At 40.1% G+C, this 72,089-nt stretch overlaps 1 protein-coding gene across 1 annotated transcript; it reads left to right on the forward strand.

Moving 5' to 3' along the window:
* Nucleotides 1-13,046: 13,046 nt before the first annotated feature.
* CBR (NADH:cytochrome B5 reductase 1) lies at nucleotides 13,047-50,866 on the forward strand. Its single transcript, XM_087696485.1, has 9 exons — nucleotides 13,047-13,378; nucleotides 13,635-13,776; nucleotides 13,851-13,941; nucleotides 14,045-14,122; nucleotides 14,245-14,325; nucleotides 14,404-14,493; nucleotides 50,179-50,244; nucleotides 50,327-50,413; nucleotides 50,553-50,866. The coding sequence occupies exons 1-9, from the start codon at nucleotides 13,258-13,260 to the stop codon at nucleotides 50,643-50,645; spliced, it is 849 nt and encodes a 282-aa protein (XP_087552611.1). The 5' UTR covers nucleotides 13,047-13,257; the 3' UTR covers nucleotides 50,646-50,866.
* Nucleotides 50,867-72,089: the final 21,223 nt, after the last annotated feature.

The raw sequence follows: 72,089 nt of genomic DNA on the forward strand, positions 1-72,089 counted from the left end.
ACTTGTCGAGAAGTGTGTATGAGCGGCCCCCATATGGGCTTAGTTTGGCATTAGTGGGGTGTAGTGGTGGTTTACCAAGTTGGGTCCAATGATTGTGAGTTAAGATATTGAAGTCTGCTCCCTCGTCGATCAAGGCATTAAAGGTGCATGTTTACTTGGTAGTGACTGTGATGTGGAGGTATGCAAGTTCTACGGCTTCCTTATCCTCATCATCAATTTTCGTGATTGTGGCGACTCGTACTTTGACAAGGGATTCTAACATTGGTGGCTCATGCAGCGGATGCGTGGGAGGGTAGTACTTTTTAATGTGACTGCAATTGAAGAAGCCTATGCCCTCATCATCTAGAGTCTCGAGCTCAACGTTGCCAGTTTGGCTGATTGCATGAACTTTGAAAGGCCTAAGACCTTTAAACTTTATTTTCTGCTTGTGTCCTTTAATTGAGTACAGGAGCACTAAGTCGCCCTGTTCAAAGTAGCACTGCTTGACATGCTTGTCAAACCAGCTCTTGCGTCGTGCCTTCTCGCATATGAGCACGTGAATGGCTAGAAGGCAAGTTTCCGAGAGGCGTTCAAGTTCAATCAGGCGTTGCATCCATGCCTCCTTCCCTTCCCATCGTTCTTGAAGCGCTATTCTCAGGCTAGGAATGAAGAACTCTATTTGTAGAATTGCCTCAATCCCATAGGTCAACCTAAAGGGAGTCTACCAGACAGCTATTTTAAAGCTGTATGGTAAGCCCACAAGGCTGCCATCAGCTTGTTATCCCAATCGCTCCGTGAAGCAGAGACTACTTTGGTCAGGATGTTTACAAGGATCTTATCTGTGGATTCTGCCTATCCATTTGCCTGAGGGTAGTATGGAGAGGATTTTCGATGGATAATTAGAGTGGATAGAAGATGGGTTATCACTTCATTGATGAAGTGAGTGCCCTGGTCACTGACTTATTCGATGGGGTAGTCAAATCGTGAGATCACTTGCTCCCATAAGAACTTGGCAGTCGTTCTAGCATCATTCTTTCGTGTCGCTCTTGCTTCTGCGCATTTCTTAAGGTAGTCTGTGGTCACAATGATATATTTGGCTTGCGAATACTGTGCCGCAGGACTAATGGGTCCTATGAAGTCGATCTCCCATTTTTCGAAGGGTTGTCATGCAATGATTGGGGTCAACTCCATTCGATCCTTGCAAATCGGGACCTTTGCCGGCTAACACTCGTCACAATGCTTTACAAATCGTGCTACGTCATGAAAAAGCGTGGGCCACCATAGTTGAGACTGCAGCACCTTGCGGGCTTTCGTGTCTCTGCTAAAGTGCCCTCCAGCAATTCCGTTGTACGCCTCTGCGAGCACATTGTCCATCTCATGCTCTCATACACATCTACGCAAAAACCCATCTTGCCCTAGCCTATATTGGCCTGCTATCAACTGATAGGGCTAGATTTTGAGGATAAGTCGCCTAAGTCGGCCTTTTTATATCGGTCGCTCAGGCAGTCCGTGCTCCAGCACTTGGACAATGCCATCTGCCCAATATGGCGTTAGATCAGCCTTGAATAAATCTCTCTCATTGAAAAGGTTAAACATATGGCCGTCTAGCAATTCATTGACAATGCCTTGTCCTACGGCCTCTCCCATGGGGATGCATGACATGTGGTCAGTCATGTAGTGCTATTTTCCCTTTTGTACAACCACGGAGAAGCCGATTTCTAAAAGTAGAAGGAGCCATCAAGCTATGCATCCTATAATGCAAGGTTTGCTTACTAGATATAGCAAGGCTTGATGGTCCACAAAGAAAGTAAAAGGCAAAGCCAACAGATAATGCGGAAACTTCTTTACAACAAATACCATGGCTAAACCCTCTCTCTCTATCATTGAGTAACTCATTTCAGTTTCATTGAGCTGTTTGCTAGCAAAGCTCACTGGATAGTCGAGGTTGTGTTTGCCAGGTTGGCACAACATTGCCCCCACGGCGAATTTCGAAGCATCAATATGCACGTGGAAGGTAATGGTCCAATCTGGGGCTCGTAGAATCGATGTAGTAGTCAAAGCCTTTTTCAATTCCTCATACGCTTGTTGGCATGCTTTAGTCCACTCGAAGACGATCAACAGCTTGTACAAAGGTTTGGCAATCAATGCATAGTTCAGCACAAACTGTCGATAGTATCCGTATAGCCTAAGAAACATTTGCATTCTGCCTTAAGCTCCTAGCATGCTGGTCTTGGTTGTATTTCACTATGCCTTGCAATGCCTTCTGGACTAGCTTACGTTCCTCTTTCAAGTTTGTTATGATGGCCTCTGTCATTCTGCCGTAGTGCTCATACCGAGCGTGTGCATCGTAGCTGCTGAATTGCCTCTGGAAAAACTCATAAGTCGAGTTCCTTGTTCGACCTGCGGTTTGAGCTTTCCTCTGTCACAATCACGTTCTCGTGCTCCACCAAGCTGTTGATCAGGTTGAGCAAGTTGGTCAGATCCACTTCTCTAGCTCCACTTGCTTGGTCCTACTCTGTGTTTTCATCGTCCTTCTATGTCTTGGGATCTTCTCCTATTGGTGGGTTTCTTGAGGTGTTTATCTGAGTGAGTTCCTTGACTTATTGCATTCAATCCTCAATTTATCTCTACTCAGTGTGTGTGTGTGTGTTCTTTCCCGTGCACTTGTGCTCAATCAAGCTTTCAATTGTCCTTAAGTGTACTTCAAGTGCGGAAGTTCAGGGTGAGTGCGGAAAATAAGTATCTAAGAGGCTTACGCACTCTCGCTTCGATTTAGGCCTGATAGGCTTGTTGATCCACTTCTAGTCGTCTTGTCAGGTTTTAGGGTTTCTCGTTGCGCTGTTTTACTCGTTTTAGGTTTGTTCAGGGTCTTTAACTCAGCTGGCTATCGCTAGGACTATGGGTCTTGCAATAGCCTACTCCAGTTGCTAAGTGGCTGTGTCTTACGAATTTGCCTCTTCCTACGCCAGAATTGAGTTCTACGCGTTGGGAGGACTCACGAAAGTTTACACGGCCCGGGTCCTAATCTAATTTTTTGAAAATTTGAAAATTTCTTGACTCGGTCCAACTCGTCCGATTTGCAAGGGCCGAGTGATGGATTTGGACAGCCGAGGGCCGAATGGAAATTGTAGGCTGAGTGTGTCACTCGGATGGTGTGATTTGGACGGGCCGAGGAGATTCACTCAAACGCAGGCCGAGGGGGTCTATTCGGACGAGCCAAGACACATGGGCCAAGGGTCGAGTTTTGATATGGGCTGAGGGCCGAATGGGGTAGATTGGCCAAGGGCCGAGTTGCGAGTGGGCCGAGGGCTGATTCTAGGACTTAGCCCAGGAATCGACCACTCAGGGTGGGCCGAACGGCGCACGACAACGGCAGCGAAGGCACTAATTTGCTCAAATCTTGCGACACACGCAATCATATCACACAAGAGCTTCCAGATTAGTGCCAAGGCATAAGGGGAAGGGCTTAATATACCTGGAACACATGGTAGACTCCCTAGCAGCAAGATTGAATCGAATCTCCAAGAGCTCTCTCTCTCTCTCTCTCTCTCTCTCTCTCTCTCTCTCTCTCTCTCTCTCAATGTCAGGGTATGAAATGAGCTCTTTCTTGACCTCTTGGCTCTTAAACCCCTTTCCGGGTAAGGTTTTGATGTCCCCAATCACTCAGTTGTTGACATTAAATATCCCAAGCACTCTTTTTTTCCATTTTTGCATGATTTGTGCCTTGTTTTACAGCAGCAAACCCTATACTTTTTTTATCTGATTTCCTAATCCTAACCTATGCTAAATACAACAAAGATCGAATGCAAAAAACGGAAATGATTTCTCCATCTTTTCAATCATCAAACCAACAAAATAACCCAAAATACTTACTTGTTTTGAAGATTAAAAAACCCAAACTTCCTACCTATCTCAAGCTCCGTTTTGGGGATGAATCCCTTGCTTCAATGCTCGATATGAGGCGCGCAAGTGCTTGAGCTTGAATCCGTTGGTCCCGGCAATGGAACCAAAATGTAGCGGAAGCTCATGCTCAACCACCAAGACCCAGTGACTCCTTATTGTTTCAAGCGTTTTAAGCGAGCTCTCATGGCTCTCTCTCACCTAGTTGACGCACCGTCGATCTTCTTGGGGTGTAGTGAGCTTACCTTGATGCCGAAATGAGTTGCCTCCTCTCTCGCACATGCCGGTAGCTCCATGATCTTAGATGTTAGCTCAAGCATCCTCAAGCCTCCTCCATCTCCAAGCTCCATCCACCATAGCCGCACGCACAAGAAAAGAGAAGAGAAGAGAAGAGAGAAGAGGAGATGGTGAATAGCTTCACCCTCTTGATCCCTTACTCCCACACACTCCCTCACACTCCCTCTCTCGAGAGCACACACAAGCAAGGTGAAGAGAATAAGAGAAGAAGAGAGGACTCTTATTAGCCACACACCAAAGAATTAGCTTCTCATTCACTTTTCAACTTTATATACAAAACCCTAAAATCCCATGGGCACCCATCCCTTTTTACATGATCGGCCATTGTGGCAAGGTCCCTTTTTCTAATTCCCTCTTCTTGCTTCATGCCCTAAGCCTATATCTGTCTATTCTTTTACAAATGGCACTAGAGGGAGCCTGACACTCTTTTACAAGAGTTTTTAGAGTTTTTAAAGGCGCCTTTCATTTAAAATTGCGCTTTTTGCCTTAGCTTAGCTTTAGGCGCCACCTCTATGCCTTTGCTCTTTTTCCGCTTTTTCCTTCATTTTTTCACCATCTCGAATTGAGGTTAACAAAACGCTTCCTGTTAAAATAATCTTCATGGTTTTCTGTTGCAACAATGATTGGTGTATGCCTCCTATCTACTGTATCAACAACAAATGGTATACCTTGAATGCCTTGAAATGCATCTACAATTTTTTGCATTTTTTGTGATGTTGGCTACTTTATGGATGTGCCGTCTAATCCAGATGTGACCAATGCATCACAAAAAGTCCAAAACAGCCATTTGCGTAAATGGTGTCGAGACCTCGTACAAATCTACTATAAGTTTTAAGTTTGAGCTGCTTGTTGCAAGGCAATGTAGAGCCACACAAACTCGCTTCTCATCAGGTACTGCTCTTCGATAGTTTGTGTTCTTGCATTGCATTTGCAGTGCTAGCTTCACAACAAGATATTCAATGTGCTCCTACTAACTCATAACCTACTTTTGAACATTTGATTTCAATAACTCCCCAAAAGCCCCTGCTCCATAAAAGTTTGTGGTCTAGGGTAAGCCCAACACAATTAATGGGCATGTCTTCAATGAGCTATCCTAGATTGACAAGCAACATAACCTCAAGCCATGCACTCCATCAAAATATGCAATTTCATAATGTCCTTATCATCATCATCTAGATCACTTAATAGTAACTCAAACATTGCCATAATAGCAATTACAACTCCAATGACATAGATCATCGATAATCTTTATCGTCCATTCGTTTTATGGAAAGATGCAACAAAACAGTACTAGACAATTAATGAGAGATGTATAATTAGACTTTGAATAAGTTTTAAAAATGGACTCAAGATTTTGAGTGTAACTCTTGAATCAATCTTTTCTCAGACATTTGATTTACATCTAATAGACTAGATATAGAGGAGGCAAGTGTATCCAAGCTAACGAGCCTATGCTCCTCTAATGCTTTTTGGTTGGCCAACATTAACTGAACAGTGCTAGTGTAACGTGCCCGCTCCTTAATTCGCGGGACATGTCTTAGCAGTCCATCGAGAGATATATCTAGAAGACGCCGCCCGGCACTCCCAAGGAATGACACGGGGTTTGCCAACTAGGGTCTCTTGAGTCTGCCCCGCAACGGAACTTATCCGGCCGTTCCCACTAGGATCGACCTGAAGTCTGACTTTTTCTAACATTTCTCGTTAACATTTCATTTGAGGAAAGCTCTCAGCTAACCGAGACCACCCTTCCGTAGGATAGACCCGTTGGTCACATCCACCACGCTTCCCTCAGGGGTTGTTTTAGTTATCTAATTACCTACCACGTTATGTTTGACATATAAAAGCAACTTCCTTAATTAACCCATTAGTCACAGGTTCCTTTACGTAATTTATTTCACAGACATGAAGACAAGATAAAACAAGATCAAACACATCCTTAACTTATCTTCAGATTAATGTTTGTCTCCCGCACATACAGGAGAATTAAGTGTTCCTTTCTGCCTCCGCAGAAAAAAAATCCTTCCATCTTCCGGCAACAAACCCTGAAGGTTTATCCTACCAAGATTCCGCCTTGTAACTAGTATCAAGGCCTCAAGATCCCATCTCGAGTCACGTAGAACACTTGTGTAGGGCCCGGAGGCATTGGGATTTACGGCTAACCGAGACCATCCTTCCGTAGGATAGACCACATCCACCACGCTTCCATCGGGGGTTGTTTTAGTTATCTAATTACCTACCACGTTATGTTTGACACATAAAAGCAGCTTCCTTAGTTAACTCGTTAATCACAGGTTCCTTTACGTAATTTAGGGCACAGACAAGAAGACAATATAAAAGAAGATTAAACACTTCCTTAACTTATCTTCAGATTAATGTTTGTCTCCCGCACATACAGGAGAATTAAGTGTTCCTTTCTACCTCCGCAGAAAAAAAATCCTTCCGTCTTCCGGCAACAAACCCAGAAGGTTTATCCTACCAAGATTTCGCCTTGTAACTAGTATCAAGGCCTCGAGATCCCATCTTGAGTCATGTAGAACACTTGTGTAGGGCCCGGAGGCATTAGGATTTACGGCCAAAGCCCCCACTGGCACCCAAGCGTCCTCCTACGCCAAGTAATTTCCATGGAGAGACCTCTTGCGACGGGTTCTGTCCACATTCCCGGCACGGATTCATAACCCCCTTGGTTAGGGTTTGGAGGTTCGTGGGGGGTAGCTAGCGCCATCCTTCCTTAATTATCCCTTTAGGAAATCAACCACAGCTGAAGCAACCAACTTAATAATATTTACTAGGGAAAACATCCCTTTTGTTTCCATGGCAATCAGTCATCTAAGACCCGACCATGTAATCATCAATCACAAACAACTTGGATTAGCATCCAAAACAACATCAACAAACAGTTGAATGCACAACCTCTTGCTTCAAGGCATCACAATCCCATTGCATGCATAACCAGAATTTAACTTGGATGTATCAAAACACTTTTACAACCTTTTCAAACAACCAAGCATAACTTGGGTCAACAATCCATCTTTAACAAGACCAACCTTCGTTAAAACCATTTCAACAGTTCCAAGCAACATGCTTAGCATGAATCAACTACCCTAAAGTTCGCTCTCCCCCTTGGGTTAGGGCTTCGCAGGGTCGATTTAACAAGTTCCTTCTAGGTCCTTTTGTCTTGCGCGGCCCTCGACGGTTGCGACTTACTTGACAATCTGTCTAGTTCATTGAGTTTCATAACCATAGAGCCTTTGATGGACAACCCTTTGTTGGAAAAGAAACGACTAAGTCCTTGGAGTTGGGTTCTATTTTCAAGGTATGGCAACAAACCCTCCTTGTTGGTCATCAGTTGGACATCAATTTTAAGTAAATGCAACATCTTCTAACCTTATATCTTTAAGTGTGATACTATGCAGAATTTTTACTCTTTATCTTTTACTTTCCTTCCGCCTAAGTCATGAATGCAATAAACATTCGTACGCAGTGTATGTTAATCGAAGGCCTATGATTCATTTAACTCTCAAAGAAATATAAATTATGATTGCCTTATATCTTCCTAATGCAATTGTGATACCTTCCTTTTCTGTCATTGCAACCCCTAGTGTACCCTTATATTTCCATTCCCAATGTATGCAATGTAACTTGAATATCCTTCCCCCCCATCACCTAACTTATAATTTCCCAAGAAATAATATGGCTTTGTCAGTTCATGCAGTTCTGTACAATAGCATCACATGCAAAATTTCAACATAAAATCTATCATCTTTCGTTCAAAGAAAGCTATCATTTCATTCAAGTCTATATGTCATTTTCCTTTTCTATGTACTTTTGTCATGCAGATCTTCCTTTCCCCGGGACTACATGATATGGGATTATTTTCAATTTCAAAGATCTATTTACATGTGCTACTATATGATCGAGAGCAAGGAACCTGGGCCTGAGCGATCGGGGGGGGAGGGGTCTCAAGCTCCGCCTTTAGGGGGGCCCTCGACTCCGAGTGTACCTCTATCTCTAAGCCCTCTACTCTATCTCTCCCTATCTCCTTCTCTTCTTCTCTCTCTCTACTCTATCTCTCCCTATCTCCTTCTCTTCTTCTCTCTCTCTCCTCTTCCTCTCCTTCTTCTTCCCTTCTTCACCTCTCTCTCTCTCCCTCTTCTTCCTCTCCTCTCTCTCCCTCTCCCTCTCCTTCTTCTTCTCCTTCTCTCTCTCCCTCTTCTTCTCCTTCTTCTTCTCTTCTCTTCTCCCTCTTCTCCTCTTCCTCTTCTACTACTTTTTCTCCTCCTCTCCTTCTTCTCTTCTTCTTCTTCTTCTCCCTTCTCTTCTCTCCTTCTCTTCTTCTCTCCCTCTCCTCTTCCTCTTCTCTCTCCCCTTCTCTTCTTCTCCCCCCTCTCTTCTTCCTTCCCTTATTCTCTCCCTCTTTCTTTTCTTCTCCTTCTCTTCTCCCTCTTCTTCTCCTTCTCCTTCTCCTTCTCTTCTCATTCTCTCTCTCCCTCCTCTTCTACTTCTTCTTCCCCTTCTATTCTCCTTCTCACTCTCCCTCCTCTTCTACCTCTTCTCCTTCTATCTCTTCCCTCCCTCTTCTCCTTCTTCTTCTCCTCTCTCTCCTTCTCCTCTTTCCCTGGGTAGTAGGGTGGCATGATCATAGGGTGGAGGGGGGGAATGATGTGACAAGCTGGAGGGGGGCCGCTGCCTGTAGTCCGGGAGAGGTGGGGGATGACGTGTAGTCCAGGGAGGGGGCGCACTGTGTTGCTGCTGCTGGCGGAGGGCTGGAAGGGCCGCACTATGCCCAGGCGGAGGGGGGGAGCTTCAGAGTCCATCCTCGAGGGAGGGGGGAAAGGCTCCCCTTTATAGGGGGAGGGAGGACGGCGCCATCCGCCACCTGGGGGGGTTGCATGCCCCCCTACTCTACATTAACTTCACTCCCTCTCTCTCTCTCTCTCCCCGCCATGCACACGGCAGGGGGAGAGAGAGGGAGAGATAAAAAAATTTGAAAAAATTAAAAGGGGGGGGAGTTCCTATGGGGGGGATAGTACAGGGGTCGCAGGGGGGGGGGGGGGAAGGGAGGAGACATTATAGCTAGCCATATCACTAAAAGACTCCTCTATCTTTCTACGCTTCTTTTGGTGCACTCCTTGAGTGATTGCTTGATTTGGCCCAACAAGCTTGTTGGAGACAATGTCTTCCTAAGTACTTGTACCTTGATCATTGGACACAGCTGTAAAATTGTATTCTAATGAAGACAATCCACTCACGGCCGATGCATGTGCATCGCTGACAACTTTGGCACGATTCTACATATGTTCATCCACAAGATCATACAATTTGCAAGTGATCTTTTGATAAATGCCTGATATAGAATTGTGGGCCTTGTCATTTCTATATGAACCATAGACACATCCCCAATGTTTCGTGCACGCCTCACCATCCTTGTCAATCTTTGGAATCAATGATGCTAGCTATGTGGCTACCTTGGACCAAATGTCCACTCCTTGCTTTGGTGGATTAGAGAACTCCACACTCATGGATCCTCAAATGTAAACGAGCTGCATTTCCCATGCATCCTTCCACAGAGCAAATTATTTTTTTGTAGTTGTTAGAGCTTGTACCTGTAGTGGGTTTTCTTGATTCTTTTCTTTCAGTGACCTCATTGGTTTAGGATGCTTTGGCGCATCATCAGACTCAGATGAAGCTTGTCATGGATGCTGCTTATTGGCATTTTCAACATGTGGCATTGTTGACACTTGGTTTTGAATCACTTCAACCTCATCGCATGTGTCTTGGGTTGGATTGCAATAACTTATTGCTTATGGTCCTTGTGGAGGTGATGCATGTTGTGTTTGCCAAGGGCCATGCTAGGGACTATGTGGTATTGGGTGTAGAATACTTCCCTTCACACCCAAGTAGCTTGGTTGTTGGAAAGGTGCAATTGAGGAGGACAAGGAGTGATCAATGGAGGGTAGCTTGTAAATGCATTTATAGGAATACCCCCACCCACACTTTGGCTTGGAATGTGGGAAGTCCAAGGTGCCATAGGAAACTACATTAAGCAGTTCCTATACATTGCGTCATGGCTCATTCGAGACATAAATTGTTGATACTCCTCCATGGGATTGCTTTCTTGTGACTCTATTAAGTTCCACCTTATGGACAATAATTACACAATATTTTAGTAGTTGCTTGAGACGCAATGGGTTGAGATGAAACTTATGACCCTAAAACAAGTTTTGGCACTAGAAATAGGACTCCATGCATACAATTGCTACCAATGAGATGAAACTTATGACCCTAAAACAAGTTTTGGCACTGGAAATAGGACTCCATGCATACAATTGCTACCAATGAGTGTTCCAAAATATAGATGGACTAGCTTCATAATTCAATATGAGTTTTGTCGACATTTCACACATTAGGTCTATTGGCAACTTAATAAATGCAATAAAAATTAAACTTATCCATAATTCGTACATCAACTTGAATATCACTTTATGCATAATCCACACATCATTCCATACATCAATCAATATATTCGTTTATACACAATCCAACAATATCAATTTAAAATTAAATCATCAATACAAACATTAATGAGATGCATATGCATTATGGTAGTATATATATGTACTATCATATGATAGGTATATAGATATATATGCACTAATATGGCATATAGGATAGTACATATATAGATATATACATACTATCATATGATAGGTATATGTGATACTAGCATGGCATGCATTAACTACTATGGTATATAAGTACTATGCATACACATTAATTTATATGCTAGTACCAATCTATACATCAACTTATGCCTAGTCAATTATTGGTTCTACATTCCAATTTAAACATTGGTCTTTGCCTATGCCCAAGCAATGTATACAAAATCTATACATTCCAATGCACACATATGTTTATGCGTCACATTAGTTTGAGCATCAATCTATATTTGTAAAAAATTGATCTCTTTTGTATTACCACCATACATATCAATTTACATGCACCAATCTATACATTAGCTCATGCCTAATCAATGTATACAAAATCTGCACATTTTAAACTACAAATATGTTAATGCATAACATTAGTTAAAGCATTAATCCATATCTTAAAGAATTTGAACTCTTTTGTATTTCCACCATTCATGTACTACTTACCACCATGTATGTATTATGCATGATGGTGATACATACATATATGTACTATTATATATCATGCATATAGACCAGTATATACTACAAATATAATAGTCATTTTGTACTTCAATTTATCCCTAAATTGTACATCCATTTATGCCTAATCAACCACTGGTCATTGCATAATCTATTTTCTTAAAGTATTAATCTCTTATGTATTCAAAATGTGTAGAAATTGAAATCATATAGGAGCATACCTGTCGTTTACTTGGGCAAATTATGTCATATGTGAGCTTGCCTATGAAAAAGAAATCCCAAACCTACAGTGAGAAAACAAATCCAATCCAATTAGCCTGCAAATCCCTTAAGGAAGAAGAAGAAGAATAAGAAAAAGAAGATTCAAAAGAAAGATAAGTAGAGAGGGAATATTGCAATGATTACCTTGTCAAATGTTCATTTGTTGTTGCAGCCTGACAATTCATTATTAGTTTGTTGGAGAGGAAAAGGAAGAAGAGACATGCAATTAGAATCACCAAAGAGCAATCTCTTAGAGAGGAGGATGAAGAAGAATTGCATGTAGCCCTTATCTTTGTTAGTGTAGTACATGAAGCAATTCTTGATTTGTTAGACTAAATGTGTACAATTTATTCACAACAAATGGTGGGTTAGTACCTAGTGCAATTTCTAAAAAACATGCCTTGTTTTAAGGGCAGCTTGGAAATGGTCTATTGGATTGTAGACAAAATCCGTCTACTAGATTGTAAACTACGAACTACAATAGCAATACATGCATTGTTTAAGGGTAGCCTATTAGCCTATTAGAGAGGAGGAGGAAAAGAATGTGCTTGGTTGATGTGACAAACATAGTTTGAGATAGGCCAATAGATATTCTTGCATTGTTTATATTGGAGAGGAGGAGGAAAAAGAATTGCACAGTTGATGTGACAGACATGGTTTGACATAGACCAATATATATTCATGCATTGTTTAAAAGTTGAACTATTGGAGAAGAGGAGGATAAAGAAATGCATACTTGAAGTCTGTCACAAATGCATGTAGTCTCCAATGGTGGCAACATACCAAAAATCCATCATGGGCAGCAAGGAAAGGGCAGAATCAGTAGTAAGCACAAGCATGCGGTATCAAACAACGAGTCCATGCATAAAAAAACCAGAACAGCAATGGGAAGGGCGGAATCATGCAACGAGCACAAGCACCAACTTCATCTATAAGGAGTTGGGAGTTTGCATTTAAAAAAACTAGAGTAGCAATAGGAAGTGCAATGGAAAAATGTGCAACAAGGATGGACCTTGCATGTTGAACCATGATAGGCAATAGTCCTTGTGCAGGCACATTAAAGCGGGGGAGGTTGCCCTTAGGTCCCCCACTCTATTGAAGGCAAAAATAGGGCGAGAGAGGTTGCCCTAGGTCCCCCACTTTGTTGAAGGCAAAAACAAGGTGGCGGAAGCATTCAATGCTCCCCAAACAACAAGCATCTGGGCACAATTTGTGTGTAAAGAGGGGTACACCCATTTGGGACAAGGGTCTTTTGTGATTGGCCAAATTTAGAGGAGCTAGGCGTGCAGGGCTTGGTGTGTAACCAGCCTGAGTGGGGGACGCTTTTGGTGGCTTCTCAAAATCGCGCGGGGGGACGGAGTCCGGACGGGTGTGTGTCTCCCCGGGCACCAGTCAGAGTGGGACTTTCAGTGGCGATTAACTGGTCAACGAGAGTCACGTTTCGCGCTATGGGCGATGAAAGAGTTCAAAACCAAACAGTACAGCAGGAAAACAGGGGGTTGAAACTTCGCATGGGTTGGTGGTATGTCGTCTCCTACCATTCTTCTCTGAACCTCTTTTCGGACCTTCACCATCACGACGCACACAACCACTCACACTCAGAGAGAGAGAGAGAGAGAGAGAGTGCGCTCGCTCAGGTGCGGAGCTGGCTATGGCTTCCATCACCGAGCTTCTTCCTCAGGATCCCGTCACCCTCGCTGGAATAGCCGTCGCCGTCGTCGCCGTGCTAGCAGGCGCTTCCTATGTTCTCCTCTCGTCCAAGAAGCCGAAAGGTACAAACCCTAAAGCCTGCATGTTACGCTTGTCGTTTTGTGCATTTCCTAAATTATCACGTGGTTACTTTGTACATGTGTGGATTTAGGCATGTGCGTACATTTATCCCTTCGCATTTCCTGGTTACCATTCACGTGTATGCAGTTAGGCATCTGCACAGATGCAACAGGGGATCCACAGCCCTCATTGCATCCCTTGTGATTGCGTATCCAGTGTCTGAGATCTGATAATTTTTCAATCCCTATATGTTCCCAGGTTGCCTCGATCCAGAATCATGGCGAAGCTTCGAGCTGGTGCAGCGCATACAAGTCAGCCACAATGTTGTCAAGTTTCGATTTGGTTTGCCAACTCCCACTTCTGTGCTCGGCCTGCCTATTGGCCAGCACGTCAGTTGCCTGTAAGCATGGCCACTTATAACCTCAAGTTCCTATGTTATATTTACATGCCGTGACTTCTCTGTATGCTTGACAGAGGGAAAGATAAGGACGGTGAAGAGGTTATTAAACCCTACACCCCTACAACACTCGACTCAGATGTGGGATATTTTGAATTGGTCATCAAGGTAAGTTGACCTGCTGCTGTTTGTTGCGGCCTATTGGTTTTATATAATCTTTTAATCTTTTCTAATGTCTGGCAGTCATTAAGTTCCATATTTGTTTGCACAGATTTATCCTCAAGGCAGAATGTCGCATCATTTTAGCAAGCTTCAAGTAGGGGATTCTTTATCTGTGCGAGGTCCAAAGGTACGCTTAGGATGCGATCAAGCAGTTTGTGTCTTAGTTTACATCAGGAACTCTCATGTGGCCCAAAGAACTTATGTAAGCACAGCCTTCTCACCAGTCTGGCCATGCTGCATTTCTACCAGGGTCGCTTCCGGTACATCCCAGGCCAAGTGAATGCTTTTGGGATGCTTGCAGGTGGAACGGGTATCACTCCAATGTTCCAGGTAGCTTTCACAAGTTTGAGCAAAGCTTGATTTTTGCGAGTGCTGTTATGGCTGAAGAGACATTGTATGTACTTGCAGGTTGCTAGAGCCATCTTGGAGGATCCAAAAGACAAAACTAAAATTTATTTGCTGTATGCCAATGTCACATATGATGATATTCTCTTGAAGGTATGGTGTGTGCTGGGGGGGAGAGAGAGAGAGAGAGAGAGAGAGAGAGAGAGAGAGAGAGAGAGAGAGAGAGAGAGAGAGAGAGAGAGAGAGAGAGAGATGTAGATGTAGATGTAGATCTTCTAAAGGCATAGGGACTAAAGACTATTGAAATGTTACATATCTTCTAAAGACTATTGAAAGGTTACATCTAATGTTAGTGTGTTTTTTTGATAAAGGTAGGAAAAAGGGATCTCAAATGGAAAACTTCTTTAACGAATGATTGTTGGGTTCGATACATAGCTTGTAGACTTATATCCAAAATGAGTCTTGTAGGATACAATAATGAAATATAATAATTACAATGTTCTATATGGGGGCCAGCCATATGAGTGTTATTGGGGGTTGCCTTCTTGTTGGCAATATTACCTTCTAGTGAATGTGTGCTTTATCCTAGGCCAATAGCATTGCCGAGCTAACTTTTGAAGAATAAAACTTTCATTATGGTGCCATGGAACTATGATTGCCTTTGAAGAATGTAGTAGTTGCACGATTGCATGAAGTTAGCTAAGAGTATTGAAGGCTGAAGTTTCTTCCCAGAAAAGACTTCAAGGAAAGTCTTGTAGTTGCCATGTTTTTCCTTTGAATCCAAAAAGTACGGAATGAGGATCAATATTTGTAAGATATGCTAGATTTTGCTCAGAGGAAACATAGAATGTATGCATATGACTAAAACACAATACACTTAGATAATTGCACTAAATCCAAAAAGAGTGGAAAAGTAGGATTTGTTGAATAATTTGAATATTGAATATAAATGAGTGAAGAAGATCATATAGATATTGATGCTCAAAGAGTGGAGATATTCGACAATTGCTCACTTGATTAGGTAGGTTGAGAGTGCGAGAGAGTGACGTATGTGGATTTGATATTGATGGAGAGTAATGTCATGAAGTAGCGAAGAGCTATTTGTGGATGTAAAATAATAAAAAATTAATGTTGAGGATGGAAAATTGACTTTTTTGGAATTTGTAGTAGTGAACTATAGATTTGGAAAAGACTAGCAATCTTGAACAAAGCCGCTTGATGAAAATACAATAGTAGGTTGACATGTGGTAGATAGGAATATATTCATTGTAGGTTGGTGATTGAAACCTAGCCATTAGAGGGGTGTGGGCAATTGTTGATGGTTGCTAGCCGCTCTTAAGAGATTGGTGGGAGCTGGTTGAAGATGGAAGACATTTTGGTAGGAAGGGGCAACATCTTCAATGTGAGAGAGAGGATAGATGACGATGATGATGATGACAATTGTGGAGGAAACTGCTCACTTGACTTAGGGTTCTTGCGTAAGAATGAATATTATAATGATGGATACAATCCAAAGAGAGATGCAACATGAAAGGAGTGTTGATCTTGAGTTCAAGAAGACAATATTAAAACCCATATGTACCATGTGGGAAAGGTAATTCCCTCTCATAACCCTGGATCTTGATGTTGACGGAGGAGTTGATGTTTGTTATCTAGTAATTGAGAATGTGATAAAGTAGATGTAGAAGCAGTTGAGATAGAAGAGTTGTGTTGGAGAAGTAGCCGTTGTGGTAGCATTAAAGAGATACTTGAAGCTCGGAGTTGGCAGGGAAAGCTCCATGTTGGTTGAAGGAATCAAGGGCTTAACCAAGAGAGTTTATGGAGTTACCATGAAATTGTTAGCTTGCCACATTTTGGTAGTCTGTCATATCTTGGTTGTTAGTCTTGTTAGAGTTTGATAGGGACATTGAAGCTTTGACTGTTTTAGTCTTTAGATCACTTAGTTTGTGTGTTTTTCTTTTTTAGTGAGTGTTAGGAGTGTTCACACCATGGAAGCTAGAGTGTCCAGAAGTCACAATAGGAGCTAGGTATTTGTGATTTGTCTAGGGTGGCCTATTTTTTAGAGAGTGGCAACTGTTTTGTATGAGTTGGGATTGGTCAGTCCCTAGGCTGTTGGTTAGCCAAATTTGGTGGAGTTTGGCTATATATAGTCAGTCCACTTGTGGAATAGATAATCTCTTTTTGTCTTTTGCAAGTGCTCACATAGATTGTAGTATTCTTCTTCAACATTCGCAAGGATTGTTAGCTACACATTTCGTCTTTGTCACCGTCTTTAGTGTTATCATTTTCTAGCTTGATTTAGTGTCTTCATTGACACTTTGGGTTGAGTGCAAGGATTGATTAGTCTAGTGTTGTAATTAGCACTCTTTTTAAATTTAGTGCATATTTTGCCAGAGTGCAAAGATGCGGAAGCGTAGGACAAAGACCGAGAGAGAGTGAACATAGAGAGGAGAGAAAGAGAAAAGGAGACAGTGTAAACACAGAAAATCTATGGTGTAGTATGTTGTATAAGAGTGCAGAAATATACAAGGGGACAGGAAATATCTGCGTATGTCTTTGATTTGGTGACCTCGATCTCTGTCAGCTTGAGCACAGTCTATCTCAGCCAACAGATCTCAAGATCAGAATTTGAAATAATGAATGTTGGAGTGTGCCACAAACTTGCTATAAATAGCCAAAAAATAGGAAATAGCTGCACCAGGTCGACTGCATTAAATATAGTTAACTGCAGTAAAAAAATTGTCCGACTGTATTCAACTGTTCAATTGTAGATGTTGACATGGCGCTTGCTGACGTGGCATTGTCGTACTCACTGTCCAGGAAATGATTGGCTATTATATTTCTCTTTCATTCATATTGTCTTTTTTCATCTCCTTTTCTCTTTGTGTTTATGTTTCTTTTTTGTTGCACACTCATATTGTATCATTGCCTAAGTGAGGACACAAGTTTTCTTTAAAGGCCACCCTACCGTTGAAAATACAAAAATTCAGCCTCTTGTTTATGGTATAAAACAAAGATTTTTTGCATCTTACAGGTGCTTTCAATAAAGATGGGACATTTATATTTGTTTCTTCATAAGAATATCTAATTATTCTCTCCATTTGGGCTATTCCATAGTCAAATTTAATAGGCTTAGTGTGTTTGTAGGTGTAGAGATATGGAATATTACCAATTTGAAGGTTTTGATGACTTACGATGAAGAGTCTACTCGTACTTTCTTTGAGAGATGATGTGATTATTGTGAAGATTGAGATCCGAGTCTTATTCTGAATGGGAATTCTCTCTTGATTGATCACGTAGATTGGAGTGGCCACCTCCTTTCCCCTCTCTTCATAGTCTCCTGTAGGGCCCATCCTTTTGGCTCTAGGATACCTATGATGACACCTTTTGCACATGTACTTATTTTTTCTTCTCTACTCAAGGAAGATTGTTTGGATGGATCAAACTACTCCCTTAAATCTTGCTAAGTGGAGTGTATTTTTGATATCTTTAATCTTTAGGCTTTTCTCACAACTTCTATTTCTTAGCTTATGGAGGGTCTTGCTATTGGTTTATTTATTGATCATGTATCCTTTGGGATAGGCTCAATTATAGAGGTTGATCTTTTTTTCTTATGAGCCTTTAGGACTTTGTTTTTGTTTATGTGCATAGGTTAAAGATAGTGGCATAAGTGAGAAAAAGGCTTTTTTCTCTTTATTATAAGAAGACATTTATCCCCAATATTTACCTTGGAGAAGTAGCTTTGCATGCTCTCAATCGATGACTCGCCTTCCATGAAGGACCTATCAACAAAATGGAGGATATGAGGAATGAGCTTGCATTTCTTGGATGGATGATATCTTCAGATAGGCTTGTATCCGTTGGGTAAGACATGCAAGTGCCACATGGTAGGTAGCTTGCAGTTAGCATTTTAAAAATTATTTGTGTAGTTGGCTAGTTTTTTATTGGTTGACTTGTTTTTTTTTTTTCAATTTATTTATAGACAGCCTAGCTCCAAAGGACACACATGCAAATTTAGTATATGCAAGGTGAGATCTTCAGTGGATATTGTCAAAGTGAAGCAATGCAGAAGCGAATGACCGTGTCAAAGAGTGAACGGAGAGAGAAGAGAGAAAAATACAGTGAAAGGCAAAAAATATACAGTGAAGAATATCAGGATGCAGAATTATACACGGGTGTAGAGAGAATATTTGCGTATGTCTCTGCCTTGAAGATCTCAATCTCTGTCAGTCTCAAGTGTTGTTTCTGTCACCAACAGGTTGAAATCTATCAGATACAAGTGATCAAGTCTGTTGCAAACTTAGCCTTAAAAAGGTTGAAAAGAATGTCTTGAAAATTGTCACGAGGACATATATTTTTGAAATCTCACTTAATATGTGGATTAATTTTTAATCACATGGTTAAGTAAATGTTGCACATGTGAGGTGTAACTAGGGTTAGAGTAAATTTACGAGCCCGAGATCCAAGAAAATCACGGGATGTCAAAGGCAAAAGTTGCTACAAGTTATGCTGCACAAGTACTTGGTGGTATCTGGTGCCAGTTGTTGGCCTAGGTCATCCATTTGGCCATAAGCGTCAGTTGGTGACACTAGAGAAGTGATGTTTAATGGTATCTAACGTCAATCTAATGGTCAAAGATGGTGCAAAGACACTCGGGAATGTAAGTTGCCTAGCAAATTTAATTATTGGTCAGTCAAATTATTTTTCAAGTTATTAAAATAATTATTAGATTAATTTTCAATATTTAAACTGAAAATTAATATTTAATCATGAAAAATGCTGAAAAAACCATTTGGGAAGGTTGCTACTAGTAAAAAATGCCCATGTAAGATTGAAAAACGTCTTTAGAGATTGGAGTGAAGCATTTCTACAAATTCATCCTGCAAGGGAGAGGGAGGCGAGGGTTGCTGGTTTGATTTGCAGCCATTGGAGGACCTTTTGAGGTTGCCAAGGGTAGAAGAAGACCAATCAATAACACGAGACAGCATCTACAGGCTGTTGAGATAGAGCAACAGCTGTAAATGACCGATTTTCTTCAGTTCTTTGCATCTACAAGCTGTTGTGGCAGGGCAGCAACTACATTTGATTGATTTTTAGTCATTCTTCGCGATAAAACTTTGAATTTTCTTTCTTTACAGCTTTCCCTCTCATCTTCCAACCATTTCATAGCCTTGCTTTGAAGATCTCAGCATTTGGACCCTTGGAGGTTGAGAAATTTCAGACTTCTTTGCTATAAACCCTAATATACAACAAAAATTAGGATTTACGAGCAACCTCAAGAATTGTGCTAGAAATTGGAAGCTCCAAGACTTGGATTGAACAAGGCTGAAGTTGTTTTTAGCCTATTTAAGTAGAGGGACCATCAAATAATTAATTTTTGGGCATTTTCCATTTCCATCAAAGCGGGTGAAGGCCAATTGATTGCCCGAACAAAAGGCAAATCGGATTAAAGACTTGTTGGTGATTCATCATAGCAAGGGGAGTTGAAATACTGAAAGGGATTGGGGAAATCCCATTGTAAATCAACTTATTCTTCAATAAAGCTAAAAAAATACCGAAAGGGGCGCCAATTTTGGGGCCAATCGGGTGCGCATTGTCCAAGATCAATAGCTAAATTTGTATTTTCAGATTTGTATTAACTGTTCGTTGCTGTAATTTATTTGTAATGAGGGATTTACCACCCATCCACGGAAAAAAGGTTGGTTACATGGTTCTATGAAAATTGTCCAAAATAGGTACGTTGATTGCATTTATTGTAGTCGATTGCAGTCATGGACAATTCGATTGTTGCTACGTGGCACTGCTACCAAGTGCTATTTTGCTCAATAGTCTCCAACTCGGCTTCCATCGCCTTCCGCTAATGATTAGATTGTAAAGCCTCCTTCATTGATGTAGGCTCTCTATCGCGCATAACACGGGACATCAAACAGTAGTTAGAGCAAGCAAGCTCCGTAATATGTGCTTGGTGTTATTGTGACCTCCGCGGTCCATCCTGCTGTTTCCACTCCTCAAGGATCCCCTCGATCCTTGAATCATGGAGGGTGTCACGGGCCTAACAAGGTCGGATCTCTCCTCGGCGCTCTCCATCGACTGAAGACTTGGATACATCCATCGGGAGAATCTCCAGTGGGATAGTCGATGGAAGAGAAGACTCAATATCTGAAGAAGAATCTCCATCAAGAGGCTTTGGCTCCAAAGGAGTTGTCTCGGGAGCCCAACTCTCTCTTGGATCTCCAAGTATGGGGTGCTCCCCATCTCCCTTTGTGGTTGGAACTTCCATGAACCTCATATCTTGGCTCGTGTAGATATCTCGCTTTACGGGATCACACAAGCGATAACCTTGGGACTAGGAGCTATAGCCAACAAAGACTTGTCGTCGGAGAGCTACCTCAAATTTGTCACGATGCATCTTCGAGATGTGTACATAGGTGTCACACCCAAAGATCTTGAAATAAGAGACTTCAGGCTTAGTCCCAAAGTAAGTCTCAAAAGGTGTCATCTTGTCAACGGCTGAAGTGAGATGGATTTAGGATGTGGATTGCTGTAGCCATTGCCTCGGCCCACAAAAACTGAGGTGTTTATCGGTGCTCCATCATGGTGCGCGCCATTTTAATCACACTTTGGTTCTTCCGCTCCAAAATGCCATTTTCTTGAGAAGTGTTTTGTATTAGCAAACTCCTGGTGAATGGCCCTATCTGCACAAAAACGAGCAAACTCATTAGAAACAAAGTCACCACCCTTGTTTGATTGCAAGGTTTTTAATCGCCAGTCCGATTGGTTCTCCTCGAAGAGAAGCCAATCCTTGAAGTGGGAGAAAGCCTCCGACTTCAGAGTCAACAAGTAGGCCCATGTCATCCTGCTGTAGTCATCTACGATCAACATGAAGTACCAACTCCCCTTCAGGGACTCATTCCTCATCGGGCCACAAAGATCCATAGATACAAGCTCCATAGGTGAAGTAGACTGCCTCGAAGCTTTGTTGGGAATCACATCCCTTTGCTGCCTTCCACAAATGTAGGAGACACATGGCTATTGGCTCACCACTATGTTCGGCAAACCTCGAACAAGCGATCTGCGTGATGCCTTCCGAAGATACTCATGGTTCAGGTGGCCAAACCGAGCATGCCGTAGCTCGAATTGTGTCTGAGTGGTAAGAAGAAGAGAAGTAAGAGTAGAAAAAGACTTCAATTTGTACATGCCATTCTCATCATACCCTAAAGAGAACCTTTCTCGATCCACGATCAAAAACTCGAACGTCATTGTCAAACTCCACCAAGAGACCAAGAGAACAAATCTTATGGACCGAAAGCAAATGATACCCTAAACTTGGCACATGTAACACCTCGGAAGTGTGGGTACCACCATGTCCATCTGGAATCAGCTGCATCTCACCTTGTGTTGCAATTGACACAGAAGAGTTGTCTCTTATGAGAATGTGCCCATGCGAGGGCCGCAAATGGGCAACGCCAATTGGCGTAGGAGTCATGTGCCGGGAGGCACTATTGTACATGTCACAACTCTATAGAAACAGAATTTGTATCCTTTTTCATTAATTTGTCTATATAATGATTTATTAAATTTATTTCCTTTGCACTAATTAGATATAAAGAAAAGTGCATTGGAGCTGGCCACTGATGATGTCACAGGTTATGGTGGACCCATGCGGTGGGTTAGAGAAAAGATAGTTCACACTTCCACCTATATGACCCGATTGGGCGCCTGTGACTAGAACTCACGCATATCAGCGTTAGATTGGCACACAGAAAGGATTGATGCCTTGAAGTGTGGGCTAGATCCACCAGAACAGACAGTTACAATCAACAAGATGGCATGATCATGAAATGCTTGTATAATGTGCATGTGTGGGCTGAAAGCTTGAAATGCACATTTCTTTGCATAGGAAAGTCACATGAAGATTCGGATACCATTTTTGCGATGTACACGGAAAAAGCTTTCATATGATACCCATATTGGGGGGTCCCTAAATTTTAGGAGATCCCTAAATTTTAGGAGGTCCCTAAATTTTAGGAGCCTCGAATTAGCCTAAAAATGCTAGTCCTAAAAAATAGGGATATCATTCTAAAAATAGTAAGTTCTGTACTCTGATTGTGCTTACTAAATTTGGTTGTTTCTATTCTTGACAGTATTCAACCCAAAAAGGAAGGCCATAGAGAAGAGACACACAAGTTTCCAAGTGTCCCACCACTTGTCACATCTCATGACATGTGGCTGGACACTTGTCTTGTGCTACTCCACTTTCCCCTTTTGTACTAGCTCTCCCCTCTCCTATAAATAAGAGCTCGTTTTTCTTCATTCATCATCATTTTTCTTTGCTGTAAACTCATGTACAGCACCCACAGATAGCCAGAAACTGGCCCCATCCATCCCCATCATCATCCCCCACTTCTCCATTATCAAATTCCTCCATACGCCCTCTTCTATCACTGCTATTTACAGGACAGCAAGCCTGTAAATTCATTACAACACCTCCTTCTCGAGCTTTTTCTTCCATTTTAGCAACAAGAAGCAAGCCCTATCCATGTACTGCTGATCAACGATGGAGAAAGGCTGATTTTCCCTTTTTCTTCTCTCATACTGTAATGAAATCAGTTCTTGTCATTGCATAATAGATAATACATGTGTGTTTGTACATCTTTGCATGATCTTGTGAGAGTGAGAATTACTTCTTCTCACTCTCAGGTTGATTGTAACTGAGCTTTTCCCTAAGGGACTTGGGTTGAGTAGAAATACATTCCTTCGGGGGGGGGTTGCCCATCTTCAACCCTTAATCTTGTCTCCATTACTTTTACATTTTCATGGCTGTAATTTTGTGAGTAATTTTCATTTTCAACTTTAAGTGTTCATTCTCTTTTATATTAAATCTCGAAAACAAGCGAATATCATAATTGTTAAGCATACTACGTTGTTCGGGGCGTTTACAGTCCACAATCCACTCTCGATCCTAGGGAGTTGTCATCGCAGCATTAGAAGTCTTGGGTGTAGAGTCCTCAATGAACGCCAAGTGTAGGAAAGCAGCTGATGAGGGTGCAGCCACCACCCCAGAATCGTTCGTGTCCTTCTTGATGTCCTTCTTGTCCTCGTCGGGCCAATTCTTCTTCCAATGGCCAATCTTACTACAAATACGGCATATCGATTCTTTCTATTTGTCCTTGGATTTGTTGTCCTCCTTCTTTTGGTCCTTCCCTTTCTTCTGAGAGGCTTGACCAATCAATGCCTTCGATTTGGAAGCATTCTGTTCCTTCATTTGTTTCTCTTGATCCAAGATCATAGAAACCAACTCTTCCCATCGAAGAGTCGACTCTCGCCCTTAAGCAATAAGAGCGGAATAAAAAGTACCTAATCGTGGCGGCAATTGGGACAATAAAGTGATTGTCATGTCTTTGGAGGAAATGGACTTTCCCACATTTTGAACTTACATTTGAAGCTGTCGAAGCTTATTGATGTGTTTCCGAAGCCGAGAAGACTTATTCACGGACAAGGTTCGCATCTGCACCTTCAAAGAAACCCTCTTCATAAGGGTCATCCGGTTGTACATCTGGTCAAGTTCCAGCCATATCTCTCGAGCCATCGTCAAGTGCTCTATTTGGGCTATCACAGCTGTTGTACAAGACAAAAAGAAAAGAACGAATCTTGGCATTTAGTTTGTTCCAATGAGGTTGGGCTTTGGTCAACTTCGCATGAGCATTGGAAGAGAGTTTGGACTTATCTCTCACCGAGAGCCGGTTGATCTTCTCCATCACAAGCTCTGCCAAATCATAATACTCCAATATGGCCGACATCATCACATGCCATTTGCGGATATTGTCACCATCAAGCTTTTGATATGATGGAAGAGCCGGTAAGACAGGCACCTTTCGGTCCACGATTGCTTGGAACTCCATATTAGTCTTTGTAGACATCTTCACTTGCAATGCTTGCACAAACACAAAAGAAATCCCTTTTGACTGTGAAAATGCAGCTTGCTGGGGCTCTTGTTTTCGTGTCCCGAACCTTCTTCAATCACGTGAGGCGATGAAAAGGTAAAATCTGCACTTGGAAGGCCAAAAACACAGCCTTCTTCCTTCTCTAACATAAAAAAAACAATAGCAGCTTCAGCAAATCTTCTCTTTTCTCACACGCCCACGCTCACCTCAGCCTTTTTCTGATGCGCAGCCCACTTGCTCGCACTTGAACACTAAAATGCAGCCTTGTGTCACGCTGAAAGCTCCTCTTCAGATAGGGTCAGTCATTCAATGCTCTAATACCATGTCAAAGTGAAGTTGGATAGGCATGGGGGTGTTCACACATTGGAGGTTCCTGATGTATCGAGTTTGATATATCATATGCTTTTAGTGAGGAAGATTTGTACACTTGGTCTTACGGTCGATTTACGGTCGAGTTTGGTAAGGATTCCTTTTGAGTTCTTCATGGAGAGTTGTGATAGGTTATGAGGAGAATGGAGTCTACAAGATGTGGGCTTCATTGGTTTCTTTCTCTTTTTCTTTTTTCACGGATATAGACCAATCTATGGCATGTTGTATTTGACCATCTCAACCACAAGTATCTTAGGAGAATGACTCATGGTTAGCTTGATTGTCGAAAATTGGGGTGACTCACTTCCCATGTGTGTTTTACATTCATGGCAAGTAGCATAGAGATGTAGTCACTAGCAAAGTTTCTCACAAGGCAAAGGAGCTCTTAGAGCTTGTTTCAATGGACTTATGTGGATTGATAAAGACAAGGACAACGCTTCTTAAGGGAAGTTTGTATTTTATGCCAATTGTTGATGATCTTAGCAAGATGACATGAGCACATTTCTTGGAGCTAAAGTTTGAAGCATTCTCACACTTTAAGAATTGGTTGATATTCGAAAAACACATGTTTGATAGGAAACTAGAGACCTTGCGATTCGATAAAGAAAGGGAGTTTATCTCCAATGAGCTAGCCAAGGTGAAACCAACCTTTCTTCTTGAAGAGGGTGGTAATTCCTTGATCAAGCACTTAATTATAGTAGTCAACAAATAAATATAAATTGAAATGCATAATTTACCTTAATAATCTTGGATATTGGACATTGTGTTGGTTCCAAAATTGACGTTCCTTTTGGTATTTCTTTAACTTCAATTATCAATGGATTGATTACAAACTGAGATTTCACAATCTCCTTTACTAATTCAAAAGTCCTTTGTTGTTCCATCAATTAATAAACAAGTTGGGCAATCTGTCCCTTGATTTTCGCACAAGACTTGCTCTAATTGGACCCCAACTAGCCAAATGTTGTTCCAAATTTGCAATAGATGGTTGGGCATTAGGTGTTGATTTCAATGTATAATATCTTCTATTGGCACACGGGTCTTGAGGTGGTTGCGAAACCCTAATTTTTGTAGAAATTTGAGATTTATAGCAAAATTCTCTTTGCTTCTACCAAATTTGGTTGAGGTATGCTCCAAATGGTTGAGATATGTTGAAATCTCTTGAGAATGGGTTGGAACAGGTGAGGGCATGTGAGAGAGAAAATTCAAAATTTCACGAGGGAAAATCCTTGAACTAGCTTGCAGTCTACACCAATCAGCATTTAATGTTGTTACTTGTTGCTTGGAGCCTTTAGAATGTTGTCTATTGTTGAATGCCATTGCTTGTTGTTGATAAAGGTCTTCCTATAGTTGCTAGCTCCAGATTAGCTCGTGTTTTTGTCCCAGTCTCCAATGGCTATGTTCTCTGTAGAAAATTGAACTAGCAACCCCTTCTCTCTCTCTCTTAGGCTCCAAATTGATTGAATGGATGGGAGCCAACCCACAAAAACGCTTTCTTTGTTTGCATTGGCATTTTTGTCAAATGGTACCCTTTTATACCCATTTTTTCAGTATTATTCAGCCATTAATTTAATTTTTAAAATTGAATAATTCAAAAAATTATTTTTAGTCCTTTTGATCTTGCCTAAAATTAAATGTGTCCATCCATAATTAAATTGGCTAGGCCATTTGCAACCTCGAGTGGTCCCTAACCTCTGTTGACCTGTAGATTGGCATTAATTAATTAAATAATGCTAATCCCTAGTGTTGCCATTGACACTTATTGGCCAAAACAATTGTCTTAGAGTCGAAAGTGATACCAATTGACCACCAATTGATCCGTAGAGTGGGAGAGAGAGAAAGCAGAAAATAAGGAAGAGAAATCTGCACTGACTGAAATGAATGCTGAATACACTGAAATGGATTGATCAGTCCCTGCACACAGCCCGAAGCGTCAGTGAGGGCACCAGATCAGGTTGATGATGATGGCAGCACCACCACGGGGGAGAAGGAGTGTCGGAATCTGCAAGAAGACAAGTGATCAAGTGGGGAGGGGGGCTGTCTATAAATAGGCAAAGGACAAATCCTAACCCTAACCCTAAAATGGGCGCAAACCCTAAAAATGCCCTAAAATGGGTGCTCCACAACAGTGACCAAAAAGTGGCCAGGCAGCCAGTGGCTGCCCACTAAAAGAGGCCAAAAAGAAATACACAACCGAAGATAGCCAATTGAGAGTGACTAGCCTCCCCCATCATAACACATGACAGACATGTCAGAGCTCCTAATGTCCTTGTCTGACTCAGACTGAGGCTCACAGGCAGGAGATGACAAGGCATGACAAACATGACTGCTAACAAAAGCTCATGCCCAATTGATCATGAATTTATCCCAAATTGATGCAAAAGTATAATCTCAGAGCTACGGTAACAACCATACTTATCTGCATGTATCTCCTAGTGGTTAGGTCACCCAAACAATGACCTTTCAGTAGACATATTGTTAGCATAGTACCTTGGATACATACTGAATACATCCAAGATCCACTATATATGAGAGCTATCCGAAATTGGTGGAGTGGAAGTGCTACTAGTATTGGTGGTCTGTTGGTGTTAATTTTGATCCTAGGATAGTTGTTTGACGAATAAGTGTTAGTGGTGACACTAGGGATGGACATTAATCACTCAATGAATGCCATTATGGAGGGGCACATTTAATTTTGGGCAAGGTCAGAAGGATTGATATTAATTTTAAAGAAATATTGAAAGGGGCGTCAATTTTGGGGCCAACAAGGTGTCCAATGTCCAAGATTATTAAGGTAAATTTTGCATTTTAATTTATATTTATTTATTGATTATTGTAATTAAGTGATTGATCATGAAATTACCATCCTCTCTAAGAAGGAAGGTTGCTCTGGGTGGACTGGAGGCACTTGATTGTAAAGAAAAGCTTTGTGTTAGTAGTGATTTTTACTCTCATTGAGAAAATATAGCAATATGTCTTCTTATAATGAGATGGAATTAAGCAGTGATGATACCTCTCAATATGGATACTCACATGGGGAAGAAGAAATACAATGCTTGATCTTTGACAAGGCTCGAGCAATGACCAATAAGCTGAAAATGTTGTTGGGCAAGATGTAGGGCCTTCAAGTTATAATGAGGTTGATGACCGTTAAAGTGAAGAGGAATTTGATGATTAGTTCAAGAATCAGATGTGGACAACAGCAAATCTCTTTGGTGAATTAGCAAAGGATCCTCAGCTCACCCGATTTTTGAGTAGTTCGAAGAAGGATAGCAAGAGCAAGAAGAAGTCATCTTTCACGCCTTCGAGATAGTAAGTGCATCGAAGGTAATGCCAAAGCCTTTACTTGAATCTCCCAAAGATGGTAATGAAGCAAAACAATTGGTATCTAGGAGGCAAGGAGTGCAGATGCGATGACCCCAATTGACCATCAAAATGTTGTTGGTATAACTTATCACAACTTTTACCTTTGACATCCATTGCATCCTTGGGGTCCTTGGCATGCTATCAATGCTATCATGAAATAATTGCCATGTGCAACACGTGCTAAACAATCTTGCACATTTGATTAATAACTTAATCAAATGTTATTGGCAATATTAAAGCATCTCTAAATTTCACGTCCTCGTGACACAAGGTTCGTGTAGATTGTGGCATTCGCTAAGAGTTTGCTAACATGAATACATCTTAATAAAATAGCATACTAGAGTGGAAGAACCAGGGCATAATTGAGATGGTGTGGACTGTGATGGCGGATTGGTTCACATTGGAGTGTTTATGGGTTGAGGTAGTGGCCATCGTTGTCCACATTTTCAATTGGTCACCTACATCTGCCATTGTTGGTATGACACTCTTTGACATTTACTTTATTCTAAAATTGGATATCTTGTTTCAGGGTATTTAGAGATGATGTCATGAGAGCAAAGTAGAGTGTGCACGATTTTAGGTACAATGACGAGAGTTTACCTTCAGGTTTTTAGATAGATATATATATGAAAGTATAAGTGTGTTGAGGGTGTGTTCACACTCGAGCACATATAAAAGACATGAGGGTCCTTTATTCCCAACAACCTCCCACCTAAAGGCAATGTGTCTTAAGAGGAGAAAATAATCGGCTAAGTCTAGGTATGTACAAAGTTGAAATACATACATCTATCCAACTCTCATCATCTGTCGGCAATGAGTAAACCGCTCTGCTGGAAGACTCTTTGTGAGGTTTGCAGGATTATCATCTGTATGCACTTTAACGAGCTCAATGCTCTTGTTGTCAAGTACATCTATAATGAAGTGGTACTTCACCTATATGTGCTTTGTCTTTGCATGAAAGATGAGATTCCGTGCTAGCATTCTTGCATGCCTTAGTGGCAGCCACATACTCTGCCTTTGTAGTAGACAATGCAACACACTTTTGTAGCCTGGAGATCCAAGAGACTGCTCCTTCTGTGAAGGTAAACACATACCCAAAAGTGGACTTTCTGCAATCTGCATGACCAACATAGTCAGCATTCGTAAAGCCAACAACATATGCCTTCTGCTTTCCAAAGCAGTTGCATAATTGCTTTGTGCCTTTGAGGTATCTCATAATATCTTTCACTGCTTTCCAATGCTTGTTTCCAAAGTTTGCCAGGTATCTACTAACCACTCCCACTGCAAAGGCAATGTTAGGACGTGTAGCAACCATAGCGTACATCAAACTGCCAATAGCTGAAGCATATGGTATCTGGCCATTTCAGCTGTCTCATCATCAGATGTAGAACTGTCCTTTGCATTGAGTTTCACATATGGAGGCAATGGAACCCCAATTGTTTTCCCCCCCTCCATATTGAATCGTTGCAAAACCTTGGAGATATACTCCTGTTGAGATAGATAGAGTAATCGTTTTGATCTATCTCTGAGTATTCGCATACCAAGAATGTGATTTGCATCACCAAGATCCTTCATGCCAAAGCTGCCACGAAGACTTTGCTTTAGTGAGTCCAAGGCATGAGTATCCGTGCCAGCAATCAGCATGTCATCAACGTACAAAACCAAGATAATCAGGCTGCCATCCACTGCCTTCTTTGTGTATAAGCAGTGATCCACTTGACTTCTATGAAAGCCTTGAGATTGCATGAATGTATCAAACTTATGATACCATTCTCTTGGTGCTTGTTTCAGCCCATACAAACTCCTTTTGAGTTTACATACTATCTTTTCTTTCCCTTTTTCCACAAACCCTTCAGGTTGTTGCATATATATGTTTTCATGCAGATCACCATGTAAAAATGTAGTCTTTACATCCATCTGTATGAGTTCCATATCTTCAACTGCAACCAAGTCCAAAATGGTTCTCAATGTAGTCATTTTGACTATAGGAGAGAAAATCTCATCAAAGTCAATTCCATGCTCTTGCTTGTACCCCTTTGCAACCAATCTTACTTTGTACTTTGGTGAGGAATCAGAAGTGACCATCTTGTAAACCCATTTGCATGGAAGTGTTTTCTGCCCTTTAGGCAACTGCACCAAGTCCCAAGTGCCATTTTTCTCTAGAGATTCCATTTTTGACAACATGGCTTTATACCATTTCTTGCTGTCCTGTTTGTCCATTGTTTCTTTGAAGCAAGACGGTTCACCACAGTCTGTCAACATGACATAATCAGCCACATAATTTGGACCAGGAACAAATCTATCAGGTTGTCTAGTAGCCCTAGACGATCTCCTAACCCAATGATCATTGTTTGTTGGCTGTTCTTGGAAATTTCCATTTTCAGCATGCTGTTTTGGCATTTCAGTCTGCAAATTAGCATTAACAGCTTGTTGTCCTGGCTGTTTGTGCACATGTAGTGGCACATTATCATGGGCAATAGTTGGCTGATCATATCCAACATCATTTTTTGCATTTACAGCAGGTATTTGCTGCTGTTGTATAGCGGGCACACTTTGCTGTCCAAAAGGTATTTCTTCCTGGAATACAACCCTACAGACCTCGTCAGTCTTTTCGGGTTGTTTATGCATGTGATCTTTCCGGAAGATAATATGATTGTTGTGTACTACTTTCCTTTTCTCGGGATCCCACAATCTATATCTCATTTCACCTTCGTTACCATATCCTAGGAAAATGCATTCACAGGACTTTGGCTCAAGTTTGCAACGTTTTTCTTTACGAATGTGCACAAAAGCCTCGTAGCCAAACACTTTCAGGTGAGCATATGAAGGTGGCTTGCCCGACTACGCTTCTTGGGGAACTCTGTCACAAGACTGTGACAACTAGTACCTTTTTGTTGATTTCTTTACTACATATTTTATTTGGTTTTTCTTTTTGGAAGAATCCCTCTTGAAATCTAAACGCTTGAGTTGCATGGCCAGTATGTGAAACAGACAAGAATGTCTAGTGAGTCAAGACTGGACAGTTAAGGTCCAGTACAAGTTTGGAAGAGACTCATGGCACTGTAGATTTACAAGCCTGGAAGAGACTTGTGAAAGTGTATATGGACAAGTGTGTTGAAGAACTAGCCTGGAAGAGACTAGTTCAAAGTGAAGATGGACAAATCTTCAAGAGATTAGTCCATGTGGGGTCATCAGTGGAAATTCACTTTCAGTTGAGCTACATTACAGATTTGGATATAGCCATAGTCAGCAAAGATGGTCAGAAGACTAGTGGGATGCAATGGAAGCAACTCCTAAAATTTAGGGAGTTACTATTTTTGGATCCCAGAATCTGTTCGCGTCATTATCTTCGTTTTTGCACGAGGATCAATCCTTGGTCTGTGCCGAGGTCAAATTCTGCACCGAGGATGGAGAATTTTAGACTGGAAGGCTGGAGTGGGAAATATCTTCCAATGCTGCCACTTGGCACACATGTGTGCACTTACCTCTTCAAAAGAGGGCTGGCGTGCAGTTTTTTGATGGTTGGGGGCTCATTTGAGAAGGATAGCTACAATTGGAGAGCTCTTGAGAGCTGGTCTACCCTGTCTATGATGCACAGAGGGTTGAGCTTGCTTCCTACTCTCTCTCTCTCTCCCTGACAGTATGGTTATGCTCCAGAATCAAGGGCCTTTCTTCTGATTCAGGTACAGCTGTGTGGAATATGCTGTTTTTGCATGAGGCAAGAGCCTCCTTTCTCTAGGAACAGGAATAGTTGTATGCTGTCCCAGCAGGGACAGGTGAGGGTGGTAACCCTACCAAGTAAGTGTCTGAAACAGCACTGAATCAGTATTGTTTTTGGACTGTTCAGAGGTTAATTCAGAGCTCAATTGATGTCAGAGTCAAGGGGCACTTGGCCCAGATGATGCAGGACAGTGCAGGGAGCAGTATGAACTGAAAACAGGTTTCAGAACAGGTCTGAACCAGTAATTACAGTGGGCTGAACAGTGCAGGGAACAGTATGAGTTGTAAACAGGTGTCAGAACAGGTCTGAACCAGTAAATACAGCAGGCTGAAATGGTCAATTCTGCACTCCAACCAGAAGTTTCAGACTTGGGCAGAGTTTCCCCTCCTGGTCTGCTCGTTTTGGGTCAGTAATTGTATTGTTATGCTGCCAAATTTCACCCAGAATAGGTGAAAGATCGCCCATTGTACTTTCTCTTTTTAAAAATAAAGAAATTCCGCAAGGGGCGCCTGACTTAGGGGCCAACAGGGTGTTTGTGTGGCAACAGGAGCATTCTAGCTTCCTGTTTTTCTTCTTGATTCTGTGTCTTTAAGTTCAGGTAAAGTGGACGACTGTAAATTGGGTGAAAGCATTTATGTACTTTGGTTGTACACTACCGCCCTTTTCAGTGAACAGGTCGGTTTCAAACTCCCTTTCCCAAAGACCTATTTGGTGACCAATTAATTAAGTGAACGGTTGTCATAACAGACTCTGTCCAAAAACCATGGGGTAATGCAGCATGAGATAGCATCGTATGGACCTTATCTTGTATAGTCGGATTCATATGCTCTGCAACTCCATTTTGGGGTGGATTATGAGGGGCAGTGAGCTCCCTCTTTATCCCTTTGTTGTCACAAAATGCCTGAAAGGCCTTGGACACATATTCCCCACCATTGTCAGAGCAAAGACACTTAAGTGTCTTATTCGTTTGATTTTCAGCCAATGCCAATAATTTTTTAAACTTGTCAAGCACTTCATCCTTGCTACGAATAGGATAAACCCATATCTTTCGTGTAGCATCATCGACAAAGGTGACAAAATGTTTCTTTCCCCCTAAAGATAATCCTGGTATCTGACATACATCTAAGTGTATTAACTCTAGAGGAGAAGATTTCAGCGAAAGAGACTTTTTATGAGACGTCTGTGTATGTTTTCCATAAATATAATGATCACAATGCTCAAAATCAGCATAACGAAGACAAGGCAACTAACCCAAACGAGAAAGCACTTTCATTCCTATTTGACTCATGTGTCCCAACCGGCCCTGGCACAAAGAAACACTTGGTTGCCCGGTCACGGCAACAACATGGTCACGCATAGATACATGAAGTGGATACAAAGTATCACTCTTGCACCCTCTGGCTATCACTCTAGATCCCTTACAAATCTTCCATTTTCCATCACCAAAGGTGGTATGAAAACCATCATTATCTAGCTGCCCTATGCTAATCAAGCTCTTCTTGAGCTGAGGTACGTGTCATGCATGCTGAAGTGTGAAGACATATGTTGAAATTGCAAGTGCATACTGCCAATACCTGCAATGTGACATGCATAGTTGTCCCCAAGATGGACAACACCATGTCGACCCCTTGTATAGTCAGAGAACCACTCATGATGAGGGGTGACATGAAAAGAAGCACGTGAATCGAGAATCCAGGTATGCATGTCATTATTTGTATCTGCAAGTAAAGCATGTGCATCAAAGTGTGAAGAGACAAAGAGTATGTCACTCCCACTATCTTTGTCATGAGTTACTACATTCACCTCTTCAATTTTGACACTGCTCTTCTTAGACTGACTGTCTTTTTTTCTCTTCCTTGCTATCATTTGTCTTCTTGCCCTTTCCTTTCTCTTTCTTCCATTTGTAGTAGTCACGTTTAATATGACCCTTCTTGCCACAATGATGGCATTCAATATCTTTGCCACAGGATTTATTGCGTCCTTTGCTATCAGATTTACTCTTTTGCTGTGATCTGCCCCTAGTATGCAAAGCACTGGAAGACTTACTGGATGCATTGTTTTGCCTATTCATTTCTTCCATGAGTAGAGCACTTTCTACATCAGCATACAAAAGGATCACATTAGAATTGTTCATAGTAGTCGTGAATGCATCCCAACTCTTTGGTAGAGTGCAAAGCAAGAAAATAGCCTTAAATTCCTCATCAATCATGAACTTCAAGGCAACCAATTGGTTGAAAATGGAGTTAAACTCACTCAAGCGAGTAGACATTGCTGTACCCTCTTTCATACGCAAATCCATAAGATTTTTCAGCCAATAAACTTTGCTTGCAGCACTCTTCTGTGCATATAGTTCTTCCAATCGAGTCCATATAGCATATGCAGAATCCAAACCTTCAATATTAAACAGCAAGGCATCAGAAATCGATAGCTCGATGGTTGAGCGTGCAAGCTCATTTAATTCATCTCAATCTTCCTGTTCCATGTTCGTGGGCTTTGCCCCTTTGGTTTTTATCGGCTTTGCTTGTTTCTTTTGCAACAAGATATTGTAGCACTGCTTTTACCAGACTGCAAAGTTATGTGTTCCTTTAAGTTTCTTTATGTGCATGAGATTATTGCTGTCATTGCTGCCAGCCATGATTTTCAACCCAAATGTGACCAAGAAATCAGCAAATGTGAGCCCAAATTGTCACCCCTAGTGACCAAGGTACAAACAAGTACCAACCAGCAATAAATGACCACGTAGAAGCACAGATTTCAGATCTGTAATTAAATTTTCGGAAGCACCAAACCATGTGCTACAGCATTCCACAATTGATTACAGTTGTTCCAAGGGCATATACATCACATTACATGAGAAATCCCAAAATTTTGGCTGCAATTTCTGTTGTACGTGTACCCACGGGCATAAAATTTGACACAAACTGTCAAAAGCCCCAAAATTTTTGTGTCCAAAGCATCAACCACACATTTGTATTTTCTCTGTCATGCATTGAACATGCTCAATTTTTCAAAATAGAGCAATTTCAGCACAACCCCCAAATTTTACCAAGTGTTGATGTCCAAATTGTGTGGAATTCAACCTGCATGTACATAAAATGACCAAATGTTGCACAAATTTTACCCAAACTGCAAAAGCCCCAAATTGCACGGGGTCCAATGTGCATCAATGTCGAGAAATAGGATAAATTTCAGCCCAATTTGTGCATGTATATTAAAAGCCCCAAATGTCGGGGACAAAATGTCACAAATTCATGCAATTTCTGAGACAGATATCATTGTTGCATCTTGCTTGCACCAAATCTGGACAAATCCATTTCAGTGAAATTGAAAGAATTTTCACTAAAAGAATTTCACTAAAATGTGAAAAGCCCCAAAATTCTCGGGCAAATGTGCACCGGCTTTGGAAATTTTGAGTCAGATTGTCCAATTTTGCGTTGAGATCCCCAAATTCGAGAAAAGCCCCAAATTTCTGGGCCTAAACCTGCATAGATTTGCACATTGTGCTTGTGTGCACAAACACCCGGAGGAGAGGAGGTAAAGGCAAACTCAAAATTTGAAAAAAAAAGGATGTGACGAGGAGTCCATTGACCCACGTCCAAGTCTGTGACCTGTCAGGCGTTACGTCGCCCGCCCGACCGCCGTCCAGTGACGCCATGCGTTGGACCTTTCCCGCAGACTGCTGCCCGCCGTGACCTGTCCTATCGACTGCTGTCCCGTGGATTGTTGCACACGGTGTCCGTTGCCTGTCGTGACTTGTCCCCTCGCTGGAGTCTCATGTGGTGCTCGTTCACTATGCCTGTAGTTGTCTCTTGTTTTCATTGCTTGCTACTACCCACTATGCTTGGAGTTGTCTCTTGCTAGCTCTGATACCAGTTTGTAGTGACGTTTTAGGCATGATGACCGAGACAATAGGTATTACTTAGGCACGGAGAGACAGAGAGTGTAAGAGAGAGCAATAGCGGAGAGTGAGCACGGTTATAGGTACTTTGACGAGAGTGTACCTTTAGGTTTTTAGATAGATATATATGTGTAAGTACAAGTGCTAAGAGTGTGTTCATACCCGAGCACATTTAAAGGTGTGAGGCCTTTATTCCCAACATGCATTGTGGAAAACAAAGGCTATCAATTATACGATCCATGTGCTTGCAAAATTTTTGTTAGTAGGGATGCTATCTTCGTTGAAAATGCAGCCTTTTCATAAGAGTAGTTTGAAATGCAAGCCACATACACCTTTTCACAAGACCAGCTTGATACACCGGCCCCATGTGATATGGGTGATGCTTTTGAAGGTTCTACCACTTGCGTTGGGATCAGAGCATGTTGTAAATGTCCAAACAGATACATTACAACAAGTTGCTGTTGCTCCACATGTTCCCGAACAACCATTTAATTGATCATGTTTGCATCTTGAAGTGGAACATGTAGTCGAGCAAGAAAGAGTTGCTGTAAATCATTTACAAATAGATACCTTATAACAAGTTGCTGTTGCACCACATGCCTTTGAACAACCATTTAATTGATCATGTATGCATCTCGAAGTGGAACATCCAGTTGAGCAAGAAAGGGCTGCTGTAAATGCAACAAAAACAGTCCCTAGATGGCTGTTATAGACTCCTAAAGAGAGTCATATGGATGCTTCTTTCCCTCAATGTACATGCTTTGGTGCTAGAAATGCAAGGGGGACACATTTTGTTGATAAGGGCCATCTTATTGATGATGAGGAAGTATATGCTTTTGCTAGTACTCTTTCGGATAAAGATAATCCTATATGTTTTGAGGATGCATGATAGGATGTGCATTGGGTGCTAGCCATGAGTGAGGAGATGTGTGTCAAAAGATGACGTACCAGCGAGATAGTAGGGTTTGCGGGGAGGAACACGGAGTGAACTCGGCAAACATGGAGAGAGGAGAAGAGAAGAGAGAAGAAACTCTGATGAATGGAATGATGAAGTTTTAAATCATGGAGTGAATGTGATACAAGGGAACAAGGGTGCTGTAGCACAAGGAAGATGATGAAGACAGCCACAAACCACGAACCGCAATGTCCTCCTGAAGGGGTCTGAGGGTAGTGGAGAGGTTGGAGAGAAGAGGTGACAGACTGAATGAATCAGCCGTGGTGAATGAATGAGAGAGTGGCCTATATATTGTCATAGTCAGTCTAGGATGGTGTCCCTTTTTGGGGCTGCAAACCCTAAATGTAAAACACAGAAACACAAAAAACGCAAATTGCAGGTGAAGGGTTTCTCAATATTCCCTCTCAGGTCCAAAAAGGGAAACAAGAGAAGAGTGAGGTGGAGATGCAATGCTACATGTTGAAGAATGCTCATGCAACAGGTGTCACTTGGACAGTGTTCCTCGTGGGGAAATTGTTCACTTGCCTAAGCGCTCGAGTACAAAGATGATGAAAACATGCAATGCATAGGAGGAATGTTGGACTTTGTGTGGTGCTGAGAACCATATGGATATGCTCGTACTCGATCTCAGGAGGTGGCTCCATGCTAACCAAGTGCTCGGGAGAGAAGCTACTAGCTCCATGCATCCATGCTGGAAGGAATACAAAGGCCTGGTCACCAAGTCGTGGCTGAACCTACGAGGTCCCGATCTAGGTGGTACTTGAAGATCCTGGGTATCAGTAGAAGAGATGATTGGTCAAAGACAGCCACCCAAAGAAAGGAGAGGATGGGTGAAGAGCTTCATGCGGAGTAGGTTCCCCCACTAAGGTGGGAGGTGGAGGATCCCTCGCTGAAGTCAAAGAAGTAGATGCTCCCTCTAAGGGCAAAGAAATAACATCTCCCTTTGAAGTAGATAGGGAATCCAAAAACTCATGGATCACGGACTCCAAAATGTCTGATGACGAAGGAAGTGCATCGGTCGTGCTGAAGAAGGTATTTGGGGTGCCAAAGAGCTCCAGAGAGGTGGTCTCTCGAACCTAAGTAATCGAGGGTGGGGAAGGCTGGGGCTCAGAATGAGCAAGAGGTGGATAACAATCGCTGTCTCTCAGTGGAGCAACCTGCGTAGCGGAAGAAGAGGAAGGAGTCGAGCAGCCACTGTCTCTCGAAGGAGCAGACCGACGAGGAGACGGTATCAAACAATCACTGTCTCTCGATGAAGCGGACTGCAGATCCGTAGGTCGTGGAAGCCACTGTACTTGAAAATAAGTGGGAGCAGACTGCTGCTGGTATTGCGACGATCTCCAAGAGGTCGTAGCGCCAATCGATCCTCCATGTGCTCGAAAGGACTTAATGCACATCGGATGCGTCTTATTGCCTTGAGCATAGTACTTTGATAGTCGATGTAGAACGATCTCCGTGGCCTAGAAAGGAGAGGTGGCACAAGGAGTGCCTGGTAGAAGACACATATACTCCGGGGGGGGTGGGGAGCAAAGGTCGAAGTCAGCAAGCATCGGTGGTGTGTCCAGTGATGCCACAGTAGGAGCACCCAATAGTTTGGTCATCTGTTGGTAAAGAAGCCATGGATAGCAGTGTGCCTTGCTGAAGAAGGAAGAGGTCAGTCACCATGAACCACAAACCGCAATGTCCGCCTCAAGGGGTTGGAGGGCAGTGGAAGGGTTGGAAGTGAGCTGCCAGTGGGAGGAGGATGCGATCAGCAGTAAGAGGTTGCAACCAGTAGAAAAACGCAGGTGAGGAGAGAGAAAGGCTAAAAACGCAGGCAGGACAGCTGTCACAAGACTGTGACAACTATTACCTTTTTGTTGATTTCTTTATTACATATTTTATTTGGTTTTTCTTTTTGAAAGGATCCCTCTTGAAATCTAAACGCTTGAGTTGCATGGCCAGTATGTGAAACAGACAGGAATGTCTAGTGAGTCAAGGCTGGACAGTTAAGGTCCAGTACAAGTCTGGAAGAGACTCATGGCACTGTAGATTGACAAGCCTGGAAGAGACTTGTGAAAGTGTATATGGACAAGTGTGTTGAAGAACTAGCCTGGAAGAGACTAGTTCAAAGTGAAGATGGACAAATCTTTAAGAGATTAGTCCATGTGGGATCATCAGTGGAAATTCATTTTCAGTTGAGCTACATTGCAAATTTGGATGTAGCCATAGTCTGCAAAGATGGTCAGAAGACTAGTGGGGATGCAATGGAAGCAACTCCTAAAATTTAGGGAGTTACTATTTTTGGACCTCAAAATCTGTTCACGTCATTATCTTCGTTTTTGCACGAGGATCAATCCTCTGGTCTGTGCCGAGGTCAAATTCTGCACCGAGCATGGAGAATTTTAGACCGGAAGGCTGGAACGGGAAATACCTTCCAGTGCTGCCATTTGGCACAAATTGGTGCACTTACCTCTTTAAAGAGGGCTGGCGTGCAGTTTTTTGGGTCTTGGAGGGCTCCTTTGAAGAGGAGGAACAGTTGTTGATGCAGAATTGGTTTTTGAGAGCTTGCCTACCTTGTCTATGATGCACAGAGGGCTGGGCTTGCTCCCTACTCTCTCTCTCTCTCTCCCTGACAGTATGGTTATGCTGCAGAATCAAGGGCCTTTCTTCTGATTCAGGTACAGCTGTGTGGAATATGCTGTTTTTGCATGAGGCAAGAGCCTCTTTTCTCCAGGAACAGGAGCAGTTGTTTGCTGCCCTCAAGCAGGAACAGGTGAGGGTGGAAACCTCACCAAGCAAGTGTCTGAAACAGCACTAAATCAGTTCTGATTCTGGACTGTTCAGAGGATATTTCAGAGCCCAATTGATGTCAGAATCAAGGGGCATTTGGCACAGATGATGTAGAACAGTACAGGGAACAGAATGAGCTGAAAACAGGTTTCAGAACAGGTCTGAACCAGTAATTACAGTGGGCTGAACAGTACAGGGAACAATATGAGTTGAAAACAGGTTTTAGAACAGGTCTGAACCAGTAATTACAGCAGACTGAAATGGTCAATTCTGCACTCCAACCAGAAGTTTCAGACTTGGGCAGAGTTTCCCCTCCTGGTCAACTTGTTTTGGGTCAGTAAATGTATTGTTATGCTGCCAAATTTCACCCAGAATAGGTAAAAGATCGCCCATTGTACTTTCTCTCTTAAAAAATAAAGAAATACCACAAGGGGCGCTTGACTTAGGGGCCAACAGGGTGTCTGTGTGGCAACAGGAGCATTCTAGCTTCCTGTATTTCTTCTTGATTCTGTGTCTTTAAGTTCAGGTAAAGTGGGCGACCGTTAAATTGGGTGAAAGCATTTATATATTTTGGTTGTACACTACCGCCCTTCCCAGTGAACAGGCTGGTTTCAACAGCAGCAGGATTGTGATGATGTGGCAAGATGTACGGCAGCAGGTCTGCATAGGAACATCGGTCGTTTGACTAAAATCAGCTCCAAACTGAATGAAGCTGGAAATCAGGTGCCAACTGATGGAGACAGCAATGGACAGCTTTGGCTGAGATGTCCTCTGCGAACGGGCTGTGGGCAGCAAGCTGAAACACCCGAAATCTGCAAAAACGAGATTTTGATGCAGTGGAAGAAGAAGAGAAGTGGAAGCCAAACTTGCCACTAGTCTTTGCCTTCACTGCAGTGGAGGATCTTTGCTGTTGTTTGAGCAAATCCAGCTCTGATACCATGTCAAAAGATGACGGACCAGCGAGATAGTGGGGTTTGCGGGGAGGAACATGGAGTGAACTTGGCAAACATGGAGAGGAGAAGAGAAGAGAGAAGAAACTTTGATGAATGGAATGATGAAGTTCTGAATCATGGAGTGAATGTGATACAAGGGAACAAGGGTGCTGTAGCACAAGGAAGATGATGAAGACAGCCACGAACCACGAACCACAATGTCCTCTTGAAGGGGTGTGAGGGTAGTGGAGAGGCTTGAGAGAAGAGGTGACGGATTGAATGAATCAGCCGTGGTGAATGAATGAGAGAGTGGCCTATAAATAGGCATAGTAAGTCTAGGATGGCGCCCCTTTTTGGGGCTGCAAACCCTAAACACAAAACGCAGAAACGCAAAAAACTCTAATTGCAGGTGTAGGGTGAAGGGTTTCTCAACAATGTGCTCTATTTGAGTAGAGTAACACTTGGAGTCTAGTTGATTTACTTTTTGGTAAAAAGGCTATTGGCACATGTTGGGTCTACAAGCTTTAAAGGAAATTTGATGGGTCTATTGACAGATACTAGGCAAGGCTGGTTGCAAAGGCATAGGTTCAGAAAAAGAGCATTGGCTATGAGGAGAAATTTGCTCCTACATCCAAGATGACCACCATTAGATGTTTGATTGATATGGCTGCACATTTCAGTTTTTCAGTTGGGATGTACATCAATTGAATATAAAGGGAGCATTTTTGAATGGAGATTGAAGAGGATGTATATTTGCATAATCTTCACGTTTTGTTGTGCAAGGCCAAGAGCACAAGGTTTGCAAGCTGAATAAAGCCTTGTATGGCTTAAAATAGGCTCCACATGCTTGGTACTCCAAGGTAGATACATTTTTGATTGCACAGGGGTTCCAAAACATCCCAATTGGACCTACTTTGTACATCCAAGAGGGGGGTTTTGTTTGATCATCATCATTCTTTATGTAGATGATATGTTGCTCATTGGACCAAATGAGAGGAAAATTGCAGATTTCAAGGTTGAATTGTAATCTACTTTTGATATGCCAAATATGGGGCTGATTCATTATTTTTTGGGATTTAATTCACCCAAAATCAGCATGGTATTGTTATGTCTCAGTATAGTATTTTTTGAAGTTGCTAGTAAGGTTTAACATGCAAGATTGTAAATCTTTGAGTACGCCTATGGAAACAAGATTGAAGCTTTCAATGTATGATGACAATAGTGATCTATCAGATGTTGCTATTTACAACTAGGCTGTTGGTTGTCTTATCTATTTGTGCAACACCCATCTTGACATACAATACACACTATCATAGGTAAGCATACATGTATAGTCCAAGGATGCTACATTGGCAAGCTATTAAGTGCATTTCTCATTATTTGCAAGGAACACCAAGGAGGTGGACTGGCTAAGCAAGAAGCAACTTACTATGGCTACCTTATCTTGTGAAGCTGAGTACATGGTAGCTTTTACAACGATAGTCGAATGTGCTTGGTTGCATCGTGTATTGGCTGATCTTCATGTTCATGCGGAGGTATCCACTCCTATTCTTTTTGACTGTTAGAGTGCTATTGTAAGTGCATGGAATTTGGTGTTTCATGCTCGTATGAAATGTATTGAGATACACTATCACTATGTCAAAGAGAGATCACATGTAGGTGAGATTAGCATGATCTACATCCACACACGAGAATGTTGTAGATATTTGCATCAAGGTACTATCACATGAGAAGTTCGAGGGATTTCAAAAATCCTTCAACTTGCTATCTTTTGGTGATTGATTCACTCCTACATTATTACATTGGTACTACAAGGGGTTGTTAGAATTGGTCAATTATGGGTAGTGCCCAATGTTTTAGTGTGCGGTGTGGAGAAAAGTAAGTTAATAAGTTGTGTCACTAATTCTAGAGTTGGTTTAACTCCAGTTGAGTTAGGGATAGGTTTAACTTATTTAAGACCTATTGAACTTTCATTCTATCATTCTAGTACTTGCATCTTTTGAGTGTGGGATTGCTGCCCACTCTTGCTCACTGTCTTATGTTCTCTCTTCCTCCATTTCCAATAGGCTCCTAGCTTTTCCTTATCAAACAACTAAGCTTGTAGGTTGAAGAAGGCTCTTTATGGCCTCAAATAGCCTTCGTGTGCTTGGAATAAGAAGATAGACTCATTCCTCCAAGGGGACTTAGGGTATTAGAGTTCCATTGTTGATCCCCAGTTGTATGTCCACATATTAGTCGGAGAGTATCCTTTGCTCGTGTTGTACATGGACAATCTCATTTTGATAGGTTGTTAGAGCGCAAGGAATATGAAAGCGTATGATCGGATTGAAAGAAAATGAACATGAAGACAAAAGGGAGAGAAAAAATAACACAAAAATTTGTAGTGAATGAATGTTAAAATGAAGAAAGTAGATATGTACAACAGGTAATCGAGTGTATCTTCGCCAAGGATCTCTCTCCACTTAGAAATTTGAAGTGGGAATAATTGGAGTTGAAGAATGGCTTGAGCAGAACTCTGTCTTTGTAGAGGATAAGGCAATTGTGGGTTGCTTCTTACTACTGCAAGAGATAGTACTTATACCCAAAGTAAAGCAATATCTGGTCATTGATCTCTTGTGGTCAACATGTCTAGCCCAATTAGAATCTGTCTAGTCCTCTAGAACAAATGTTGAATCTTTTGTACTTCTTGGATAATAAATACCTTGGTTAGGGATTCCTCTGAAGAACCACAAAATCCTCATAGCAGCCTACCAATGAACTAGCTTAGTTTCACTCATGAACGTTGTAGGAAAACGCAAATCATTTCGAGTATTTAGAAGCCATATCAATGATTCAATCAAGTGCTTGTAGTATGTAGCATCTGTCACTAGAGAATCCACATGGGCGATAGCCTTCCAATTTGGATCAATCAGAGTAGAAATAGAGCTAAATCCCTCCATCTCAAAAATGGTCAAAAGCTCTTGCACATACCATTGTTGGGAGATGAAAATACCCCTTAGAGTTTTGCCAAATCTCATAACCTATAGAGAAGGCTTGTATTTGTCATTTTGAATATCTCATGGGGTGCCTTCTTTGTTTGCTTGAGTTGTTGGGCATGATCACCTGCTAGGATGAGAACTTTCCGTGGAGGAATGTGTCTATGTTCTCGTTCCAAGTATGTAGAGCTTGTCTGAGGCCATAATGGGCCTTCTTCAGCTTGCAAACTTTGCCATTTGATGAGGAAAAGTTAGAAGGTTGTTCAATATAGATCTCCTTTTTCAAATCACTATTAAGGAAGACAACTTTACATCTAGTTGATAAACAAGCCATCTCCAATAGCTCGTTTAGGAAAGAATGGTCCTAATGGTAGCAATCTAAGCTATAGATGCAAAGGTATCATGGAAATCCTCTCTTGGTTGCTATGCAAACCCTCATCAACAAGTGACCCTTGTGCTTATCTAGATTGCCATCACTATGGTATTTGGTCTTGAAGATCCACTTGATTCCAATCACCTCCTTATGAAGGGGCCATGGCACAAGATCCCAAGTGCCATTTCTCTCTATGATCTCTAACTTCTACTCCATAACCTTTTGCTAACGCTCTAATTGCAAAGCCTCCTTTATGAAGATTGGCTTCCTATCTTATATGGCAGGAGTCATCAAACAGTAGTTAGTACAAACAAGCTTGGTGAAATGTGTGTGGTTTCTCCAAGATTGTCGTGAGCCATCTTACAATTACTACTCCTCAAGAACTCCCTCAATCCTTGCATGATGCAATATCTCATATGCTCAATGAGGAGGAGATTGATACTCACCTTGTCACTCTGCCTCTGTTGAAGTCTTTGGAACATCCATCAATTCTGATTTTGTGGGTGAAGCAATCTCCTCCATTGACCGTGGATCCTCAAGGGGCATAGGCTCCAAAGGCACCGGCTCAGGTACCCAATGTTACCTAGATCTCCAAGTATGGGGTGCTTCTTAGCCCCCTATGTAGCTATAAACTCCACGAACTGAACATCTAGACTTGTGTAGACATCCTATCAAACAGTATCATAAAGCCCGATCCCTATGATTGGCAAACTCTTTGTTTCTTTGGAATGTGACATCACATTCGAATGCTTTGAAATAAGACACATCCGGTTTTAGAATAAGGTAAGCCTTAAAGGGTGATATACCAACAATGGCCGATATAGGTGACTAATTGAGGAGGTGGATAGCGGTGGCTATTGTTTCAACCCATAGATGCTTTGGTGTGTGCCCATACTCCATCATAGTTTGTGCCATCTCAATCATGCTTTAGTTCTTCCACTCTAATATGCTATTTTCCTAATGTGTATTCGTGTTGGCAAACGCCTAGTGAATGCTACAATTTGCACAAATCTTGACTTGCAAGTCTTCAAATTGATTTGCATCTTGATTTGCTAGCAATCTTCCAATGAAATTTGCTCCAAACTTGAATGTTGGTTGGTTCCTCACTTAAATCTTTTTGAGAATTAATTCTCAGTCGTGAAATTTGAAGTCTTGAGGCTTTAATCTTCTAGCACTCTTATAGTAGAGAAAAATACAATCTCTTAGCCTCCAAGGATTGGAATGCAGAGATATTTGGAGCAAGGTTGCGAAATGGCTGGAGAATGAGAGAGAATGCTGAATATAGAGAAAATTTAGACTTCCATCATGAGAAAATGGAAGAAATCAGTTGCTCGCTTGTTTAGACAGCTGTGAAAGTTGTTATCCATTGATGAAACACACCGAATATGATGTATATTTGGTTGAAACAACCCTCACATTGTTATCACCTATTGCTGTGGTCTCTTTAGGGCATGTCAACAGCTCTCAGAGAGTCTCTTACTAGCTGAAAATGGCTTGTCAAATATTGTAGTAGCTACGGTAGTCCTCTCTCTCTCTCTCTCTCTCTCTCTCTCTCTCTCTCCCCCAAGCCTCAAAAATGTCTTTTTCACTTACATGGGCAAGTTTTGCTAAGTGGTAGCTTTCTAATCCCATTTTTTTAGTATTATTTGTATTATTAAATTGATTTTCAACTTCTAAATTATGAAAATTATTTTAATGATTATTTTAGTGTTGAGAAAATTAGTCTAATCCACTAGCAATTAAATAGGCTAGATCAATTCATCTTCCAAGTGTTCCTTAGTCTTATTTAGCCTCTGGATTGACATTAAGTACCATTAAATGCCAAATCCATAGTGTCACCAATTGATACTTATGGTTGATAAAATATCTTAGGCCAATTTTTGGCACCAAATACCACCTAGTGTGTGTGCAACATTACTTTAGACAATTTCTACCCTTGACATCAATTGATTTCCTCGGGTCTTTGACTTGCAAATATGAAATAATCTCAGTCGCACTTCACATGTATAACATATACTTGAACACTTGATTAAAATTAATCCAAATGTTAAGTAAAGGAACTAAAATTTTTCCTAGTGTCCTTGTCCTTGTTGAGGCAATTCTTCTTTCAATGACCTGTTTTGCCATAAATGGGACAAGTAGACTCCTTGGCTTTGTCTTGCTTGGTCTTCTTGTCGTCGTCGTCGTCGTTATTCTTCCCCTTTTGTTGACAAGACAAACTTGACAATACATTTGGCTTGGGAGTGTTTTGGCCTTTGACTTCTTCCTCGTGATCCAAGATCATTGGAACCAACTCCTCCCACTTAAGGGTGTTTGTTTGCCTTGAAGCAATCAATGTAGAGTAGAATGCACTAAATCAAGGCGGTAATTGTGAGAGAGGGTTATTGCCATTTCCTTTGAGGTAGTCGTCTTGAGATTTGGACATGCATTTTTACCTCTAGAGACCCTTGCTTCATCACGGTCATCGGATTGTCCAATTGATCCAATTCCAGCCGTATCTCTTGAGCAACGATTAAATGCTCAATGTGGGCTAGCACGGTCAGAGTGTAGGAGATAAATAGGAATATGATTAGATGCATGCATTTAGTTTGTCCCAATGTGCTTGTACCTTTGCCAACTCAGCTTTCTTATCAGAAGAAAGCTTGGATGAATCATGGGTTGTAGGACGGTCAATGGCCTTGGTCATGAGCTTCGCCAAATCATAGGACTCCAAGGTGGTAAGCATCACTACTTGCTAGATGTGGCAATGGTCCCCATTGAGCTTCTGATCTTGAGGAAGAGTTGGTAATATGGGGATCTTGTAGTTCATAATAGCTTGAAACTCCACACCGAGCTCGAAAGACGTTGTCACCCGAATAACCTACACAAAAACAAGGGCAGCCCTCTTTGACTTTGAAAACACAGTGTGCTAGGGCTTCCTCCACTCGCCTTGAACTTGTTCCAACTATGGGAGGTTGTGAAAAAAAAAATCTACAGCAAAAGGCTGAAAATGCAGCCTTTTCTCCTTGATGAACAGCAAAAACCTACAAATAATCAGCAACTTTGCTCCTTTCCTACGCTTCACAGTTCGTCTCAGCCTTTTGCCAATGTACATCCCTCTAGCTTGCTCTCGATTGCTGAAAACACAGCCTTTTTGTTGCATTGAAATTTGCACTTCAGGTCTGCTCACCATCAATTAGCCGTTCAACATTGCTTTGATACTATGTCAGAGTGCAGCGAATGTGGAAGTTCATGATTGGATTGAAAGAAAATTAATATGGAGAGAAAAAGAGATAGGAGAATGCAAAAATTTGTAGTGAACGAATACTAAGATGAAGTAGATATGTGCAATGGGTTGTCGAGTGTATCTCCACCATGGATCTCTCTCCACTCAAATTTGAAATGGAAATGATTGGAGGAAAGCCAACAATATATTGGCTAAAAGAAATAATAAAATAATGCAGGTCAGCCAGCCAAAAGCTGGTTGATTGTAGCAAAAAATAGGCACCACAATAAAATAATTATAAAAATGCTTTAAAAATCTGCGGCATGACACATGCCACTCTTGCCTAGCCTACTCCATGTGTATGACCTGTCTGATTGCCTAGAATTGTTGTGAATCAGTTGGTGACTGCATGAAATTGTTTAACTTGATCTACGTAATGTGTAAATCTGCCCAAGAGTGTCCCAAGTTGGTTCATTGGCAATTCACTATTAGGATTTTGCAGGAGATACAACCTTTGTTCTTCAAGGTTGGATAGATTCAGACTGGGCTGGAGATGTTGATCCCAGGAGTTCAACGATAGACTCTTGCTTTACTTTGGGTGCAGGTTTCCTATAATCTACACAGGTAGAGTATAGAGTTGCATCTTCTACCACATGTGAGACAGTGTAGCTTTGGAGGTTGCTAGGAGAACTTGGCTGCACAAAATCTTGTATTTCATGCTAGGTCGAAGCACATTGAAATATGATACCATTTCATTCGGGAAAAGATCTTGAATGAGGCTATTGATGTGGTGTATTGTAAGACAGAATGACTTGGCAGATTTGTTTATGAAGGCTCTTCCTCAGGCCGTTCTTTGATAGCACTCTAGATCCTTGAGCCTCATGTCGCCTCTAGGATCTAAGAGGTGTCGTTGGAGATTTGGCCATCTTTTGGATGGGCATAGGCAATGTACAGGCATTTTAGGTCAGATCCATGCATTTTCTGATCAGGTCGGACAGTTTGCAGCAATCAGCAACAATTTGTGTAGTAGTCAGGGCAGTCAAGCGGTGCCACGTGGCAGGCAGTCTGCAATTTTTGCAGTATTTAAAATTTATTAATGTGCAGTTGGGCACTCAGCTAGTTTTTACTGGTTGACCTGCTATTTTTAATTGTTTTTTCTAGCCTATTTATTGGCAGCCCAGCTCAGGGTCACACATTCAGATTCGATGTGTGCAGGGTGAGAGATTTCCAATGGATACATTCCACAGCCCGTTGTACATATTTGCTCCCTTATTCCGCATTCATTCATTGTAGATATCTGCGTTCTTCAGTCCCTTTCTACACACACAGCCGCCCCCCCCCAAAACAAGAGCATCGTTGAGAGTTCTTGCCACCTTTGGGCTTCCCCTTCAAAGAACATGATACCATATTACCAGAGGCCCCTTTGATGTACATAGTAGGGAGGAGATCTTTTTGTTGACTTGGTCATGCAACCGAGTGTAATGCAATGATTGACAATTTAATTGGCAGAAGGTGGAGGTATTTTGAAGGTTCCTTGTTGAGAAACAATGTACTTGACCAATATTTGACTTACATTGACTTAAGCGAGCTAGTAATAGTGAACTTAGAGAGTAATCATCCATATTTGGCCATTTTGACTTTTAGATTATCCCTTTCCTTAATAGAGAACTTTTGTAGCCGATTGAGATTGATGCATCGAGTTTGTTCTCTCGTGACAAAGCAATCACTAAGATGACTCCAATGATGGGGAAAAGTGATGAGGTTGTGGGTGCAACTTAGGAAGTGACCCTTGCATCAACTTGACATTGGTGGTTGTATTGTGAGCCTTCAATTGAGGGATATGATTAGGGTGGGCAAGTGGAGGGTTTGGTATAACTTCTGACCAACTATTAGGTCCCAAAGACAAGGCCTTCTCAATCATGGAAGGTAATGGTGGCTAACTTGCCACCATGTGGTATACAACCTCTTGCCATGGGTAAATAGGGATGAAGACTGGTGTGCACTTTGAGTCCCTTATAGGAAGGTGTTGGAGCCAAAGGAATATCTAGAGTATTGTACAAAGTGGCATTTTCTTTTTGGGCTGTTTTAATGAGCTGAAAATGCCAGAAATTATGATATTTTAGGAGGCACATTTTGGTAGCTCAAGAATGATATCATTCCAATAGATCTAGAGGTGGTTTGGGGATCATAGACCTAGATAGTCAAGTAGAGCATTGCTGGCGAAGCTAGCTGTGAGGCGGCGGGCGCTTTCTTCCAAGCAAGGAGCTGTGAAAGCAGTTGCTGTCGTGGAAATTGGAGTCAATGCGCAACTGCTTTTTCTAGTTTTGTGCAGACATCACTTGCCTTTGTGGCAGATTTGGTCAGGTTAGATGCTTGAGAGTAAGGTTGGTAAGAGTAATTGTTAAGGCAATGCAGAGTCAAGTTGTGAGAGCAGGTACTAGAACGAGCTGCTGCTTAGAGATTGCTAGTGGCTGAAACTCAAGTTCCAGAACAAAATCAGGTTCTTTGGGGCCAGTTGGATCAGGTCTCAATAATCTTAGGAAAATGTTGCAAGGATCACGGAGCCTTGTGGCCAATCTGCATTCTATGTCCGTAAGTAGTGGCATTTGTAGCTCCCGTGTGTTTAAGTGTGTTAATTGGTTGATAGCTGGTTTCATGATCAAGGGTAAAGTGCTTTGCAAGTAGGTTTATGACTACTGCCATTCGGGTTACCTAAAGGTTCCCCATGTGCACTTCTTTTGCCTGTTGTGCTTTAATATCAAAGTGCCAACAACCACCATTTTAGCTCTTCAGAGTTTTCGGTCATTTCTTCGTCTTCATACTTCATGTTCTACAGCTGTTTTCCACAACCCCAACCTCTTCATGCAGCTTACTTGAGTTTTGCATGCATTTATTAGTTGTTGGATTTCAGCCCTGATCTATGACCGCATTTCTCCTTTGTAGTTCTTCAATATGTGCCTTCTATGACATGAGCTGGACATACATTTGTTCTTTTTTTCAGTCCTTTTACATAGCAAACTACCCGTGTCTCATCGGATCTCGTCTTCCATTAAATCACATTGCTTTATTAATCATTTTTCAGTTATTTCTTTCTCATCTTACTTCATGTTCTATAGCCGTTTTCAGCAGCCCCCAACGGTCTCGTCTTCTAATACATAACTTCAATAATCGTTTCAATCTTTAAGAATAGTGCAATGTCTGCTATAATTGCAACTTGCATGTTGTTCAGTTATTCCTGCTGTAAGAGAGAGAGAGAGAGAGAGAGAGAGAGAGAGAGAGAGAGAGAGAGAGAGAGATTGATTCTTATTGCTAGTGTTGGCTGTTGCAGGAAGAACTTGACAGCTTTCAAAAGAACTATCCTGGTCGATTTTCAGTATACTATGTATTGGAAAAGGTATCGCCAAATGATTTAGTAAGGTAGGGTTGTAAGGCAAAACCGATGCTGATCAATCACGATGGCCCTTCTGTTTGCACAGCCACCCGAAGGTTGGAATGGAGGAGTTGGTTTCATCTCCAAGGGAATGATTGAGACTCGTTGCCCAGCGCCTGGTCCAGGCATTCAGGTATGACGTAGGTCTGATTTGTTAATATTGGCAACAAAGCTAAAACGGTGTCATGCAGTAGGTGTTTGATTTAGTGGAAAGAGCAGAGCTGAGGTGTCTTCCCCCCCCCCCCCCCCCCCCCCTGCGGTTGATGTGGCAGATCTTGAGGTGTGGTCCACCAGGGATGAACAAAGCTATGCAGAGTCACCTTGATGGCCTTGGATATGCCAAGGAAATGCAGTTTCAGTTTTGAGGGGGAGACGGAAGACACTCGCCTCGCCGCCCTCGATCGATATTCATATTCTGAAACTATTTTTGATGGAAACTGAAGTGGGGTCGTCGCTCGTAAATGACACTCCAATAACGAACGCTAAAAATATGGCATCCGTCATCGCGTCGCGTAAACTGAAGTGGGATGGTTATTTTATTGTCGCAAAAAATATTTTACGCGATGGATGCTTCCAGTTTGCTCTCGACTGAGTGTGAATTTGCATTCTCTGCTCATTCTCAATGACGAGTAACGTAACGTAGCACACATGTATTGACTGACAACTGTGGAATGTCTTTCTATAGCATACGAATGCCGCCTTGTACAAATTCCACCCGTATGACGTGTGCGCAAAATGGGTTGTCCATTGATTTATCCGACGTCACTTGGCTTATCCAGCGTGTCATTCAATCCGTTGAACGGATTTTGTTTCTTCCAGCAAATTACGTAATAAGTGTAAACTAAATGTAACGTAACGAGTTTATCAAGAACTATTGTCTCTACATGTAACGTAAAGATATCTACTCATCCCAACATGATTTGCAAGGTGGGCTTTCAGTTTAAATCCTCTGATTTTGTCAGTGCATGTCTTTGCTTGTGCTTTACTAGTTGTCGTAGCTTTGCTTTTCACTTTCTCCCTTGATAGATCTTAACTTAGGTTTCTTACGTTAGACCAACGCAAAGAAACCATCTCGTTCTTATGATACAAAGCATGAATTTAGAGTTGTTGCTCTTCATAGATGTTAAAGATTGCATTCTAGGGCATTAATTTAACTAATTTTAGAGTGGAAGAGCTTGGGTCCTATTCATAGATGCTAAAGATGCATTCGAGAGCTTTCAGACTACATAGACAATATTGTTGAAACTCATGTACCATATTTTATCGATTGCATAGTATCCCTTCATATATGTTAATGATACATTCTAGGCTTTCATAGACTACTTAGACAATATCAATGAAACTCATGTATTGTATTTTATCGATTGCATAGTATCCCTTTCTATTAATTGAAGCATTGTCACACTTATCCACAGTATAGTATAGGTGGACTTGATTTTGAAAATCCCTGCCTTCTTCCACACATCTCAACATTTTGAATTTGCGATTGGATCCATGTTTAGATCGGTAATGACTAATGCATTTTAGCAAACTCTGACTCCTTAAATGCATATTGCTTAAGCATCATACACCTTGCTTTGCTCCTTGCTTCAAGTTGGATGTTTTTGATGATTGGTTTTGAAGGCTTATAAATTGCTTAACCTAAATCCATCACAAGTCCTTGAAGCTCTCAATCTAGTGATGATCATTTTGGTTTTTTTTCTTCTCTTAAAGATTCTCTTCTTGATGCTAGGTTATTAAGTCTTCTTGGTCGCTTTTGTCTAAGCATGTCATTGAACCTCTCAATCTAGCTAGAAGATCTTGTTTCATACTTTCCTCTTAAAGATTCCCTACTTGCATCTTTAATGGTTTCAACTATATCTCCACCTCTACTTGCTTGCTCATAATCTATATTTTTGTTCCCAAGCATGATAATTTTGAGAGAGCATTTGCTGTACCTTGTCAATCTTTGTTTATGGTTGAAAGGTAGATCATTATAATATCCAAGAAAACCACTGTTTATGTCTCACATAAACCTAGTTGTATCATGAAGTGTGCGAAATTCAGGTGGTTCACATAATATTATGGCCTTCAATGCTTATAGATGTGTATTATTGGCAGAACTTACCATGCATGTCAAGAGCATTGAGACAAAAGGCTAATTGCTAGACCATAAAAGGTTATTATAAGTTATGAAGCATTTGAATAGTGGCACATGGATGTAATGGGCCCTTTTCCAAGATCCAAGTTAAGCAAGAGGACCACCTTAGTTAACATAGACTACTTGATCAGATGGATTTAGGCAAAAGAAATGAAGTGAATGGCAAGTAGGCAATATAAATTGGTTACGAGTATTTGTACAAGATTTGGAGAGTTATTTTTTCTTTGACTAAAGGTTCTCTACTTGGTGCTAGGCATTTAAAGCTTGTTGATTGCTTTTGTCTAAACTTAAATCCGATAGGTCATTAAATCTCTCAATCTAAGCTAGACCGTCATCTTGTTTCTCGCTTTACTCTTAAAGATTTTCTACTTGCTCTTTAATGATTTCTCTATCTCTACCTCCATCCACTTGCTTATTATCTTTATATTTGTTTCCAAGCATGATATATTTGAGAAAGCATTTGCCATATCTTGTTAGTCTTTGCCTATGGTGGAAATGCAGGTCATTATAATATCTAGGAAAACCACTATTTATGTTTCATATAAACCTAATTATATCAAAATTTAGGTGGTTCACATACTATTATGCTCTTCAATGCTCAAAGATGTTTATTATTCTCGCAGAACTTGTGATGCATGTCAAGAGCATGGATATAGAAGGCTAATTGCTAAACTGTGGAATGTAATTATAAGTTATGAAGCATTTGAAATAGTGGCACATGGATGCAATGAGCCCTTTTCCAAGATCCAAGTTAAGTGAGAGGATTACCTTAGTTGCCATAGACTACTTGAATAGATGGATATAGGCAAAAGAAATGAAGTGAATGGTAAGGAGGCAATACAATTTGGTTAGAGAGTATTTGTACAATGTTTGGAGTGCCATAGGTTATCCTTGCATATAGAAAGCCAAGGTTTATGAAATATTTCACTAAGGAGTTGTAGATAAAGCTTGATATGCATGATAAGACTCCTCTCTATATTATCCCTTGTGCTGTGGTTTAGTTGAGAAGGCCAATGGTTAGATAGTTAGGATATGCTAAGCAAGGATGTTGCAGAAAATTAAGGAAGGTAGTATGAAGAGTTAAATACATGTCCCTATTAACCCATTTGATGTAATGCGTGGAAAAGAAGATTCGGTACCAATATAGACTTTGTTGGCAGCATTGTAGGTGTTAGATAGTTGTCAATAGACCCAAGATAGCCTTGTTGAAAATTGCTCTTGATTTAGTGACTAGAGGCTATTTGACAAAATTAAGCAACCGCAATTTCTAAGCTTAGATAGGGAGGCCTTAGTGATGTTCTATATTGAGCAACCACCCAAAAGGGCAGTTGAGTGAAATAAAAGGATCAGAGACAAGGGCATTCAAGAGGGTAGCATAGTGATGATGCATAAACATTCAAGGTTAGTTAATACTAACCAAACTATGCTTCAACATAATGGTTGGGACCTTATAGAGTGGTCCATGCATATGCTAATGGAAGTTATTATAATTGCTGGATGTATGAGAAAATTCTCTAAAGAAAAGAATCAATGGCTATGATAGACACAAGCTCTCTTTTGTTAGAGATATGGTGCCTAACATTCATGCCATGCTAATTGAGCAAAAATGCTCAACTTTAGCATAGGGAGGATCAAGTGGACACTTTGCCACACCCAAATGATTTGTATTTGTAGGTGTTAATGAGTACTAGTGGTGGGTAGCTAGGAATAAAAGCACGTCATTAATTGTAGGCTTATAAGAACCTTAGTTGGAGGAGTATGCTTAGAATGCATCTTGAATGGCCAAGCAAACTCATGGTCTACTAGATGAAAAGACAAAAAAACAAATTATTTAAGTCAAAAAGTTTAGTTTTTGAGGTCCTAAAAGGAAAAAGTAAAGAGAAGAGAGAGATGCCATCATTTTTGAATGCTAATGCGCCCTAGAAGTGGAGGAAAACAAGAAGCTATTAAGATAGGCATCTTCCCCATATTTTATGTAGTGAATGTGATTAAGAAATTAATTGAATCCATACATGACTTGATTGGCCTAGTTTTAGCCCTAATGTCCACTAGAGTGTTTTTATTTCTAAAATTTGGAGGAAAAATAGTTATACATTCATAGATTTTATGAATGCACCACCAAATGTTATTATATTTGACTTTCATACCAATCTGACCCATCACTTGCAGTACATAATATGTATATTGTGTTTATCCCTAAAGTGGGAGGATTTTTACCCAAACCTAAAAAAGTTAAAGAGACTTCTAGTCATCCTTGTCATGTTGTCCAAACCTACAAAACTCAAGGAAACTTGTGTTCATATGTCATTTTGTCTAAATCTATTAGAAACATAAGCATTGTTTTCTTTTTTTCATTTAGTCATCTATTGATTGTATAGAAAAGATTATTCTTAGAAACTATGCTTGAGAAAAGTTAGATAGCTCAAAGTTCATCATCTTACTAGGATTCCTACATAATCCCATGTGTGTAGAAACTTCAATGCCACACAAAGTTATATGAATCATCAATCTACCTATTGATGCTACACAAATATGTTTAGCTATCTTAACTATTTGATTTGAGAAGTCCACTTTTGGAGCACATTTGTATTAAGAAGCATGGAGTAAACATCACCATTGATGTAGGTCCTTTTCACAACTTTATGAGTATTCCTTGGTCCTTTGATTGCACTTTTCAAAGTACTTAGTACACATTACGAAGGTTTCACACAACCCTAGACAGATGGAGCAATGTGCAAAATAAAGGTTTGTTACCATGTGTGTAAATCTAGGATTGGGCTTACAATTTTTCTATGGTAGGTAGATTTGTTGGTCAGAGGATCTCCCCCACCCAAGAGTCACATCTACACCCAAATAATAGGAAGATGAGCACACTTATAATAGAGTTGAAATGTGATTAACAAGATTTGAACAATTGATCAATCGTGATGACAAAGCCTCATCTTTCACATTTTCTCAATGCATTTGGGTGCACATTATGTCTAAAGAAAACATTGGAAGTATTTTATCACTACCCAATGTAGCTTGTAACAAACTTTGGCATGTGCACATTTATACGTATATGGAACACATGCAAGTTGAGGGTGTGCATTTGGATATTCAATGGGTATCAAATACATTAGATTTGCAAATTATGCAAATGGATCATAATCATAGGATACCTTCTCACTTGCCTTTGTGCCCTCCACTTCTTAAGGAACGAGTATTGCCCAACTAACCCCACAATTCATTTCACACTCATTGTATAGCTCAAAGCTTTTACAAATATTGTTATGCTTATAAAATACATTACCTTGAAATATTCAATGATGTAAGATCATAGGCTTTACCTTGTTACAAGTTGATGCATTGGTTAGCATGTTGTATATGCTGCATAGCCTTATTAACCAACCCCAACATTATTTCATGGTATTTGGAATTCATAATTGACAAATATCCAAGGACATGTATAAGAGCCTCATCCAATGTAGGATAAAGTGCATAATGTCAAGGGTCTCTCAAGATATGGATAAGTTACTTTTCACTTCAAGAATGCTTTTGAACACTCAAAATTGACACTTACCTTAGCCACCAGCATTGTCCAAATAGCTTCAAACTTCAAAAGAATCAAATTTTGGGGACCCTAAATCAAGATAGTCTAGGATTTGAAAATTGGACTTAGTGCGTGCACACGTTCCTTTCGTGTTTTGACATACATTAATATGGACACCCATGGAGGCAGTCAATGTTTTCTTCCCTCATAGCCCAAGGTAGTGCTATGCAATATCTCAATTTTCTCTAGAATTTGCTTTCAAGGATGCATTCCTTACTTTTGTCCTTGATTGGTTTGTGCTTTCTCAAACATTTCTTTCTTGTTGTGTTCGAGAAAATCTTTGCATATCCTTGACTCATATTTCACTCATCTACAAAGCTTTCTAGCATGCATTTAAAGAACCTTGTGAATGTAGCAAAAATTAGTGTTTATGAAATAACTGTGATTTTGAATGTTTATATTTTTAATGAAGATTTCATGCTACATAAATAATAGGTTTATCTAAGTAGTAGCCATAATAATGAATCATTGGTGGCAAATATCAACCATAATGCATAAAGTTTGTTGGGTGTAAAGTCCCTTCGTCTGCATGTAAATAGACTTATGGGTGTGAACACACCCTTAACGTACCCTAACATATAAATACATTCTTTTATTCTTTGTGTACCATCACAAACAATACACCTATCTTTGCATTACTAACACTCTCTTAGCTCTGCACTTCAGCACGCCTTGATCTTGCACTCCATTGCACACTCTCCCCTTCAAACTAGTATCAAAGCATGACGGTCCAAGCTCGCAGACGAGACATGTGCAAGCAAAAAACTATAGGAGAGAGGAAGCAGTTGCAAGTGAGGGAAAACAGTTGTAGGCGATAGCAATAGTTGTGCAGAACCATAGCAGGTCCAACGTGGATGCGATAGTTGGGCAGCAGCGGGCGCGACGGCAGGAAGGCAGTGGACTTCGCGTCCAGTCGCAATACGCCAGCGACAACTAGGTGCAGCGCGACCAGCACGAGCAGAGTTTGGCAGACGCCACATCACATGACAGGTCGCGAACCTGAACAATGGGTCAAGAGACCCATATTTTATTTTTTAAAAAAATATTTGAGTTATTTTTACCTCCTCTCTTTTGGGTGTTCGCACGCACAAGCATAGTGTGTAGATTTGTGTAGATTTAGGCTTAGAGAATTGGGGCTTTTCTAGGTTGAGTGCTGCTCATGTAAAATTGAGGCATCTATGTTAGAAATTGCAGACATTGTGCGCATTTGAATTGGGGATTTTGCCAAATTTATTGAAATTTTACTCATCTGAGTGAAATTTCTCAACATTGGACCCATAAAATTTGGGGCTTTTGTTGTATTGGTGAAATTTTGTTCAGTTGAGTCAGATTAGCTGACATTGGTGCATAATCGGACTCGAGAAGTTGGGCCTTTTGCAAAATTTTGTGAAATTTTGCTAATTTTGCCCGTTTTATGCTTTCGGGAACGTGTGTTAATGTAATTAGGGGAGATTTATTAGTGAAATTTTGGGGCTTTTGCTAAAATCTATGAATTTTAGCAAAGTTAATGCATGAAATGCATTTTGGGAATATTTTTGAAGCAATCTTGTGGTTATAAGAAAAGTGATTTGAGCATTTTTTATCTCCTGCTTATGTGACTTTGGAGAAATTGCAGAGATTTCTTGGTGTTTTGGGTATCTGAAGATGATACGAGCACATACGTATGCAGTACACTTATTGGATAACTCCCATTGAGTTGATGTATTGCTGATTATTCATGTTGCAGCAATCTTAGTGATCATTTGCAGATCTGGGATTGGTGCAGATGTATTTTTGGTGGTATTGCTAAAGTGGGAGTTACCTGGCAATGATGTATGCATTTAATGTATGCTGAAATTGCAGCCATACTGCTGAAAATCATTCGCTTGGACTGAATCTTGCTATTATTTGTTGAAAAATTGGGTTGAAATTAGCTGAATATTCAGCTCATTTTTGCTGTTCTTAAATTGCAACATTGAATTTCTAATTTATTGTTGAAAAAATGATGCAAATGCTTCTAGCAGCAATGACACTAAATCCCTCTTTGAAATCAAGAGATTTGATGGCATTGGCTTTGACTTATGGAAGGATAGGATGTAAGGCATTTTTTTCCTTAAGGACTGTGAAGATGCTCTCTTGGAGATTAAGCCTATAGCTATGACAAATGTGGATTGGGCTAGACTTAATAAGAAGGCCATTGCTTACATTAAGATGGCAATGTCTGATGATGTACTTACAGACATCAAGTGTCTTGATACAAGTTATGCTATATGGAAAAAGCTTAAGGACACTTATAAAAATACAACTCTTGTGAATCAAGTGTATCTTATGCGTAAACTTGTGAACATGGACCTGGATGAGTCTAACCCAGCATCTGAGCGTCTCAGTGCTTTCACAGGGGTTTTGAGTCAGTTGTAGGACTCTGATTTGGTGGCTTTCGATGATAAATTGAAAGCTATTTTCTTATTGATGACTTTGCCTGACAGCTAGGAATCTTTGGCTGTGTGACTTAGCAACAACCCTGCTTTGACTTTTGATGGTGTAAGAGGTTCAATTCTTAATGAAGAAATCAGAAGAAAGTCTAGTGGTGAAACCACTGGCTCAGTTTACCATGTGAGAGGTAGGTCTAAAAAGAGGGGTAATACAGCCAGCAAAGGAAAAAGCAGAAGCAAAAGCAAGGGCAAACAACAGGATGTCACATGCTATTAGTGTGGGCGTAAAGGGCAAGAAAAGTCGATTGCTAGAACCTTAAGAAAGAGCAAGAAAGAAAGAAACAGTAGGGTAAGAAAAAGAAAGATAATAACTTTTCCTCAAAAGAAGTTGCAAAGGCAAATGTTGCATCTAGTGTGATCATTGAAGATCTTCTTGACACTGAAGAGATACTTGTTGTAGCCTCATGTAATGATGCATATATTATGGCAATAACAGGTGATATGCACATCACCAAAAAGGAGGTAATTGATGCCTTACTTTCACCTCATGATGGGTTGTCACAATCATGGATAGTGGAGATCGGTGCTTCTTTTCATGTTACTCCCTCTTTGGAGTCATTTTCTGAATACAATGCAAGTTGCCTAGGCAAGGTTTACTTGCGTAATAACAATGCATGTGAGGTAGAGAGTGTTGAGACCATTCACTTGGCTCTTGAAAATGGCCAAGAGTTGATTTTGTAGGATGTCAAATTTGTACTTGGCATAAAGAAGACTCTACTATCAGTTGGGTAGCTTGATGCTAAAGGGTATTTTACTACATTTGGTGGTGGATCTTGGAAGGTCCATAAGGGCTCTATGCTGATTGTTAAAGGTAGAAAAAGGGGGACTTTATATTACTTGCATTGTAAAGCATTACCTGGCAAGTTCTTGTCTGTGGCTGAAGTCCATTCACACAGATGGAGCTTTGGCATGAAAGACTTGGTCATATGAGCCAGAAAGGCCTTCAAGTTCTCTCCTCTTTAGGGAGATTTGATGTAAAAGGCTTTGGTCTCAAATTTCGTAATGATTGCTTATATGGAAAACAAGTGAAGTCTTCTTATTACTTTGGTGTCATTAAGAAGTCTAATGCTCTTGACTTAGTATACTCTGATGTGTGCACTATGCATGTTAATTCGTATGGGGGTGCAAGGTACTTTGTTACTTTCATTGATGATTTTAGTAGAAAGTCATGGGTGTATGTACTTAAGAGCAAAAAGGAAGTGTTGGATTCTTTTAAAAGGTTTCATGCTTTTGTTACCACACAAAAAGGGTTTAAGTTGAAAGCCATAAGAACAGATAATGGGGGTGAGTATGTCTCAAAAGAATTTAACAAGTTTTGTGAGATGCATGGCATTAAGAGGGAGTTGACAACCCCTTATAATCCTACATCAAATGGCATGGGTGAAAGATTTAACTGCACACTTTGTGAGAGAGTCAAATGCATGCTGTCCACATCTAATCTCCCATAGCAGTTTTGGGGAGAGGCTCTTAAAATTGCAGTTCATATATGCAATCACTCTCCCAATCGTGCATTGGAAAATGGAATTCCTGAAGAGGTTTGGTCTGGCAAACCTGCTTCATATGACCATTTGTGTGTCTTTGGTTGTGATGCCTTTGTGCATGTACTTGTAGAACAGAGAACCGAACTAGACATGAAATCCATCAAGGGCATCTTCATGGGATATGGAGATGAGGGAGAGATGGGTTATAGAGTTTGGCTTCCTCAAGGCAGGAAGATAATACACAGTCGAGATGTAGTATTTAAAGAGGAAAAGTTGCTAAAAAATGCTACACATGGTGATCTTGCCAAAAAGAAGGTCAAATTTTAGCATGAACAGCTAGCCATTCAGCAACTATTAGCTGAAAATTCTGTCCCTTTTGATGTTGAAAATGAGTAGCAACCTATTGTGCTATAGCCAAAAGATAATGGATAGCAAATAGATGCACATGATGAAATAGGATAGCAAGAAGAACATGCTGAAAACATATTACAACAATAGGAAAATGCACTATCTTCATGATTATAACTACATAACTATCTTCATGATGTATCATTTGCACTGTTATATTGCTGTAAGTGGTGGAGCCAAGGACTTAGGGTGCTTCATGCTTCCTTTGCCACCACTTCTTCCTACTTAATAATCTTAATATTATAAAAGTAGCATCCTTTTTTATTGCACAGTATAACAAAATCTAAATATGCATTGTGCATTGCACATAGAGAGAAGCCATGTCATATTTTAATTCAATAAGGTCAACAAAAAATATATTGAATTCATTAGAGTCATAGGATATCTTCTTATCATCTTTTGTTCCTTCCACTTCTTTTTCTTCAATGGAAAAGTATTACCCAACTAAATCTTCAATTCATTTGACACTCATTGTTGATGTAAGAATAAAATGCATTACATTGAAAAAGTCAATGAGATAAGATCATAGGCTTTACCTTGTTGCAATTTGTTGCACTGGTTATCATGTTGTATAATATTGCATAGGCTTGTTAACCAACCCCAACATTATTTCATGCTATTTGGACTTGGGAGCTCTTGATAGAACACTAAGAACATGGATAAACAATTGCAAGAAATCTATATTGTCACACTAACAAGTATATTCTTAATCTGTTGATAGTACGACACACAAAAAACAGAAACAAAGGAAACAACTTCATGTAGCATCATAATCCGTTTCTCCCATGATAGCATCTTAAAAAAAAAACACACAATTTTCTTAAAAAACGTGAACCACAAAGTAAAAAAACTCATCCACAAGACAATATTGAATGGAAACAATCTCAAAATATTGCAATAGGTGTCTTCAACAATGTCTTCGTTCCCCTTTTCCCTCACAATCTCTCAATCTCTCATAAATATAATAGGTCGATCACAAAAAATACTATCTCTTTGTGAAGGTCAGTCTCTCATATGCTCTCAGGTGAAAATTATTTATTATTATGACCCATAAGCCTCTCTTGGTCATGGAGATATCCTCCAAACGGTATGTCAAATCCAAAGAGGTACTAGAGCCACTACACTGTCCTTTCATAGCGAACTACTCTCGCTGTCACCAAGTCTTTCAACTCAAGTTTTTGACCTCGTAATTTCTTCGCTTGCATTAGCTAAGAAGAGCTCCTATTCTCCTCTTTCCAAAGAGAGAAAATATTCCCAAGGTTCTAACCCATCTGTAACGTACCCACCTTTATTATGTGACAATTAACGTTTTAGTAGTCGCCCAAAGTTTACCTTCCAGCCAATCGCCATCCATACTCTAACCAGAATGATCGGATTTTTTCCGGCTCTATAACCCTAGGTCTACTCCGTAGGGGAAGCATCCTGCCATTAACCACAGAGGACCGACCTGAAGGTTCTTAATTGACCTAACAGTCGCGTATCAACAACTAGCTCACATTCAGAGGTGTCCTTTGAGAGGCTTCTTGTCCGGAAGGAGCAACTGCCATGACCCTCGGTTCATGGAGTACAACACTTTTTTCCAGTAGTAGACTAAGGATTTATGAAATCCTTTGCAGTGCTCTGGCACAGCCGTCGTACCTTTCCCTTAAGATAATTTACAATTCGGGTTCCGAGATCGAACCCTAGGTAAGTTAGCGAATTGACCCTTCCTAGAGTTTCTTCCTAGCATTTGTTTTTGGGGAAACCTCTCGGCTAACTAAGACCACCCTGCCATAGGACTGGATTCGTCGGGAATCCATCTATTCACTTCCCTATATGGAAGTTCTTAGTTATCTAATCACCTACCACATTACGTGAAATATATAAAATAGATTTATTAATTAAAAATAATCCTTTTATGCATAGTTGTTCGTTTGCGTAATTTACTCATGGACATACAATTAAAATATAACAAATTCATTGATTATGTTCCATAATGTGTGTTCTCTCGCCCATACAGGAGAAAAATTACAATTTCACGTGCTGCCTTATCCGACGCATCTACACGTTCGCAAGATCAAATCCACCTATATCTAGCGTTTTTAGGTGTCCCAAGTAGAACTTGGGCCATACAAGGGACCAAGTAGTTTTAGGTGCGTAAATGATTTACTAGCTAGAGCCCCCCTGGCACCCTATTCACCTCCTACTTAATACGATCCTTGTTTGGGAGACCTCTCGCCATCAGAGCCGGTCCATGCTTCCAAGGTGGTAAAAACATCCCCTCTTGGTATGGGGGATTCAACACGTATCCTTGGGGGAGGTATAGGGCTCCTCAATTTTTATATGTTCCATTCAATCAGGATCTAATCTAGAAAATCACAAACAAGATTGATTTCTTCAAGCAGTTATGACTTCAATCAATCATGTAACTTTCAAGTGATGATTAATCTAGTAGCAATCGACACTTGAATTTCACATAATGAACTCTTCCCCTTGGAAATTAACTAAGGGTATCTAGATTTTTGGGGTCTCTAACTTCCCACTTTAAGGTTTATTCTTATAACCAAGTTTCTTGGCCTTAAGTCAATTTCTTTAACTTAGAGTTATTTTGTGTTTCTTTTTTTAAATATTCTATTAGAGCTTCTAGATAAAAACTATATCTTGGCTAGTTCTTCAGGGTTTTGTTCTTAGTAAATTCATCCTGAATTCACTAGTCTTCTTTTCTATGGGGTTAACATTAAAATTCCTCATGATTTCTCTAGAGCTCTAGGTTTTCATAGTTCCCTTAACAAATTTTCGCCTATAAGATGCTCTAATAATTTACCAAGTGAATACTCTAAGATCGCAATATTTCTCAAGAGACTTATCTTATTTCTATTGAATTTAGATAGAAATTTTTAGAAAAAACATGTGGTACCGCGATTGGTAAAGGGTTGTTATCTGCACCAGTGACTCCGTTAGTGACTCCCATGCTTGCAACTCCAACTGTTGCTTCCACGTTAGTAGGCACGATTTCTACTTTTGAATTCTTTTTCTTCGAGGCCATGACGGAAATATGATTCATAGAAGAAGAAGAACATGACAATAATACCGGTTGGCAAGGGTGTAAGACTCTTGATGATGATGATGGTTATTGCGGGATTCAATGATGTAGGCTTTGCGGATGGTTCTTCTTGCCTCGTAGAGAGCAATACTTCTCTCTTTCTCTAGTAGAGGGAATAGGGACAAGAGTAGAGGTATGACTTCTAATTGGATTGATAGAATAAGATAAAGTTCTTCAGTGTCTTCTCTTCTCAAATTAGAGTAGAAGAGGATGAGAGACCTTCTATGTATCCCCTTCCTTGGGTTGAATGGAATGATGTCTCTTCATCTCGTGGAATAGAGTCTCATCCTTCTCGATTTGCATATCGTCCTCGTCATGATTGCTCTTGTTTCCCTTCCTGGTCATCCCTAAGCCCTGAATTTATAGTTTTGCAGGGGGACAAAAGAGAGGACGCTTGCGTTTTAGAGTTTTTCGATGACATCATCCATGATAAAGAGAGAACACTTTGTTTTAGTGCTTTTGATGACATCATTGATGACGTCAGAGAGGGAGCTCCATTTTCATAGCACGAAGATAAAAATTTATGAATCTATGGGTGAGCACTACGTGGCGCATCATCGGGTGGCTGTCACTCCAAGGCTTACAACTAAGGTGGCGACCAAGGCATAAACCTTGGCATGCTTGGCAACGGGCTATGAAGGCTTCATTGGTGCCATTCGTTGCAAGCGAGAAGCTTCCACTAGCTTGTAGGAAAATCTTCTCGGGAGGTCACCCATCCCGGCAATGTCATCACCCAAGTGCACTTAACTACCAAGTAACTATCCACTAGGCTAGTTCTTTTTGTTGTTCTATACTACAAACATAGTTTTAATAAGCTAGTCTTGGGAGGGTATCCTAAGTCTTTCTTCCATGAACTAGCATATAATACCTCATTAATAATTATCTTCATAATGAGAGTCAGCTTCATAATTAGAGCTAGTTTTTTTAATAAAAGAATGTGTAACATAAATCAATTTTCTTTGGAATGTATACGCACATTAAAATAAACTAAGTAATGGGGACATTACATCATCATATGGAAACCATGCACATACATAAAGAAGGCTACAAAAGCATGTAGGAGCTCACATGAGCTGCTATAAAAGGTTAATAGAAGGTAAGAAAAACCAAAAGTCCATATGAAACCCATACCAACCAATCAAAATCCATCCAAAAGAGTCTAAAATCATAACCAAACTTATTATTTCACACGGGGGGTTCACTCATAGTAAAGAAGACATGCCACCTACATGCAAGGACTTCTAAAAAAACCCCTATTTATGAAGCTTGTAAGACTAATATATCCCCCTATTTAAGCTTATAAGATATATACATGTATGACTTTTTATGTATCCCCTTTCTTAAATGTAAGTCTTCATAGAACATATACTAACTTTTTTTTAAAAAGTTGGAATTATCCTAAGCAATTAAAAGTATCAAAATGGTCATATCACAAAGTGATTTATGTAGTGGCACTTGGATACCATCGAAGTATGTGTTGCAATGTTTTTGAGTGCCCATGTCCCCTTACCACATGAGGAGAGAGAGTAGGGGAATCGAACCCCTTTATACTTAAAGTGACTACACCAAGCGGACACCAAGCTCTCTTTGGAAGAAGGGGAGTTGAATCTCTCTACCAAAACTATGGGAGAGTGCCAACTCCCCCCCTCCCACACTATGACTAATTCAATAACCCTACTATGTGAGGGTTTAGGGTTTTAACCTTACTTGTCAAGGTCTCTTGTATGCCATGGAGAAACCAATCTATGGAGAGAGGTGATCAAATGCATTTCCTACCCCCCCCTCTTTTTTCCCTCTATCCCCTCCTTAAATTTAAGTTCAATATAGGAAATTAAGAGGGGTCTACCTCTAATGTATACGCTTAAGTGCCTCCTTCCAAAAACCCCCCTCCCTTACACTCACGTGATACCATACAACATCTATAGTGAACCCCCCGAGTTCTTTCATAATCATAAAGCTTTAAATAGAAGGAAATTAGAGCTCAATATAACCTCATAGAATCGATAAGAACCCAACAAGAATACATTAGAATATTCTAAACTAAACAAAAATCTCAATGAGCTTTTAAAGGATGTTCAAATCAATCCAAAATCATCCCAACGCTCACAAAATCAACCATACAAGAGCCAAAGTTTACAAAAGCATGTACAAATAAGCAAAAAAAAAAAAAGAGCCAAAAAATATCAATCATTAGCATGTGACATATCCCCATAATTTGCTAGAGAGCATCGTTGTGACCTTGGAAAGAGGCAGAATAAAAAGCCTTTGAGTGAGTCATTCTCTGATCCAAACTTTATCACCACCAAAGTGAACACCACCAAAGACAGGATCCCAATAATTTCTTTAGGAGAACCTAGGTCAAAGAAAAGGATGAGAGGAAAACATAGTGACTGTTAACTAGTCAATCATTAAGATGATGATAAAATAAACTTTTAAAGAATATGAGAGTTTTCCATTGCACACCCATCTTCAAAATATCAGATAGATCTACTCTTCAGCTTTAACCACCATAACCATGATCATCTTTAGCACAATATTCAACATATCATGATCCTCCAAAATATCCATGCTTTTGAAGAGGATAACACACATACATATAACACATAAAAGGCATTCACATAGACACATATACACAAATACACATATAGACACAATAGAGGCACAATAGTTCGAATGGCGAAACTCCCAAAGGTGGAAATTGTATTAGATTAACACGAAAACTAAGGTACATCAATATGCTTGTTAGGATACAAGCTCTTTTCCTTAAATTGCATGTTGAACTTAAGTATCTCCACCAATCTATTCTCATAAAAGAAAGGGGGGGGGGCATTTTGGAGGAATGACAGACAACACATCCTCTCCAACAAATTTTGAAATCTTGTAGGAAATACTTATGCAAAATATTAATGCACATCCATCTAAGAAAGACACATTCTCATTAGGATTGATAACCAATGATGGAATTGACTTGTGGGTACTAATGTGCAATTTGTGGTGTGCATAAAAGCCAAGTACCATCAGAATTATGTGCCCAATCACATAAAGACATCCCAATTGTGCTTGAGCAAACTGAAGATATGGATTTGAATAAGCCATAGGGGTATCGTAAGATCCAAAAATGATAGCCCAATTAAAAATTGTCATATTAAGCAATCTTGTAGAGCCAAGTACCATAAGAAGTAGGTAGCCAATCACATAAAGACATCCCTTGATTCTGATTGTGCTTGAGCAAACTGAAGATAGGAATTTGAATAAGCCATAGGGGTATCCTAGAATCCAAATATGATAGCCCAATGAAAAATTGGTCATATTAGGAAATCCTGTAAGGTCCATTCCATCGATGGAGGATAACATTATCAAATCTAGGTGTGTCAAGAACCATTTGTGGAGGAGCATTGATATATTCTTTGGGTTGAGAAAAGGGAATAAGGGAGGAACAATGAAGAGATAGAAAAGATAGATCATAGAAATTAGATAATTGAAGGGAAAGGGAAGAGAAAGAAAGAGGTAAAAAATGATTGGAGGGATTCTACGAAAACGTTAGAAGGAATAATTGGTTCAACTAGAGGGGGACCTGTAAGAGTAGGAGAAAAGGAGGGATATGAAATAAAGGAATAGGTAATAAAGATAGGAATTTGAGGGGTAGTAAAGGGAGAAGAAGATAAAAGTGGAATAGAGTTAAGACAAAAAGTAAGTAGGGTGATTTAATGAGGAAGGCGATGAATCATTTGTTGATAATAAGTAGCACCCATGGAAGAGTCTAGTGCATAGAGAGAACTACAACAATGGTAGGATTGGAAAAAGATATCAATGATTGGAGGATTGGAATTGATATGGCTAAGCACAATAGTTTGCAAAGGTTGAATGCCACATTTATAGAAGGTTACCTATCAATGGTGCTGACTTGAACATAATCATATATCTCAGGTGGATGCCAATGACACTCATGAAACCATGATGTATGTTGGGAAAACATCAACATGCCTTTGTAAAAGTCATTTTCACACAGTGCACATATCAAATAGCTTGAAGACTCTTATATTCTGCACATAGAGATTCATATCCTCCTCATCTAGAATCTAAAGATCACCTCAAATATACATGAAAGAGAGCAAATTGCTTTATTACTAATGAATTGGCCCACTGCTCTATCAAACACCGATCTCAGCAAATCACAAGATCAAGGATTCCTCCAACCATCAATAGGGTGCTCTAGATTAACAGTGCCAAGAGAAAAGTAAAGAGTATAACATTGTTGTTGACATTTGATCCAAAAGGATGGAGGAGGAGAGACAAGATTTTGAAAAAAGAGAAAATCCTCATACACAAAATTCAATTGTCGTTGCAATCACTCCACACGATCAAAAAAAGCATCATAGATCTTAGCTTGTGTTTGAAGATGAGCAAGATCAACCATTGAAGGCAACTTAGAAGTGATTGTTAGGAGTTGGAGGAGGAATAGAAATCTTAGCCACATGACTCTGTAAGTCCTGGATGGTCTTTTGTTTCAGACTTAATAACATCATGAATCTATTGTAACTCATCCTCATAAGTACCAAGTTTAGTGGCTAGACCAAGCATCTTTGAAAGAGCATGATTCACTCTATAATAAGGAAAACACGAGTGGCTTGAGATTTAGCTAATTTAGCTTCAAAATCCTAAATGGTAGCTTTCTATGACTCCATGATAGAAGTAGCTTGGATATTATAGAGAGAGGTGACAGACTTGATAGAAAGGCTGGTCTATCTCTTGAAACAAATCTATAAATTTACTATCTATTGGGAATATCTTGAACCAATCCATGTTTTGAATTATTTTATTGATTTAACAAGCTTATCTTAATCAAGGTTAACATTCAAAAAATTTTAATGAATTTTATAATAATTATTCAAAGTTAATTTGATTTCTTGATACTTTTTTAATTTTTTCTTAGTCATATTCTCCTTAAAATATTACAAATATTATTTTAACTTATTTACCATTTTTAATTTTTTAATTTTCTAAAATAATTATATAATAAAAATTTAAAAAATAAAAAATACTTGTAGATATGTAGAGGAAGGCCTCAAGCCTTAAAAGAAGGGAGAAGGGGGTAATAGGATTTACCTTGTCGTTACCACAAGCCCATAAACCTCAAGCCTTAAAATAAGGGAGAAGGGGGTAATAGGATTTGCCTTGTAGTTACCACAAGCCCATGCATATATCTCTCCCTCCCAAAAAAAAAAAGAAAATGTAAAAATTTTGCACTAAATTAATTAAAATTTCATCTTTTAATTAAAAAAGGAAAGAAATCCCTTAGGTAATAAATTAAAAATAATTTTCCTTATCAAAACCTCACTAAAAGAGGAACCCCCCTACCCCCCCCCCCCCCCCCCCAAAAAAAAGAGTCAGAGGAGGTGATGAAATTTTACAAGGAGTTAGCAGCAGTTTATGTGCCATTACCCTACCTCAAAATCCTTTCTTTTATTGTCCTATCCATCCATAATGGCCCCTCATTAGCATATCAATATAGCGGGACCCTTGAGCAGCCATGATATCATAATGTCAATCATTAATATACGGGCAATGTATATGATTTTATTTTTAAATTAGATATTAAAAATATTATTATTTTTATTTTAAAATTAGCTTATTATTAACTTTAATTAAAGAAACTCATTTTAAAATAATGAAATAGTAATAATTATTTCTAAAAGTTTTTTATCTTTTAAAAGTAAAAATATAAGCAAAATAATATAAAAAATTCTTTAAAAAATATAATAGAATGAAAAGTTAAAAAAATCTAGATTTAAAATTAAAAGTAATTATGATTAAAAATGTTAGTTTTAAGAAAGTTTTGATTAAAAAAGTAATAAAAATTCTTATAAATACTTTGATTGATGTAAATTCATAAAAAATCTTAATTAGCATCTAAGATAGTTGATTTATCAAATTATTGAATCATAAATTTAATTCCTTCTTGTAAATTAAAAATTAAACTTGGTAAAAAGTACATTTTCTTTGTGAATGTCATTTTTATTTTTTTATTATTTGGTTGCTTGGCATAAATTAGGATAATACTCACATTATGATAAATCATTATTTATTTTAAAAAATGAAATTAATTTAGTTTCTCATTATATTTTTTGAGTGCATTCACATGCATTGAAATACTTAGAATACTTTTGTGAACAAAAAAGAGAGGAAATAAGATGTGTTCACACTCACATAAAGTGAAACATTGTATGAGATGACCTTTGTTTGATTGAGAAATTATCGAAAATATCTTTTTGTTAATTTTGACTTACTAAAAATTGTTTTGAAGGGAATGATTGGTAGAAAACTAGAAATTGATTGTGGCTTTAAGGTACAAAAAGAATTATACTAATTATGTTATCAACTTCAGTAAGCAGGCAGATGGAAATGAGGCGTGATGCCAACCCTAAGGCCATGTTGATTATTTTTCACCCACAGTATTTGTACACTGCTTAATGTGATTGACCATCGCTTAGGTACATTTGGTCTTCCATATAAGAAGGTTCACCTTTATAGCAAGTGAGAACCAATAAGGCCCTAGTTTGAGTTGTAATCTCAGTCCTGGACCTAAAATAGGATTGGAAACCAATATGAGCCAAGCGTGGTTGAGTGTTGGATGGCCCAGTATGAATAGGGGAAGGGTGGTAGCCTGATTTTGGGTTGATTCACTTTTGAAGCGATTGTATATATGAGAATACAAATAAAAAATAGATTTGTCTTCAAATGAATTGCTTAATATTTATAACTTAAGAGCATGCACTGATGCGAGCCTATTCCTCATGTATAGGGGGTTGACGCTCAGCTCCCCCTCATTTCTCACTCTCATTGAACCAAGTGTAGTGCTTGCATATCTTGATCTTGGATGATTTGCAAAAAAAGGCTTTAAGCTCGATGTTAGAGATTGTAGTTGTGTCTTTAGAAACTTGTAAGTCGATCCTCATGGGATGCAGCTAGTTGCTTTGCATCTGAGGTAGACACACATAGTCATCTAAGTCTGCATGCTCAAAGTTAGCATGGATGGTGGTGACTAGGATTGGTCCCTAGACAACTACCAAACTATCCTCCCTAAGTTGAAATTAGGTTGGGTACATTTCATGTGGAATCAAAACATTAAATTTTAACTATACTCCATCACTATGATGATACTAAATATCCTCCCTAAGTTGAAATTAGGTTGGGTACATTTCATGTGGAATCAAAACATTAAATTTTAACTATCCTCGCTAAGTTGAAATTAGGTTGGGTACATTTCATGTGGAATCAAAACATTAAATTTTAACTATACTCCATCACTATGATGATACTAAATATGTCAAATAAAGATTTTTAAGTTTATTCAACATTGTGATCAATGAACTAAAATTGAACTTATTATTTTAGGGACTTCTTAATCAACTTTTAGGCAAGGAGATATTTCAAGCATTATATACTATCACTTGTGGATCCAACAATTACAAAGTGGATGCAAAGAAAGTCAAGCACATTGAAAATGATATTCTGATAGCTCAAATTCTTAAATAACTTAATTTGATTGAAGCCTTTTGGATCTTTGGAACCAAAGACTTAGAGGCCCTCATTCTTATAAATAAGCGATTGATCAACCAGAATCAATATGTGTATTCACACTCACAAGAGTTGTAAGCCCTAATTGCATTGGAAAGTGATCTCATGATTCCTTCATCCCTAACCTAAAAATGTTGAGTTACCTCGATTATCCCCTCTTGGCTATGGATGTGCATTAAAAATCCTCTTGTAAAATGTAAGAAGTCGATAGGGGAATCCCTTGATAATATAGTCATTTCACTTGGCTATTTGGGGAATCCCTTGATAATATAGTCATTTCACTTTTGTCTACCTAGTGAGCTATTCTATCAAGAGGTAGGATGTTGATAACTCTATCATAGATATATCAATTTTGATGGATACTTTGATCATTCAAAATCATAATGGTTTTTATTTGTGGCTCTTTGAACAGAAATATCTTGATAAGTTCAAGTTTCTGCATCCATTGAGTTCTTTTAAGATTTGTTTCAAGATAGACCAGGCTTTCTACATCAATAAAGTAATAAATGTCATATCAAGTCCATAATCTCTCTCTATGATATCCAAGAGGGTAATAGAGGTTTTCTAGGATCTTCATAAAGTCTTCTCGCCAAGCATAATGTAATGAATGTATAGCGGATTGATACATAATGTGAAATGCTAAGAAATTATGCCAAGGTTCACTTTGAATCTATATGTGACAAGTAGACTAATTTAACATAACTATATATATGCTAGAGACAAAGCAACTTAGTGAAAATAAATAAAATTCAACTATATTATTTTTTACTTATATACAAGGCTTTATTTTACTCAAAAGATGTATGATATACAAAATCAACCATTGAATTGTTGAAGGGAGATAGCCTCATATTTGGATGGCTCACTGAGGATATCTATACTATGTCCATTGGCAAGCGTGAAAGAAGTGGCAGCGAGGAGGTAGCTTTCTGAGATGAACGCTCATATTTGTCTCAAAGAAAGAGACAAAGAGAGAGTGAGAAAGGGAGGGAGAGAGAAGAACAAGTGAGAGAAATAAGGGGGCAAAAATCCACTCCATCAAATGGAACACATGCTC

The sequence above is a fragment of the Lygodium microphyllum genome, chromosome 16 (genome assembly GCF_053477565.2).
Source record: "Lygodium microphyllum isolate KBCC chromosome 16, Lygodium_microphyllum_v1.1.10, whole genome shotgun sequence".
NCBI classification, from domain to species: Eukaryota; Viridiplantae; Streptophyta; class Polypodiopsida; order Schizaeales; family Lygodiaceae; genus Lygodium; species Lygodium microphyllum.

Coding starts and splice junctions, on each gene's coding strand:
- CBR (XM_087696485.1), top strand. CDS start 13,258: ATGGCTTCCATCACCGAGCTTCTTCCTCAGGATCCCGTCACCCTCGCT. Junction 13,942..14,044: donor ATTTTGAATTGGTCATCAAG/GTAAGTTGACCT, acceptor TTGTTTGCACAG/ATTTATCCTCAAGGCAGAAT. Junction 14,326..14,403: donor GTATCACTCCAATGTTCCAG/GTAGCTTTCACA, acceptor ATGTACTTGCAG/GTTGCTAGAGCCATCTTGGA.